This window comes from Terrapene carolina, unplaced genomic scaffold, assembly GCF_002925995.2.
Source record: "Terrapene carolina triunguis isolate 2854851 unplaced genomic scaffold, T_m_triunguis-2.0 Scaffold67, whole genome shotgun sequence".
Taxonomy (NCBI): domain Eukaryota; kingdom Metazoa; phylum Chordata; order Testudines; family Emydidae; genus Terrapene; species Terrapene triunguis.
In genome coordinates this window covers 40,273,386-40,338,222 of record NW_020664418.1, presented here as the reverse complement: position 1 = coordinate 40,338,222, position 64,837 = coordinate 40,273,386, and the positions used below count along the sequence as shown (strand labels likewise).

The window sequence follows — 64,837 nt, the reverse complement described above, 5'->3', positions numbered from 1 at the left end:
GGACGGGGCAAGCCCCCATGTCCCAAGCCCATTTCCCCGGCAGGAGCGCGGGTTGAGGGGGTGGACTGCAGGGGGAAGGAGTGGGGAGGGACCCCCACTCCTCCTGGCCCAGGGCCCCACAAAACCATACTTCCCCTCTGTGGGGGGAGGCGGCCCCTCTGTCATTGCCCATCCACCCGACAGCCCGGGCCTACCCAGTTTTTCTATCCTAGCTATACCACTCATTCAATGTGATAGCAATGGGTGCCAGCAGAGGGATTCAAAAGAGAAAAGTGATACGGTCAACCATCATTTGAAAGGCAAATGTTTTTTGTTTTACAGCGTAGATCCTAAAAACATACATTTCAGGAAAATGAAGGGAAATTCAGAAAGATGGACAAGACTGGGTGAGAAATTAAATTTTCTTTAAAACTTGTCAGTAGCACCAACAAACTACTTGGGTTCTCATGGAAATCTGAGGAAATTTGCTTGCAGAGGGGGGAAAAAGTCATACACACATACTGCAGAAAGTAAGAAAGACAGAATTTGGCAGCATTTCTTGCATGTGTTCAGGGGCCCCACCCGTCTACAGTTTTAACAAGACACTATACTTTGGTTAATGTGTTACATAAGGAAACATGGGAACCAATTTCCAATGGAGCTTCTGGGCAGATTTTCAAGGGTTCAGCTCCTATTTACCTAAATAAGGGCCAGACTTTTCAGAAATACTCTGTTTACCCAGTAGCAAATACTGCCGGATTTTCAAGGACCTCAACTGATGTGATGAGCTCATTTGACAAATCTGGCCCTTATTCGAGTGCACAGTTTCACAAAAATATATTTAATTTAAAATCTGATTTTCCATCCAAAAAAGGGACAGAAATGTTTTGACCAGCCCTAACATAATGAACATATAAAATATATGGTCTTGAGGTTCACAGTAATTGTTTAGCTTGCTAAAGTGACCTCTAAAATAAAAACGTGTCAACGTTTTGTGTTGTAATACAAAGCAGTGGTAGCCAGAACACAAAATCTGATGCCCTTCTATATTCAGCATCCTATGCTTCGAACTGGCTATTAACCCATTGCCACAGTTACTGATGTTCAGGTTTAATACCTGTCAATAAAGAAAATACTTCTGCTTCTCCCAGACACAATGGTTGCTATCTTTTTGACTGACACTACCTAATTTGAGTGGGTTTTAAATTGACATTTAGCACTGAAGACTTCAGGATTCAAGCTACTGTCTTGCTCAGCAGACTTGAGCTGGTGCTTAAATTAAACAAGAGCTCACGAGAGGCGAGTATCAGCACTTCTTGGGAATTGAAAAAAAAAAAAAAGGTTCACACATTCACGTGGAAAAGAAAAGAAAAAGATGCTCTAACGGCAGGAATGAATGTGAATACTGAAAATAAAGGGCTTGATTCCCTCCTGCCTCATCAAGTCCTGTGCAAAGTGAATGGAGATAATATTGAAATCAATTCTCCACTCCCACCCCAGTGATGGCATTTTACCTTGCCTAGGTGTCAGTGACTACATATGGTGCAAGGACATGGAGTTTGGAAGACGGAACAAGGAGAGCCTAACTGGACCTGTCCTATTTTCTCCCTCCTCTCATTCTCTACTTTCCCTGCAGCATTACAGGAGTGTGCCTGCTTCCGGTGCTACTCTTCCTGGCTCAGAGCTGCTTTGCAACATTCTGGAAGTTCCTTAATGCAATTCTTCCATCTTCCAGATGGGATCCATTCTTGCGAGCCTGTGGGAGATTTAAAGCGATGGGAATCCTGAATTCAGAGGATGTGTCAATAAAGAAACCAATGTCGGGGAAGGACAAATTTTGGGGCCCTCTCTAACTTAATACATTAAGGGTCCAATCCAGTGCCCAATGAAAGGAATGGAAAGCCAGTGCAATCTGATGTAGTCCCTTTTAATTTTCGATATCAACAGAATAATTTAGATAGTAATAATCTCCCGAATGCATGTAGCATCTTTCATCTCTAATTATGCCAAGTCAGACATTGACTATACAAAGGCCATTCACTCAGCTCCAAAAGGCAACAATTACTGGGTTGAAATGGGGCAGCCTTTAATGGCAACTTTATGCAACAGTTAAGGGTAGGAAGTGAAGGAAAATGCCGTAATCCACTGGCACGTAGAAGGAATTTAGGGAGATGGCTTATTTTACTTTAAGATGGCATTTTGCCAGGATATACAAATTAATGTCTAAACTGCTGGATGTTTTATGACCACAAAACACTCCTCCAGAAGGCAGCAAGTTTAAAATGGTAAACAGGGACTTACATAAATATGTTTTCCCCAACTGCACTATAATGTCCCATATGGCATCCAATCCTTCTAGTAACAAAATCCCCATTGGCTTCAGTAGTGAAGATCAGACCCATGGGCAGCTGAACAGTATAAACACAGAATTCCTCATAATAGAGGTTGTTAGCAGGGGTAATGGGAGAGAATGTCACTATTTAGAAGTTAACATTTATTTTATAGAAATAATTTACCGTTTAGAAAATATGGATATCATGAGGGAAGCTTTACTGTCAGTGAAGGCAGAGGAATAACGAACTGCGCAGGTTCCCCTGGGGGGGAATTCCCCATCCAACATTGTTTCTTTACGATGACTACGGAGAAACATATGTGTAAAGTAGGTAAACTGCTTTCGAACTGCTCCCTGGCTTGGAATCTTTTGAGATGAAATCAGATTTGTTTTAAAGAGATGAAACAGTATGATGTTGGATACGGGGGAAAAAAAAAAGTAAATAAACAAGCACTGAATCAAATGCCTTTCACAACTTCAATGATCTAACGCAGTAGTTCCCAAACTTGTTCCGCCGCTTGTGTAGGGAAAGCCCCTGGCGGGCCGGGCTGTTTACCTGCCGCGTATGCAGGTTCGGCCGATCGCGGCTCCCAGTGGCTGCGGTTCGCTGCTCCAGGCCAATGGGGGTTGCAGGAAGCGGCACGGGCCGAGGGACGTACTGGCCGCCGCTTCCAGCAGCTCCCATTGGCCTGGAGCAGAGAACCACAGCCACTGGGAGCCGCGATCGGCCGAACCTGCGGACGCGGCAGGTAAACAAACCGGCCCAGCCCACTAGGGGTTTTCCCTGCACAAGCGGTGGAACAAGTTTGGGAACCACTGATCTAACGGGTTTTGGGGTTTTTTTAATCTCTTTGGCTCCTTTTGCTATTGTCATGATCTTTGAGCTAAATGAACTCTTGGTTGATGAAATGAAAAAATTTGTATCCTGTCATTAGTAGGAACAGATATCAAAAGACAGCAGAGCCTTGTCTATGTTAAGGCAAAACTGTCTTTTCTTTTAAGAATCCTTGTATAGAGTGGGGCTCGCTGATTTGATATTCCTTCAGTTACCACAAAGTTGTTCCTCCTTATTTTCCTAGGGCTGGTTACTACAGCAACAGTCTATTTGCGATTAGAAGCAACATATTGCATGCATCATAAACCCAAAGCACTGCTACTGTCTCTAGAAATTTGAAATACAACATAACAGGAGCCCATCCCGATGAGATATCCTTTTGTTAGCATATCACCCCTTGCTCTTTGCAAAGATGAAATCCAAAGAAGCCCCACCTCTGTCTCAGCAAGGTGCATATACATGGGTCCAGCTTTAACCACCCGAGTACGCCTGTATTTCAATGGGAACACACACATGTTTATGTACCTTGCCAAGTCAGAGCCTTGGGCACTCTCCCCAACACCATGTGTCAGATTTTCCAAAAGTGGAGTGGGAGCAATTGTGCATGCATGAATTTGCACTCTTAAACCTGTAACGGGACCCACGTGGAATCCCACTGAAGTCCATGATGATGAGCACAGGCACGAGGATCTGCCCGCATGGATCCAACTGCTGGATCAGGGCCCTAACTAGCACACACACTTTTCCAAATTGTACATGCAGCTGTGGTAAGGGTAGCTAATTAAACATAACTTCATATGGCATATGTGCATGTAATGACATATCTAAATTTTGTGGGACTATAATACACTAAGTTTGCAAAGTGTTTGCATTTTAGATCCAGTGGGACTATTCACAGAGAACGCACAGCTAAGCATATGCACAAGTCTTTGCAGGTTTTGGCCTAGACAGAATGGTCTAACTTCATCCTTTTCTCCATCAGTGGAGTTACACCAGGAATGGATGGCCCATCAACTGCAATATCTGTATTACTGTAGTAACAAATTTCCAGCCGTGAGGCCCACACAGTTGCAGTCCTAATTTTTTTTTTATCCTTCCCTTAATTCTATCAGGTTTCACAATACTTTTCAAATCCATGCTCCACTCTCCCCCACCCCCCCACGCCCCATATTATGGCGGAGTTTCCCCACCACAAGCGTTTCCCAAATATCAGTTTCTCTCTAGACAGGTGGCCAGAAAGTCTCACTCTTGTGCAATATGAATAAAAAGAAATAGACACAGTACACTAGGACAGTTCCATCCAGTTCACTGTATGAGCACTCTTGAAGGAATTCTTCTCCTTTCTGGTCAAGTCAGGAGTGAGCAGATATTAACTAATACCTAGGAGTCCCATAAATGCCTTGCCTAGCTCAATCATAGACCAGACACAATATGCAGATTACTGAAGTGAGCCATATGGCAAAAGTTACATAGTTTGGCCAAGAAATGATCATTTCTTTGCAGCTGTCTAATGTGCCAAGATGATTGTCTGGACTATCATTATTAATTAGTTTCTCTCCTAAGGCAGTAATCTGTGCTCACTTTACTCCTGATTTAAAATGATAGAACTTATCCCAGAAACCTGTTATCCTGGATGCATACAGCACATCCCCTACAGAGTGAACACTTTATTATAGGAGAAGAAGGTTGAGATAAAATACTGCACGTTGACAATACGCAGGGAATAACTGAGGGTGTATAACACAGTGGAGAATGAACCAGTCATGACACTTAACTAGCTTTGCGGAGAGCTGATATGCTTCTTTTTGCCAAGGTCACTGAAAATGCTATCGTTTGACATCACTGAAAAAGTCAACTAAATTCAAAGCTGAGCAAATAAGTCACAATCAGTATTTTATTTAACCTTTATTCCTGCTCATGACAAATACAAAGCAGAGCCGGATTTCTTCTTGTTTATTTTGTATTCATATTTATTCAGAGAATGATTTTCACTCTTTTACTCTATGAATTGATCACAGTCTGAAGAAAGCATTCAATAAACAGTATTTAACAAATCAAATTGTGATGCAGGGGTGGGATGGGTCAGAAATTACTCATGGATACTGCTGGTCCCCGACTGGATGAGTGCACACACACTTCTGGCACAAATAACCACATTTTGAACTGCTAGGAATGAGTTTTCATGGACATTCATGCCATTTTAACAAAAAAACGCTGTTTGCAAAAAGTGAAAAACCAAAACAGTTGGGAAGCAAGGTTATGAGGAAATTCAAATGATTGTTGAGTGGATTTTGTTTTGGCAGTATTTTCCCAGCATCAGTTAAACCATCAACTCTTTAAAGGTTATGTTAACGCAGCAAGTTTAATGCCTCGAACAAAATTCCTGATGGCCCCTCCTCCTTACCACCCTGCGCACATACTTCTCCCCAGTTCCAATCTCAGAGTGGTCATATCTATCTTGCCAATGTATCTACTCCACTGATTTAAGCAAATTGCTAATTTTTCAAGATTGTTTTTATGATCAATAACTCTGAAATTATAAGACTTAATTTAAACTCATGGTTTGTGGCATTGAGAGAGTTGCTCCAGAGAATTCGGCTTTGTATTTATCTTGAGGCCATTTGTTATCCTGTATTTTACACACAAAGTGATATATTTCCAGTCCTCTTTGTACAGTGGAACCCTCCCACAAAATTCAAGAAAATGCTCAGAGCATAAAATTCCAGTGTGCAGAGCTAAATGCTGAAATAATGATTTTATGACCATTTAAGGAATAAATGGGCTGTGCCGTGAACATGCTAGAACCTTCTTAAGTAGATGCAAGGGGCGTTAATCTAGGAGAGGACTACAACAGCTATGCTCTTTAGACAACCTATCCAATAGGTGTCCCCGCTGTTTCACTAAGTTTGGTATCATGGGACATATTCAGAAAGGCAACAGAAGCTGAGCAGGGTTACACGGGTGGCCATTCCAGCCAGGTGTATTTTATTCTATTTGGTAACTCAACCAGAGTGGTCATAGCAAGGTGGTTTGTTGATGGGATTGCCTTTTGGCTTCCAGTCACAGTAGGTCGGGGGTGAAGTTTCTGTAGCCATTAAATACCATGCTGAGGGACACAAGAGAAACACAGGCAGGCAGGCAAATTAGATAAGCACATGCCTCAGTGCTTTGCTGAATTGGGGCCAGCAGAACTGGTGGCTAGCTACTACCGAGTCCTATGGAAATGGAGCAGATACTGTATAGACAACAGATGGACACAGAGTCTAGAAGCTTTCAGAGGACAACTTCACTCACAAAGTTTTCTGAAGCACGGTCAGTGCGGGGTTCCTCACAGAAACCCATGAGCTCTTTACCCTAAGGCTAGGATATTTCAGTTGATAACCAAAACCTAGTGTTACTCCTTAACCCCATCATGTAACACCATGCAACTAACCCCAAGCTGCCTGAGATGGACTGAGTAATTTTGCAGCATGATCACAACCATTGGGAGTTAGATGCCTAACTCCCCATATATCACAATAGACTTACCAGCTTTGCCATCCTGCTCCCCTATAGGTAACATTTTCTGGGGTCCTTCCACAAGATGCTGAGTAGGAACACCTGCTCTACAAAGAGAACTTTCTTTGTGTGTGGGGGTGTGTGTGTGCTCAGAATAGCTTTTCAAAGGAATTATTAGAAAACTTGCAAGGAGAAATGCCCCTCAGATCCAGTGCCTTCATACAGTAATCATTGGACATGTCAACTAACACACTATGGAGGCAGCTAAAGTACACTGGATATGTGGTTAATTACTGTCTTATAAGCTACTTTGATGTTCTGTAGCTAAAGCTCAACCACAAGTGACCAATATCATTAGAGTTTAAAGGACATGGGAAATTGCTGTGAAAAGAGAACAACTTTCCTAATCATCCACTGCCTCATTATGGCTGCCAACCCAAAGGATGACAACACATCACCAGCTTTCTCTACTAAGAGCAAAGACCCCTGCATTTCTCTGCCATGGTATTTTAAGTGGAAGAGGGGCAGGGAGGGCACAATGGGGATCAGTGGCCGAGAGATATTTCTTGTAGTAGTTAGTTCTTGGTAGATCAAAGCCAAGGTACCTTCACAGACATAGAAGCACAGAGAAGAACCCCAAATTCACCCTTTCTATTGATGCCGGATAAACCAGACAACAGAATGAGCTGCAATAGCAGGAACACCTCAACTGCATTCAACAAACTTCAAAGTCTTACCTATATACAGGGAGGAATCTTTCCGTCTCACGTGGTCATCGATGTAGGAAACTCCTAGTGGCTGTACAGGGGTAGCACCAATGCCTAGGAGCACTTGTGCTCCAATGAGAAGCAAGTACATCATGTTGGTGGTAGTCCTATTCCTGCAGATAAGATCCGGGTCTGGTCCCTCGTTGCTGGTGGACCCGTTGGCAGCACACACATCCCTCCCTTCAGCCCCCCAGCGTATTTCCCCAGATTCATATTCGTACTGATGGGTCAGAAATTCAGGCAACGCCGAAAGGAGGGCGCCCAGAGCCATGACTATTCCTCCGCATCCTATCAAACGTGGCCTATGCCCCCGGGCTCCAAAGTAGCTCACAAAGAGAATGAGGGCCAGGTTCCCAATCTCAAAGCTGCTGGCTATCACCCCCACGTCAGCGCTCTGCAGGTTGAATCGCCGCTCCAAGGTAGTTAAAACACTCACCTACAAAGAGAGAGAAATCCAGAGACAATTACTTAAAGAGCACATAACCTACATAACATAAGAACGGCCATACTGGATCAGACCCAAGGTCCATCTAGCCCAGTATTCTGTCTTCTGACAGTGGCCAATGCCAGGTGCCCCAGAGGGAATGAACAGAACAGGTAATTATCAAGTGATCCATCCCCGTCCACCCTTTCCAGCTTCTGGCAAACAGAGGCTAGGGACACCGTCCCTGCCCACCTTAGCTAATAGCCTGTATTCGGTTTACTCCATTTGCCGATCTTACCATGATGACTCACAGCTGTTAGTAGGTTTGGGCCTGATCCAGAGCCCTGGGAAGTCAATAGGAGTCTTTCCACTGATTTCAGTAGACTTTGAATCAGGCCATTACACTGCAAGTCGTCCCTTGGAATGACTGACTGCTTGTGAAGCAAGGGGCTATGGGACATGACCAAGCGTGCTAATATCAGATGCTGTATTAGCAGCACTAGGCAAGGCAACCATAAAGCCTTCTAGACCTTGGTGTAAGACCACGGGCAACATTTTCAGAAATGCTTGCATGACTTCGGCACCTAAGTCACATTCACAAAGAGGCTTGGAGTCCTAAAAGCCAAAGGCTCCAGCTGCCATAGGCACTTTACAAACGTTGACCCCCAAAGCTTGAATCTCATTGGCGGCATGGGTATCACTCCAGCACATCCTTAGCACTGAGCAGCACAAGTGGTGAACCCCTCAAACTCACCCATGTTCCTCAGTACTAGTTTGAGTTCCCATCAGAAGTAGATGTGTTTTGGAGGAGCTGGTGTGTGCGGAGCGCTCCTTGCTACTGTGCACTAAATTGCCTGTTGTCATTGGCCTAACTTTTCACCCCTTCCCTTTTGAGACTGTGGTTTTAACACTGAAACCCAACTCTCCCATGGAGCAGTTGAAGAACGCACACATCAGACAAGCTAGGCACCCGATCCCTGTCTGTCTGAACTCATGGCCTTGCTGACACACTGACACTTGGCTCACACGTCGGCAGCGTGTCACATAACTGACTCAAGAAGCAGCCACAAAGGTAAGGAGTTGAGCCCTGACAGAAAGTTTCTTTTCAAAATAAATAAAAATTAAGTTGAACAAACGTTTTAAACGAATCTTTTACGATTAATTAATGGCTGGGAGCTTCACTTACTGACAAGACAATTTCAAAAGAGATAGGCCAATTAAGATTTACATAATGCAAAGAAATATACTTGTGGGTTTTATGCAACATCAGTTTAGAGCCAAGAAGATGCAGCACTGGGTACACAGCTGCTCTCTGCCACGCTCATGGAAGAAATCCAACATTCTTTTATTTTCATGGTCATGTCTCCTTAAAAAAAGGCAACCCAATTCCATCTTGGAAACAGGTCTGTTGTTTTTTTCCAGAGATGGAGATTATATTTTTAAGGTCATCCTAAGACATGCAGTTAGGATTCAAATAAAAAAAAAAAAAAGTGATAGCGATCTCATAATATAAGACAGCCCCTGGACAGTATAAAAATAGTCTCCCACTGGAGGCGATCAGAATCTTTGCTGATATACCTCAAAAAGCAGGAAATGTTCTGTCCAACTTTAAAGTATTCTGACAGCAGCTCTCCTCTCAGGGCAGCTAGACCCTATTAGGATACACCAGGATGCTGTTATGCCAAAGAAATGCCTCTTGGCAATAAAATGGACGAACAGAATAGCCTACTTCTGTTACTTTACTTGTGTGAAAGATAAGGACCTCGGTTTCCTGAGCATCCAAAGACTCCAGTATGAAAAACAATGTTCATCATTTTTGCAGATGCAACTGTCCTCCCCCGAATCCAAACCACTATTTTTTTTGTGCTTGTGACTTGGCACCCCCTTTCTAATATACCAAGAGCTGCATTTAGGCATCAGTATAACAGGCAGCTAGAAGTAGCAGCCAGTACGTCCCTTGGCCCACGCCGCTTCCAGCAGCTCCCATTGGCCTGGAGCAGCGAACCGCGGCCGGTGGGAGCTGCGATCGGCCGGACCTGCGGACGGGGCAGGTAAACAAACCGGCCCGGCCCGACAGGGGCTTTCCCTACACAAGCAGCGTCCCAAGTTTGGGAAACACTGGGATAGAGAATTTACCCTTCCTCTGGGATCAGCAATTTCATCTGTCCAGAGATGTTCTTTGCAGTTAACACAGGAAAAGCTTCCCTAGAGCTTCTCTTCTGGGGATCCCCACTTCCCCTATGGGGCAGATCAGAATAGGAGTGACAATTCTTAATGTGTGTAAACTGAGTCACAGGGAGCCAAATTAATCAACGAGGCAAGTATGAGGACGAAGTTACTTGAGTTACACGGCTAAAGTCAAAGGGAGAGTTTGCAAAGGTCAGAAGGCAGCTAGGGTCCCCAACTATCCCTTGTGCCTTTGGCAGTCTCTCCCAACAGGATCCAACCTGGCTGTCTAAATTTAGCCCCTTACCACCCACACATATTTAAGCACTTTAAAAGGTGGCCTGATTTTCAAAGATGCAGAGTCACGTCCTCCTGAAGTCAAGATGCCCAGCGGGGAGCTCAGCACTGCACAAAGTCTGGCCTGATTTTAAACAGTTTGATGTGAAAATTCCAGCTGAGGTAACTTGCAGAGCAGGCCAATGGCAGGCCCAGAAACAGAACCCAGGAGTAGGGTGACCAGACCTCCCGATGTTATTGAGACCATCCTGAGATTAGGGGCTTTGTCTAATATACGCAACTCTATCCTCCCACTCCCGAAAAAGTGTTCCCCACTTTTTCACACTTGCTATCTGGTCACCCTACCCAGGAGTCCTGATTCTTATTCTGCTTCTTCAGCCACTAAATGTGGGGCGTGGCTTGGTTTCATCTTTTCCTTTCCTGAAAGCTAACATCCCATGTGGATGTGGCCCCAAGTCTCAGCAATTCTCACGTTCCACCTAATAATCATGTCCATTCAAACACACGTCTGGATCCTCCCCGCCCCCATCACAAGCCCAAGTTACAAGTGAACAAGGAGAGCGGGCTCTTACTTTGTGACACAAGGATGCGGAACATGGGAGACTGGATGGGTGTAGCCAAGGGTTATAGCCAAAGGGAATGTCTGCAGGGAAAGTGCTAATCCCTATCCTCTGTGAGAAGCAGATGGGAGTTCTCTCTTCCCTTGCTTGGCTCAGCCACATTTCCCATACAGCTCCCCCTTCTCCATGGCTGGGGCACCGGGCCCCTCCCTGTCCCATACTGGGTGCAGTGGTACTGCCCAAGTGGCTACTAACGCTCTCACAGTTGATATAAACGCTGCCCTTAGCTAACTGGCCTTGGAAGCAAAGGGACGGGGAAATTGGCTGCACTTCTCTGGTAAGGGCCAACCCCATCATACCAGCTGCAAGCATCCAGGGGAAACTGGCATCTGCAAGCAAAGTAGCTGACATCAGTGCCAGCACAGTGGCCTCCGCCATTTCCCGAGTCATGGAAGAGCAGTAGTGAAAGAAAGGGATGTTGTTGGGGGAGGTGGGGGGACTGTCGACATGCTGATTTTTCACCAGATGATGCAGAAACGTGACTATGTGATATCCAGGATGGCAGCAGCAGAAACAGCTGCAGCCCAAGTTCTTGCTTTGACATTGGCTATGACCTATAAATATTCAGGCCCTCTGCAATATTGCTGTGAGCCTAGCGGCGACATTATCTGAGATTACAAACTCAGAGTCTGCTCAGGACAGCCTCTTGCACCCTGGAAACATTTTTCCATCTCTGTCCATCCCATTTCTTTTTATACAGCTTCTTAAGTACAACAATCTCAAAACGCATTAGGTTTCCTTTGTGACTCAAATAAACAGCTTGGGTTGTGTCTGAGACCACGTCATTGCCAGATATAACAAGAGAACTGTTTGTTACTGTTCATATTACCTATGGATGAGCCTACCCCCCCCCCCACTGTATTAGGAATCAACTCTTACTCACCATCCTCATTGGCTTAGAGTTACAGAAATGTCTGTCTCAATCTCTAGGCATGTTAAGAGCAACACAACACATACAGTCATATCAGTTACTAAACACACAGTCTAATCCTTACTAGCGCTGGCTGGAAAATAAACTTCAAAACCTCAACTTTTCATGAAATAGAATTCTTATTAGCATTCAAAAAATTTTATGAAAACACATGAGAAAAAGAGAAAGACCTGAGTCCGAGAAGGGACTCAAGCCTGGTCTCTCAATAACTACCAGTCAGGTGGCTATTTTGGGGGTGGGTGGGTGCACCTCCAAAAATTCCATCCTGAACCCGTGAAACTTTTCTGTAACAAGCTGCAATGAATTTTGGATTTTCCATCCAAAAAAAGTTGGAAAAAAGTTTCAGCTAGTTCTAATCTCTATGCATCATGCACACCACATATATGTATGCACATGGATGTGGGTGATATAAGCATGCTTCAAAAGTCTGGATAGCTCCACCCCTGCCTACATCTCTGCTTCTGCTACCTCATGTCCTACACACTTCCCAATCTTTAATTAGAAAAGGTTCAGAGAAGGGCAACTAAAATGATTAGGGGGTTGGAACGGGTCCCATATGAGGAGAGTTTAAAGAGGCTAGGACTTTTCAGCTTGGAAAAGAGGAGACTAAAGTGGGATATGATAGACTAGTGTTTCCCAAATTTGGGATGCCGCTTGTGTAGGGAAAGCCCCTGGGGGGCCGGGCTGGTTTGTTTACCTGCCCCGTCCGCAGGTCCGGCCAATCGCAGCTCCCACTGGCCACGGTTCCCTGCTCCAGGCCAATGGGAGCTGCTGGAAGCGGAGCGGGCCGAGGTACATGGGAGCCGCGATCGGCCAGACCTGCGGATGTGGCAGGTAAACAAACCGGCCCGGCCCGCCAGGGACTTTCCCTACACAAGCGGCGTCCCAAGTTTGGGAAATACTGACCTGACCCATTCCATTCACCTTCCATCAGTCATCTCCATTCTACTTCCACCTGCTCATACTTGTGCCCAACCTTTAATATTGTCCTGTATCTCGAAGGATTTGATCCTGCAAGGGACTTAGTGCTCATGGGTTCAATGGGCCTCAGTAAGGACATGTGGCACTTGGTACCCTGAAAGTATACCTTTAGGCCGGATTCTGCTCTCCATTATACCAGTGTAAACAAGATCAGAATCTGCTCATTTGTCTTCCTACTCATTTATGAACGAAACATCTAAGATGCTATACCCATAATTAAAAGTCAAAAAACTCTAGATCCATTATGTGCAAGCTTACATCCACGTAAGAGTAACTGCGGTTTACTCCCTCGGTTAACTTAGCCAGGAAAGCCCAATTATGTACTTTTTATAACAGAAGGGATTTACTCCTTACTTGATTCCAAGGCACTTCAGCATTCACAAGGATCTGTGCTGCTCAAGTCTGGTTCACCAGCTCCATAAAATATCCCTCAGTGTTTAGAACCAGAGGGGAAAAGATCTCATATAATAAACAGTGACAAATTACTGAGACAAAAATCAATAATCACCTTAAAAAGTCAAAGCTAAAGCAACATTTCTTTTACTCCCATCACGAACACCAGTGGGGCTTTTGTTATGCAAGTTTTCAATCATACATGCTGGTTATCATTCCACTCTGCACAGATCTATATATCTTGGCATCTTTGAGCCAACGTGACATTGCTTCTATAGTGGGTTTATTTGATACTAATGTTCCGTGGGAACGCATGTCACATAAACCTGCTGTACAGTCTTGCACTGCTTTATCACTGCAAAATGAAACGCGGGCTAGGGGCACTATGATGGAGTCAGACCTACAATGCACTGAAAATGAGTACAGATGAGTCTCATCTTACGCCGTGGTTACATTCCGCTGTCAGCGCGTAAAGCGAAAATCGCGTATAGTTAAAATTACATTGAGTGTAATGGTGGGTGGAATCACCTGCACTACAGGTACAGTATTTAAATTGTTATTTTTCTCTTTTTGTTTTGTTTTGGCCGACCCCACAAAGCTGAATTCGCACATGTTAAATGCGCGTAAGATGAGACTCGCCTGTATCATATCGTTCATATCTCCCGTGATCAAGTCATATTCCCTCCTCCCTCCCCGCGAGTCTGAAGAGAAGTTCATTGTATTAATAACAGAGGGTTATATATAGAAAACACATCGGCTTTATGCCTGGAGGGCATTTCTTTAAAGGCTTCTTTTTTAATGTAAAATACATTTTCTCAGCGACGTGGTAAGGGACTGGCCTTGAAGAGACATGTCTGCGGTGCTACAGGGTGTGAAATAATTGCCTGGTAACTATATCCCCAAAGGAGAAACAAAAGAGAACAGGTTCCTAGAGCCTGCATTACAGATCCATAGAGGTTCAGTGAATCTTAATCATCGTCATGGCAAATCCCAAAGGGACATCATCTCCTAGCAGATCAGGCACCATTACCAGAATCTACCGGTACCGGAATGGCCCTTTCATAAAGTTTCATTGGTCATTTTTGACTCCGCAGCAGAGAAACTCTTGGCCATTTCAGCTACAAGGACAATTGACCAGAGGATCACAGCTAGTCAGCTTCACGATAAGCAACCTCACAACATGAACGTACTGACCACAGAGGGCCAGAGCTGGGACTAGAACCCAGTACGTAGTCCTGACTCAGTTTCCCGTTTTAACCACTAGAGTGCACTGAACTTCACTAGCAAAAAGGATTTTTTTTTATTTTCAGAAATAAACAGGTATAAATCCTGACTGGGATCGCCCCTCGGCGCCTGGGATAACACTGCCCATCATCACTCTTTCAGTACCCTCACATTTGGGATGTGAACCCAGTTGATTTTCTGGCCTGGAAAAACAAATCTACGTGGTAAATCCACTATCGTGGTCTGTGAGACTTATTGGTCTTTAATAATACAAATATGGTGAAGCCAAAGGCCATTTCAATTCTTGGTTATTGTTAAACATTTCATGTTCATTTGGCTGGATGTAAGTGGCACATTCACCTTGACAGCACTAGTAAAGTGCAGTGCTTAATACCTGATTGAAATGCACTAATGGAGTCCTGTGCAGACTGTTTATACTGGGGTAGCTAAGACATCGGGGACTGACCTTTGCAGCAGTCCCTGATGAGAGGTTCCTATTGGCCCTAATATGGACTTTCCGATTTCCCTTGTGCTCAGTGTGCAATTGCGTGGAGTAGAATGAGGACGTCTTTAATTTGAATGAAGGCGTTGATTTACAAGTCAGTTCAGACAAGATGAAAAGTAGGTCTTAGCCACATGACCCAGACGTGAAATGGACAATAAGAGTCATGCAATAGGGTAGCACTCTGCACTACAATATAGTTGACCCAGGTGAAATTCCAAATCCTGGGCTCTCACCTTTCATGGCAGCAGGGAACAGCATACCCACCTCATTAGCAACGACATTCCTTCTGGGTGGCTGGCAAGCTTTGAAATGAAACCATCCCATCCTCTTTAGTGGGAAGAACAATGGTTGTGATGTCAGGCCTAAAAAATTAGGGCTATAAAAAAGGGGTGAGTGGAAGGTGAACCTCAGGACTCTAGTAGGGTGACAGAAGAGCCTTGCCCGGGGGGTGAAGATACCTGTGCACCAAACAAAGCCCTGCCCCTCCCCTCCTTCCGTGTATTTGATCACTAGAGAGGCAGAATTCCCCATCTACATGATGTGTCTTCCCTACAGCAATGGGAAGTCTTTCCACCCACAATCTGCTTGATTTTACGCTTGCAAAGGAGGAGTTATGACACAACAAGAAATAATTACCACAGAAGAAGCCACAACCAGAGCCTTGCAGGGAAACATGCCACGCAGAGGCTTTAACATCGTTAGCCTAATTTATGGTCGAGAGACAAATCCAGGGCTACAGGCTGAGTCACAGTTACACCCACACTGCAGGCAAAGGTGAACGAGGCCAACAGAGCTGGTCATGGGAGCTTTCCCAGCTCCCAGGCAGGAGCAGGGAACCAGGACAGAAGTGACACACGCCGGCCGTTCTCAAGCAGCCTTAATAAAGGTTTAGAAGGAAGCAGAGTTCAGGCCTCGTGTTTGGAGGACAGTAGTGATTATACAAGGGCTACGTACTAAGAGGGGAAAACAGACAACATGGGGAGCAGGACCTATCTCCTCCGCTGCATAGGTTCTGACAATATCGCTGATGTTCAGTCCTGTTCCCGAAATATTTAAGCCAACTAGGGGAGCGGGGGAAAGGGAGAAGCCTTTTTTAAAATGGACCTAACAAGACAGCCAAGTGGCGTTGCTGACCCTTGTGACTCTATTGTAAGCCTCATGTTCTCTGGCGTTTTTCTTAAAGCCTCAGCATCTGGAATCAGGTTATTACCCGAGATTCTCAGCCTCCTTCCAAAGTGAGTTTGTAGCACTGGAGGTCTGGGGAAAAGCTTGAAAACGTGACTCTTCTCCGCGAAGAGAAATCAAAAGAACAGCCTTTGAGTAACGTTCTTGTGATTTTTGAGCCACTCAGAACTTTGAGGGCCCTGGCTCATGATTTTTAAATACTTGAGGTGGGCAATGACACAGCAAATAGCCTAGTGACTTCATATCGAATGAACCTCATTTTTCCCTTGCCCTCTTTCTGCCATCTCTCACTAAGACTGGGAGCCCCTTTATGTAGCTGCAAACGGCCATGAGTAGCCATGAGGCCGTTTAAATAATTGTTCAACATCGGGGGAAGAAAAGGAGTCTTGTGGTAAAAGCACTGGTAACAAGGGATAGGAGTTCAAGGCCCAGCTTTGTCAGAGGCTCACCGTGCCTCAGTTTCTCCCATTAAACGGAGACACTGATAGCCACCTCCATCACCAAAGAGTGCAATCTCAGCTCTGTAAGGTTTTAAGAGGGCTCACATACTGCAGCAAGCAGCCCTCTCAGAAAGCCAGTACATAAAGGCTGCTGCTCAGGGGCTGTACACAGAGGGTTGAATTTTGCCCCAGCAGGCTGCATGTGCCCTCTTAGGGGGGCAGTTTGTGCCATGTGCTGAGTGCCCCATGAGAGCTAAGAACACCCATCATGGTGCAGCTCTAGGGCCCTTGAAAGTTAAATATATTTAAGGGAGTTAAATTCTTTTCTCCTCTACTTACCTGCCAAGATCCGAATTCAAGGCTCTTGTGTTTCTGCTGCAACCACTGATGACATCTCAGTGGCAGGTATTTTGCTCCCCCACAGTGCTCAGAACTCAAGTCTTGGCAGGTGAAGGGGGGAAAAAAAATAAAGCTTTCTATGCACAGTTAAATAAAACAAACCCGATCAGAGACTGACTCAGTACCCAGATGGCTACTGCTGCCAATGCAAGCCCTAGCTTTGCTCTTTTCTCCTTGTACTGCCTTCGGACCGCTCAGTTTCTCCTGCTCCTCATATCGGGGACAGATAACACAGGCCACGCAGTATCTGAGGGCAATAGCTGCAGCACATGCAGCGGGAGTACCCAGGCTGTATAACAGGAGCCAGCCATCCCCAAGGTTATGTTCTACAAAGCTGCACAAATTCCAGTCCGAGATCCTCTCTGAGCAAGGGAATGTGAAGGGACACCGCTGCATGCTGTGCATTAAGCTCGGCAAAGCAGAGCCGCAAATATCTCAGTCAAGAGGGGCATGCATACCCTGAGCCTGGAAGCTGATAGTGATGTTACGTGGACGGTAATCAAGAGATTCACAGACTAGACCGGGGGTAGGCAACCTATGGCACGTGTGCCAAAGGCGGTATACAAGCTGATTTTCAGTGGCACTCACACTGCCCAGGTCCTGGCCACTGGACCGGGGGGCTCTGCATTTTAATTTAATTTTAAATGATGCTTCTTAAACATTTTTAAAACCTTATTTACTTTACAGACAACGATGGGGGGAGGGATAGCTCAGTGGTTTGAGCATTGGCCTGCTAAACCCAGGGTTGTGAGTTCAATCCTTGAGGGGGCCATTTGGGGATTTAGTTGGGGATTGATCCTGCTTTGAGCAGGGGGTTGGACTAGATGATCTCCTGAGGTCCCTTCCAACCCTAATGATCTATGATTCTATGATAGTTTAGTTATATATTATAGACTTATAAAAAGAGATCTTCTAAAATCGTTAAAATGTATGACTGGCACACGAAACCTTAAATTAGAGTGAATAAATGAAGACTCGGCACACCACTTCTGAAAGGTTTCCGACCCCTGGACTAGAGGGATCACACTGGGTGTTGTTGGGGAGTTGATGTGACAACAGAATGAATGACTCATCCCCTAAACCAACACAGAGAAAGTAGGAAGATGGGCATCTGCTAGATGTCAGTCTCTCCCGCAGAGCAGGGAAAACCAAATAGCTTTGATGCATGATAGGAGACTCTTTGCTCCATTCTATACCCCGTCCCCCTTGACTTCCCTTGTCTTCTCCATGTCCCTCTTGCCTTTAAGCCTTTCCTCTCAGCTCCATCCCCCCTACTAGCTCGTCACTCCTTCAGTCCCTTTCTATTTATCTGCATCCTCAGTTCTTCACTCTTCCTTTTAAACAAAGGACCCTGTGGAGCTAGTTCTCCTTCCTAGAACACATAGGTTCTGCCTAGTCAGAGGGGTAGCCCTGATACAATTTAATGGCCACCATCCTTATGTTTAGGCCTTAAAGCTGCTAGAATCCGATAAGTCAGGTGCTCTTGATTTTAAGTAGGGTTACATTTTTCAAAAGCACTTCAGTGCCTTAGGCTCCAAAGTCCCATTTTCGAAAGTGACTTAAGCACTTAGAATGAAGTCACTGTTGAAAATAGGACTTCGGTGCTTTTGAAAACCTAACCCTAGATCTCTTTGTAAAAGCTACCACTCTGCCACTGACTGAGTAAGGCAGCCCCCAATGATCACAGCTTATGAAAGATTTGAAAAGCAAAGAGCTAGATCCTCAGGCCGACCTGATTTCTGCACAGTGCACCTGGGGTGAAAGTCACACGAGTAGCTTTCCTCCCCCAATCATGGGGACAGCTGAGCACTAGCTGAAACAGCAACCACAACCTCCCACATCCCTGGCATGACACCCCCTTCCCACCTCTCCTCCCCCCAGTGTCTCCAACACTGGGCTGTGTGGCAGGAGCAGGCACCATAGGGCTGGCTATACCAATTCTACAGCCCCCGGAGATTCCTTTCTTCAAGGTTAGGGAAGCTCCCCATCCCTCCCCCCCACCTCCCATGGGACAGCCCAGAGAGTCTAAAAGTTTTAACTGAGGTTAGTTTTCTATCCTAGAGCTGTGCTGAGATTTCCACTGACAATGGCGCTAATTCAGGCATAGTAGTTAGCACCCCTCTCTATCTATGCACTCTATGCCTGTGGTCATGATCAACACCCCATCAACTCTTCCAGCCACAGACTACATTTCAAACTAATATATAAAAGTGGCTTTTACACTGCATTTGTAGGTATCACTAAACAGTGGATCCTTCCTTTGGACAGGGCCCTGTGCCTACACTCACAGCACCTCTGTTCCATCACAACTAATATGCTTTTTTCCCCCCCTTTTGGAAGTAGAGTGACAAATCACAATATTGACCATATTACAGAAATGCAAAAAACCCGACTAAGTGCCATGAGACACAGTTTGTAATTGTGTGGAGCACATGCCAGGGTTTGGTCCATATAAAATAGTGTGAGCATCCCAAACCTGCACCAGTGAAGATTTTACAGCGTCAGATAATGGTGGTTGTGAGAACCTCACACACTAATATATTTATCTTCTCAACACCCATGCTATTATCCCTGTTTACATATGGGGAACCGAGGCAAAGAGAGATTAAGTGACTCACTCAAGGTCACACAGGAAGCTTGAAACAGAGCCAGAAATTGAACTCAGCTCTCAGATCCCAGGCCAGTACCTTAACCACTAGACCAGGCACCCGTTCTTTGTTCCTTAACCACTGGTACCATGAGATATACACGGGTGCCTGCTCCCATGACTGCCAGGTGCCGCATCTGCTCGAATGCCAATGAAAGCTGATTTCTCTGGGCATGGAAACTAAAGGCTTGACTCATGAAGGGAGACCGTTTGGATGTGACAACTCCAGAGAGCACAATGCAGAGCGAGACTCCGGCTTTAAAACACTACCAAGTGCGGCAGGAATGTTGAGCAGTCACTGCCAAAACGTCACTATCAACATTTTCTGCATAGTGAGTACCGGCTTAAAGCAAACAAGTTACTGTTTCCCCATCATTTAATCTCTCTCAGTTGTGTGGGGGGGTGGGAGGGGTAGGGATCGGGGGAAGGCTATGGAAACATGTGATGACACTGTCCTGGATATATTACATGAATGTAATTTTTTGTGATGTCGTTTGGATACAAAGAGTTCCAAGTGTAATCAGGACGCTGGGAACCAAATCGAAAAAATGTCTGAATCTATACACTACAAGCCACTGAAAAAAGGAGAAAGCAGAGGTCATTTAGTTTTCAACTTACATTTCCAGTACCTTGGAGTTTTGTTTAGATTTATTCAGAAGCACACTTTGCAACATCACAATGATGACACGCCATGAAAAACTGGATAGCATCCTTGGCCAAATTCTCCCCTGGTGTAAAGAAGCAAAATTCCATCAGTGACATTGAAGCGGTGCCCATTTACAACAGGAGAGAATTTGGTCCTCTGTTCAGAGCCCATTTTCTTCAGCTAATAGCAATCCTTTGCCCATCTTGATCGCCACCTGTTCAAGGATCCCAAAGTGCTTGCAAACGTTAATTCAGCCTCCCAGCTCAACACTCCCAGGAAACAGTCATTTTTACAGATGGGGAAACCGAGGCACAGAGTGGGGAAATAGCTTGCCATGGGTGCATAGGAAACCTATGGCAGAGCTGGGAATACAACCCCCAACTCCCATCCCTGTGCCAAACCCACAAACTCCACCTCCAATGTGTGCTATTTTCTATATTTTTATATTATATAATTCCCAGTGTTTTTGGTAAGTAGGAATAAATACATGAAGACCAGCATTTCCCATTGGCTCCAAGTGCTCATTATACACCTGGATCCTTCATGATGGTGATGCTTTGATGATGTAACTGGGGAACAGACAGGAGGAGCAGATGAATCCTGCCATGAGTGCACAGGACTGGACTAGATGACCTCTAGAGGTCCCATCCAGTCCTACGATTCTATGAAAACACGGGTGAGAGCATGCCTCCACTTGCCAATGCAAAGTGCTCAAAAGTCACAAGACTGGCTTTACAACCCTGCGGTTTAAAAAATATTTTTAAAAATTGGGGATTTTTATTTGCTTTCTGGTGTCTGAGTCTTTAGGGGCCACTCCATTCTTATTTTCAAGCTTTTCTCCACCACCACGAGGGAGAGAAATTTACTTTAAAAAAAAAGCTGAGATTCTCATGTAGTCACAGGAGTCCAGGAGCTGGGGCTTAAAATAAAAAACACCAAAATGTTATGAGATTCATGATGCGTCACAAAGAGAGGCCAACACTGCCTCCTACCGGAGAGAGAGTAAACTTCCAGGAGACTCCCCTCCAGTAGTTTCCTGAAATTCTTCCATCAGGAGTAAGGTTTGCCTCCTGCCTGCTGAAATCCCCAAAGATCTGTGGGTATACACACAGGACTAACCACAAAGAAGCCAGACGTCCCCAGACCCACTGTGGCTTCCTCTAGGTTCCTGGAAATGCAGTTCCAATGGAGCCACATTACCAAGATTTCCCCTACCTGCCATAGCACCATTGTAAAGGGATTCCCCAAGCACAGAGTGGGCCCCATTGGGAAGTTAACCACCACCCTCCTGCCTCCCTTTCAACCTCTCCCCATGCTCAAATCCCCAGATCTGAAGAGAGCACATATGGTCCAAAGTCTGAAGACTGGGGGTGGGGAAAGGGGAAGCCCAGATGCAGCTGATCCACAGACCCCTCCACTCCATCCCAACCAACAGAGTGAACACTATACACACATCTACCTATCAGACATTATCTTGCCCCTGGATTCTGTTTTGGAGATAAATTCCTACTGAAAGAAACAGACAAACACGACACACATTTACACTGTGGTAGCCCCAGTCATGGATCAAGGCTCTATTGTGCTAGGCGCTGTACAAACATAAACACAGAGATGGGCCACACCCCCAAAGAGCTTACAGTCTAAGTTTTGAAAACATGACGCAAGCATAAGTCTTCCTAGAGATCGTGTCCACGGCTTCCCACGAGCTATCAGGTACCATTACTGTAAGAGACTAGAGATCTATTTAAATGATAGATGGCAACATAAAAATACCGGCAGAAGCTTAGCCAGGTTAGAACTAAGTTGATTGCTCCAAAAAAAAAAAAAAAAAAAATCAATACTGCCTCAGCTCTCAGAGCCGAAATCATAAAATTAAAGTAATTCCACAAGACAAAGACTAGAAATTTGAAATGCTCTCCTCCCTAGCAGTGAGATAGCCCTGGCTCCCACCAACACAACGCTCCTAGGTGTATAGAATGACACCCTGCAGCAGGCCCTTGGCAACAAAGTCACTCATGGAAGAAAACATACCAGGGCTCCAGAACGCTAAAGATTTTATCCCAACAAACCAGCTCAAGTTTCAAATTGCAATCGAATAGCCAAGGCCACACGCTCAGCAAAACAGCATGCAAGCGCCCCAGAGGCTGAAGTGCGCTATCCTAAAGCAGCCAGCAGTAACTCCCACCAAACAGGGTTATGGAAACTGATCTGTTTGTAGAGGGACGCATGAACATCCACCAGGCAAATAAGCCGTTTGCTGTGGATGAGTTTGCCTGGCTGTACAGGCGAGGTTACAGCACATTTCATTGGCTCAGCTCCTGCTTTCAAGCACATTGTAGTGGTGGACTCGACTCCCAATCCCTTATAGGAAGGGATTAGAGTAACCATGGGCAAACTGTCCAGAATGGCTGGTTCCCCACTCTAGGGAGGTCTCTAAATCTAGTCTCCCAGCAAAGGACTTCAAACAGAAAAGAGAAAAACTAAGCTAGCACTGGGATTCCAATGCTCAAACTAGCAATAGGGCATTCGATACAACACCACTTTGAGGACAGAAGTGGAGCATCGGACGGGATCATTGCCCTCCAACCCCAGAGCTGGAGGAACCAAAACCACCAGCAGATTCCCTGAAGACGCATTGCTGAAGAGGGTGCGCCACGCTTGTCAGGATTAAGCCAGTGCCCAGGATCTATTTTGTGAACTACAGTATCTTCTGAACTGGCTGATAGCGCTACAGCTAATGCTACTGCCCTTAGGGAACAGCGACCAAAGATATGTTTGACTCCCCCTTTAAGACAAGGCTTCCCTTCTACTAAAGCTACCAGCGCTCAGCTGCACTAACTTCAGACATAAGGGCTTGCATTATAACCAGCAATATGCTGCAGGAAACACAGAGCACGTCTCCCATGAAGAGGCTGAAAGGCCTCATTGTAATTAAGTTGCCCTTAGTACTGTCTGTCCAACAAGGCACAAAAACAAAAAACACAGGCTTCTCTCTGCTGGCACTAGAAGCCCAAATAAATGTTGTCCTTCTAAATTCCACATGAAGAATCTATACTGCTGAAGACTTTTTGCGGCTTCCCGCCGCCCCCATTGGCCCGGGACGGCGAACCGTGGCCAGTGGGGGCCGCGATCGGCCAAACCTGCCACGTCAGCAGGTAAATAAACTGGCCCGGCCCGCCAGGGTGCTTACCCTGGCGAGCCGCGTGCCAAACGTTGCCGACCCCTGCTTTGATCAAAGCAAATAAACGAGATCTGAATAAAATCCTTTCTAATTTTGGATTCCAAACAATTTTTGTTTCAAATTATATTTCAATTTTATTTTTTAAAATGTAAAGGCCACTTAAAAAAGTATCAGTTATTCGCACAGCTTTCCTTGTGAAAGCTGGTTTGCTACTGTAGGGATTCCATGAGCTTTGGGCAGAGCGCACTCTGATGCTGTAGCATCATGCACAACGGCTGGCCTTATAAGAAAAAGGAGCAGATGAAAAAAACCCTCAAAATAAGATGACACAATATTGACGAACAGATACAAGAAATACAAAGTAAGCTGACATTATTGCCTGCTAATCGCATAGTATCTCTTTAAAAGAAAGGAAAAATGCAGAGCGTGACATTCCTTTTGCATTTTGCCCTGTTCGCCCAAATATACCATACTCTGAACTTAAGCAGCTGAGAGAATTCTTCCTGGTGCTGCACTGAGGCCAAAGTTGCCACAGTCTTCAGGACTTCTGTCTGAGTCAAGACTGCACAATTCGGCCCTAACTCCTCCATAATAATGACACTCAGCAATACACTAGTCCTCTGTTAATGCCATGCCAATTTATATTCTCTGGGTGAGAGGCCAGAGTGGGTAGAAGTAGCAGCTAATTCACATCCTCCCTTTCAAAAAGGCATTTGCAGCACTTTTCCTGTTGCAGCTCAATGAAAAACACATTCATTGTTTAACGCGATGGGCTGTAAACCTGTGTGGTACAGTATTTTCTCATTCCATTGTTCCCTCGCAGAATGGAAGTAATAAAGCAAATCTGCAGCTACATGAAATTTAGGGCCCTGTCCTGATCTTTAACACAGAAATGTGTATCCATCAGCTTGTCACAATGAATCTAGGCATCGTATGAAGCATTTTCTGCCCACCCAGCATTTAGGGGCTCATAGGCATCTGAGAGTGTTTGAGCCTCACCAAATCTAATGTAGACTCCAAATGCATTCAAGGGGGGAAATATTTCCATTTCTGCTTATGTGAATTCACATACAAATTCATCTGTTTCAGAGCGCACATGACACCAGGCCACAGTTGAACCTAGGTGCCAAGTGACTGTGCCACATGGTTTCAGAGACAGTGAAGAAACTGAATAACCCCATGTGAAGTGAGTCACCCATACTTTAGATGCCAGTGAGGGGGTGGGAGAAGGGAAAATAGATTCAGGTTTCCAAAAAGAGATAGCTTAGGATGTGAAATAAATAGGATTGCCAACTTTCTAATTGCAGGAAAACTGAACACCCTTGCCCCACCTCTTCCCTGAGCCCCGACCCCCCCACTCACTCCATCCCCCCTCCCTCCGTCACTCGCTCTCCCTCACCTCACTCATTTTCACCGGGCTGGGGCAGGGGTTTGGGGTGCAGGAGGGGGGAGCGCTTCTGCTGGGGGGGGGAGTGGACTCCAGGCTGGGGCCAGAAACGAGGGGTTCAGGGTGCAGGAGGAGGCTCCAGGCTGGGGCAGGTGGTTGGGGTGCAGGGAGGGGTGAGAGCTCTGGCTCGGGATGCAGGTTCTGGGGTGGGGCTGAAAACTGGACACCTGGCAACCCTAGAAACATAGAAAAATAGAACTGTGAAAGTTAAAAATCAAACACCCATCTTTTGATCAAATATTGTAGTACAGAGGTGGGCAATCTGCAGCCCGTGGGCCGCACGCGGCCCGTCAGGGTAATTGGCTGGCGGGCCACGAGACAGTTTGTTTACATTGACCATCTGCAGGCACGGCCGCCCACAGCTCCCAGTGGCCGCGGTTCGCTGGTCCTGGCCAATGGGAGCTACAGGAAGTGGTGCGGGCCACTGAGACGTGCTGGCCGCCACTTCCCGCAGCTCTCATTGGTCAGGAACGGCGAACTGCGGGCACTGGGAGCTGTAGGCAGCTGTGCCAATGTAAACAAAGTGTCTCACAGGCCACCACTACTGTAGTATAACATTTGTTATTTCAAGTATTCACTCACAGATAATTAAAATAGAACAAATCACCACCCGTGCTTGTATCTAGGCCTGGCACGTTTTTTTTTTTAATTTCAACTGATATTGATATTTGTATAATTTTTCCACATTTGTGGGAAATTATAGGTGGGGGTCAGACATTCGGGGAATCAGACAATTTAATGACAGACGTTGCGATTCAAAAAGTTAAAACTTTATAACCAAACACAAAACTGTCAACATCGCAAGCCAAAATATACAGAGTAAATATCCTGAGAAAGGCTGAAATCAAACTAAGAAGTTCTTTAACAGCATTGTTTTGCCTATCTGAAATGTCGATTATCGATGTTTATCAGTTTGTGTGGGTACGGTGAAATCAATGTTTACTGACATTTACTAATAAAAATCTAATCCTCCCAAGCCTAATGATATGTGACAATTATATGCCAAATCTAGAATTAAAAGGGAAAACACATCAAGTACTTTAGGCACAAAATTCAGCCTATTGGACATTACTTTAAAATGTATTTTTGTTCTGTATTTGTACTGTACTTAGTACAATAGGATCCTGATCCAAAACTGGAGCTGCCAGGCATTACAAATAACTATATATAATCTTCAAAGTAACATGCTCCATATATACAGAGTGGGTGTCAATTTTATTTTGGCCCAAGTTTATTTTAAATGCCAACTAAAGTATTTCTACAATTTCCCCCCCAAATTTTTGATAAAAACAGCCTGGTCTGTTTGTTTTTACAAAAATCCCTCCCATTCCCTATGACAGTGTTTCCCAAACTTGGGACGCCGCTAGTGTAGGGAAAGCCCCTGGCGGGCTGGGCCGGTTTGTTTACCTGCCGCGTCCGCAGGTCCGGTCGATCGCGGTTCCCACTGACCGTGGTTCGCTGTTCCGGGCCAATGGGAGCTGCTGGAAGCGGCGGCCAGTACGTCCCTCGGCCTGCGTCGCTTCCAGCAGCTCCCATTGGCCTGGAGCAGCGAACCGCGGCAGGTAAACAAACCGTCCAGGGGCTTTCATTACACAAGCGGCCTCCCAAGTTTGGGAAACACTGCCCTATGGTATCAAAAACAAACATTGACACACCAACCACCTGAAAGTGAAACTGACTTAATTACTTCATACACTACAGTGATTGGTGTAGTATAAGGACCTCGAAAGAAGAAGAGTTATTCAAGCACTTTCATAAAGTGACTGAACTTTTTAATAAACACCATAGAGTGACAGTAAACTGGCTGTTTTAAATTTTTCCACTTCCAGTAAGCTCAGGTGCTATTAGTAACATAAGTGAAGAATTTAGATTGTTTTTATGATGTCAGGGCTTTCCAATGACATTTAAATCATTCTTTTTAAAAAAAATCTCAAAAATTCTATTGTCAAGGGGAGGATTGTGGAGAAAATAACTCATTATGTAGGACCTAAACAAATACAAAGTTCTATGCTCCCATAGCTGTTAGCTAAGGCCTGGTCTACACTTAAAACTTAGGTTGAAGGAACTATTGTGCTGAGTAAAAAAAAAAAATCATGCCCTCGAGTGCCATCGCTGTGCCGACCCAGCTAGGTCGACAGAAAAATGCTTCCATCAACCTAGTTACTGCTGCTCAGAGAGGTGGCGTTCCTACCGTGACAGAAAAAATGCTAGTCTGCATCTGCACTGTGGGCATAGAGGCATAGCTTTCTATAGCAGTGTCCATAATGTAGAGATGACAGAAAAAAAGCCAACCAACCAAACAAAAATACCATGCTGTTCTTACAGTGGTGCTGACATCCAGGAGGTAGATGCAGAAAACAAAAAATAAAGATGTGTTAATTTCAAGGTCAATTAGAAATGCAGGGAAATCAGATCTGTGATTGCCAAATGGGAAGGGACATCATCAGGGAAAACACATTTTGCTTTTCTGCTTCCTAAGCAGCAGGGAAGAAAAACAATACATACCCAAACAACTCTTGTCTCTTTAGTTACTGAGTTTCCCCTTTAATGCTGTAAGCAGTCATTTCGAATCCTTGATTATTTGAAGTGAGAGAGCCTAGGAGCCCCATTGTGCCAGATGCTCCACAAACCAAGCTAAAAGATAGCCGCTACCCCCAAACAGTTTAATTATTATATGTATAGCTCCACCAACATGCTAGGGTTTCAAATGGGGCTTGGAAACAAGAAAAAATTGTTGGCTACTGGACTCGGGAAATCTGAATTCAGTTCCCAGGTCTGCTTCTACACACTTACTGTGTGACACTGGGAAAGTCATGTTTCTCATCCCTAAAACAGGAAGTATTATTGCACTCTTCTCCCCTTCTCTGTCTCTCTTGTCTATTTAGATTGTAAGGTCTTTGGGACAGGAATTTTCTCTTCCTATGGGATTTTAGTTGGGACTTCCAGGCACTTCTACTGGTGGGGAGAAGTGCCAAAGACTCCATGAATTCCACTAGGCAATTTTCTGTTGCTATTGATTTTACATAGAAGGCACTCAGATATCATGATGGGCAGCAGTATAAAACCCAAGAGAGATCAATACTGTAATACAAATAATCAGTATGAAGAGGAAGAATGGCTGATGGTTATAGTAGGGTGATGTCAAACCAGGTCTCCTGGGTTCTATTTCTCAGTCTGCCACTGAGTTGTTATGAAACCTTGTAAGTCTAAAACATCTCAGTACTTCACAATTTTGTTGGTCCACCTAGACAACAAATAGTAGTTCTTAACTTCTTCAATCAAAGGCGTGTTTGGCGGAGAGGTAGAGTGCAAAGTACTGTCATGTAGTACGTATCGATTTCATACTATCGTATGGCTATCCATTGAAGTACCTGGCCAGATCCTCATCTAGTGTTAACCTGAATTTGTTTGAAGTCAATGGAGCTACACCAGTTCACATTTGCTAAGAATCTGCCCCATTAAGTACTATTTAAATTGTGTGTGGAATACGCTTATGTTTGCTAGTATGGAAGGATGGTTTGGAAGCAGGGTAAATACATAAATAAGAGAACAATTCTTCTTTCATACTGTACATACAGAACAACTCCACCAAAGCAATGAAGTTCCTCTTGAACCTTTGATTCCTCGTGAACCTTTGAAACATGAAGTTGAGAGAAGAGAAAATCCCCCCCAAAAAGGATATTTGTCACCAAGTGACCAATTTGCATGGAAAGGGAAGATCACTTCTTTTTTTCCCTAACAGAGCAGAGGGACACTGCAGCCCAGGTGGCCCACCGTTCAGTGGTGCTAGAACTAGGGGTGCTACCGCACCCCCTGGATTGAAGTAGTAATAACCACCACCAAATACATAGTTTCCATCAGCAGCACCCTCAGTATAAAAACTGTTCCAGCACTACTGCCATTAACGCAGAAGGGGCTAACAAGGCTAAACTCTGTTTACAGACTTAACACGAGAGACTCCTGCAATGCAACTCTTCTCACTTAAATTGCATTAATCTGCACAAGCAAGGTCAGAACGAGACTCTTGGATCCAATTCATTCTGCTGTCCTATTCAAGGCCTCTTCAACCACTAATTATGTTTATAATACTTCAGGCCATTAAAATACCCACAGATATGATTGGCCATTGCCATGCATATGTGAGGCAGAGATATTTTGGAAGCTCAGGCTGGCCAAAGACAAGGAAAGCAGTAGAGGACTTTGGTCTTGTGATGGATCTTAGTACTTTTAAGCAGCTGATCATTCTTCCAGAGATCAAAAAGTACTTCTTGTGCCCCTAAGGAAAACAGCAGCAGAAGCTACTGTTAAGCATTTTTCTACTTAAAAAAAAATTAATTCATGAAACTAATCAGCCCAAACGCCTGCTATAGGATCAGACATTTAATCCTTTACACATTTAATCAAAAACCATAATCAAAACATGCATTCTGCAAAAGACAAAGAACAGACACGTACTGTAGCATTCTTCATCTTTATAATGCTACCCATATAAATACTTAGCTATTAGCAGCAAGTAAAAGAAGGTCCCAAACCAAAATCCCAAATACGATCTCCCCCAAACTTTAGGGGTGTTCAAAATCCAAACCCAGATCTGGATCAGAATGTTGCAAATGATTTGCAGTGGTTTGCAATGCAAAAGCTTTACAATGGGTCAAACCCAAACTCCTGATCTAAACATCCCCAGGAATTTGAAGACGTTCAGCATCTTGATCTGGATGGGTTGATCCCCATTTTGCAGCCACAGACCCTCTCTGGCCCCAAAATAAGAAACATCAGAAGGATCCTCGCACAGTAAGTAGAAATGTTATCAAACCAGCAGGTTTTGTTCAGTGCCAGAATGACTTTCAGCTGCAAAATGGACAATATTCTCTAATGGGAAAGGAGCACCAGAGACAGCTTTCCAGAAATAACACAGCCAGCAAAGATGAAAATTACAGAAAAATGAACCGTAAGCGACAACCAGACAATTCAAGGCAAGTTCCATCCCAACCAAAACATTTTTCACTTTACGTTATTTTCAAAAATGCCCAAGTGGCGAACATATTAACTTTACAGCTAGCTCCTCAGCACTGCTAAGAAAGAGGTTTTAATGCAAATTCTCACTATAGGAAAATCATTACTTGAATCAAAATTATGTGATAAACTAGCAGGAGAAAGCTTGCCTTGCGGTTAAGCCGTGGACTGGAGCTCTAGGTCCAGTTGCTTGCGCTGTCACAGTCTGACCTTGGATTAATCAGGTGGGCCCTGGTCCTGCAGTATTTAACTCAAGGGAAGCTTTGCCACTGAGTTCAATGAGTGTAGGATCAAGCTTCTGTGCCTCAGTTTCTCATCTGAAAAATTGGGATAATAGTTCCCTCCTCCCATCCTGTTTAGTTGTCTTGTCTAGTTACATTGCAAGCCCTTTGGGGGCAGGGAATGCCTCTTACTATCTGTCTGTACTGCACCAAGCACCATGGGGGCTCAGCCGGGGCTTCGAGGTGCTACTGAAATACTGCTAGTATACTCAAAATATTTCTAAGAAATGTCTAATGAAGGCCTGGATTCAGATCCTCCTCCCATGGGAGTTTTACCTTTGGGTTCCATTGGAGCATGACTGCAGCACTGGAACATCTTTTTCATTTGTTAGTGACATATGGTAAAATAACTGCATAATTAGTACCATGTTTGCTACTCTTCCGTGTCTGTGTGGTTTGGTTTTTTTTAAAAACTGAAGCAAGCAAAAGATGTCAGAGCCAGTTGAGTTATGCTGGTCACTAAGAACTATACTCATGTAGCTAAGAGCAGAGTCTGGTTGAGGGGCTTTTTGATTGTGTTTACCGCCGCTGGAATCATTTTGAGGATTATTTCTTCTTGAATTCAGCATTTAAAAAGCTTTGTAACATAATTCTGGATAAAAAAAATGAGAACAGGCTGAGTATTGCCTCAGATACCAAATGCAAGCACATTCCAATCTCATGCAGACCTAAAGCACACTCAGTTTTGCACATATATTAAGGGGGCCTGTTGCCAGCTCCAGCTAATATTTATTGCACGGTAAAGCTCTGCAGAGGGATTTGAGTACAGTCCTTTAAAGTTTTCTTTCAGGAAACTAAAAAACAAACAGCTTTGCGTTCATTTCCATGTGAGCTCCAACATACTAACAGGTTCCAACAGTTATTTTTCCTTTGCATCCTTTCCCCTAACCAATCCTCCTCCATCACTTGACAAAACACACGAATAGCTGCATTCAAAGCTGTTTATACCGTAGCAAACAGACATCTCAGTAGATCCCTGTAAAAACAGGTGCACAAAAGCATAGTATTTTTCAAACGTATTTCCCATATGCATGCCCCTTATCTAAACGGCCCTTGACTTCAGCAGATGTTATGTCCTCGCAACTAGGTCAGTTTGCACTGGAGCGATCTGAGGCTAAAGGCAGAGGAGAGAAAATTAAATTGTGCTCCTGCTCCACAGACTGTGGCTGTCAAACAGATCTCTTCTCGTACGCTAAAGCAATGAATTCACCACCAGTTAAGCAGAGATTTGAGTGGCAGGGCGATAAAACAGCTTGGTGATCAATGGTCAAGTGCACTTGCTGCATTATCTCCACTTAAACTATTCCAAAATATAATGAAAGTAAGAGTTCAGGGAAATAACTGTTGCCAAGATATCTGGATCAGCCTCATCTACATCACTGTCACTATGCATGGCCAGCATGACTGATCATACTGCTGCATTCGTTTGAAAGATCTTGGCTCCGGCCTTTCATTGCTTGTGCTATTGGCACTTTATTCGTCACACACACACACAAGTAAAGATAGTAAATCTCGGTTTTCACCTGTGGGCCTATGCTGCAGAAGAAGGGGAAAAAAAACCCAGCTTTTCAAGTTGCTGCTTAAAATCTTGAGCAACTTGTTGGCAGCCTTCTGCAGCAGGAAAGCCTGCAGTTGATGAGCTGTGCTTTCACCGCTGTCACTACAATTACTGATAAATTCTATTTTCAAAAAGGACACAGGACAATTCGACTAAGCCAAACAAATTTTTCAGCAAACATGCAAACAACAGGGAGCATGCACCAGCCTCAGAAATTAAGCACACAGGGTAGGTTATCATTTGCATACGCGATGCAAAACAGGCTCATAAGGAGGATAGGTCATTTCACACACAGTCATTTCACATATGTAAATTTCAGCAGACAAGTGCAGTGTAACTGACAAATGCTCTGGAAGGTAATGATCATCAAACTTTCCATAAGATTTCACATATAATCTCAAAGAGACAGGCTGATTAAACATATACATCTACTATTGGAGCCCTGGGGTATTTTGCCACTGACCTGAGCAGGAGGATTGAGCTATATAGATTATTAATATAGTATCATAGCCATTCATGGTGCTTTACAGACACATAAAAGCAAGAGAGCCCTGACCCAAGAACACAGCAGCTACAGGACATATAGAGAGCATGTACACACACAGCACATGCTTGTGTGGGTATATAAATAAGATTAGATAATACATATGCAGAATCTGCACGTATGCAAGAAGTTTTTTATTTCCCTAAGAAACCAGAGACCACTAGCAAATTCCATAGTGTCAAAGCAAAGCACAGCCAGGAGTGAGTTATTCAGTCAGGCCTAACAAGCAAGCAAGTGTGCTTTGCTTTGACACTGTGGAATTTGCTAGTGGTCACTGGTTTCATAGGGAAATAAAAAACTTCTTACATACGTGCAGGTTCTGAAGTTAAGTTTTCCAATCATCCTCACTGTGTGCATGGCACAGCAGAAATGAATTCTGAGCAAGCCAGTCTGTCACTCCCCCATAAAAAGGTAACCCCCCCCCACCTCCAGGAGTTACAAATAACTGAGGAAAGTTATCTTGTCAAGCAAAATGGAACCATGAATGCATTATTTGGTTATTTCTAACAAGGCAAAATATGGAGTTTATTCAACTGCCCAGCAGTATTACATATTGTAATTATACCACATAGCATTTCTCTATTTGCTTTTCCTTCTCTGTTCTCACTGGCTTCCTTCTCAGCCAGAGTTGTCACTCAGGGCTCAGTCTTGCAATCCATGCATGCTCATGCAAATAGTCCTTACTCATATGAGTAGTTCCAATGGGTTAAATTCTGCTCCCAGTCAGCTCCGTGCAATTCTGTAGTACTTCCATTAATTTCAATGTAGTCACTCCTGATTTTCACCACTGTTACTGAGAATAGGATTTGGGACACCTTGTCTGAATAAGGACCTTGACATCAGTATTTTACAAAACATTTCCCACCCCTGCTCAGGGACAAGTTCAGTTCCACAGGTGCTAGCGCAGGTGGGGAAATGCTAGTGCAGATGCAGCCATTTATATATTGCTCTTCAAATGAAATTCCACATTTGCATCTGTTAGTTGTACTAAAGACTTTCTGGCGTTTGTTGAGGCTGAATAATAAGTGATACAGGAAAACAGCAGCTCTAACCACTGGCCTTGGTTCACGCTGTGGTATTTTTCATTGGCTAGTTGTCTAGTGCTGTTTATAGATCTGGCTAGGTGTTAATGCAGGATATCCTGCTGAACAAGATAAAGTCTGACTATATCATGCTGTTAAAAGAGATGGAGGAGGGTAAAGTTTAGCAAGGCCTATGTAGAATTTATACCCCCAAAAGGCAGAGGTGCCAGAGTCTCCCTGAATTCCATCTGGAGCTTCACTGTTGCTACTGATTTTACATGGTCAACGTTCAGATACTGCGGTGATGGATGTGCATAAACCCCCAAGATAGTAAAAATTCATATAAATTACCTCTACTGCTGCCACTGAAAGCAAATGGCACTAGGGTGCCACTGAAAGGGAGACCATCTAAGTGGTATTTTATTCCTTGGTTTATTAGTTTAGCATCAGGTTGTGCCTCACTCATTCACACTGACAGGTAGCTCCCACTGAAATTGGGGTACCTACCCATGAAGTAAGATATTACTCAATGTGAGGAAAGCATGGCACAATCTGTCACTTAAAAAATTAAATATCCATAGAAGCTCATATAATATGATTTCATTGCTGAATTTAAAATGTGGTGCATTTTATTATACATATATAAAGCTACATGTATCACTATATGGAAACAACTGCAAATGTTTATTTAATATGATAGGGTATATTAATGGTGCTTATGATAGTTACAGTTCACTTTAAGTTACATACTGTCTACCATACTATGTGGGATGAGAGAGATTTTCAAGAACCTATTTAGAAACGCAAGTGCCATGGGCCTTCAATTGGATCTATGCTCCTAAATCACATAGGCTGTTTTGAAAAAATCCCACTCATATTTACACACACTGAAAGATGACACCTTTTCAGTTCCAGAGGCTGTCCCAACACATATACAAGAGCGTGCATGTTTATACAGAGGTATCCCTAAATTGTTCACCCAGAAAGCAAACTCAGTTTGATGTACATCATTTTCTCGCTCTTTTACTCTTACCTCTGCCTTTGATACCAGACACAATGAGTTTTGCACCTTCCCATTATAACAGACCTCATTATGTAGCTTCTGTGATAGACAATCTACAGCACTTTTACCTAACAGTGAAGATTTGTGGTATTGTTGTACTTACCAGTGTATCACTTGACTAGCACAAGGAATACTAGTAACACGGGGGAGATGGAATAAATGCCCTATTCTATCTACTTCGTATCTATTCAACAGAACTCGGGCACTGTGACATTTGATCTCAGTTACCGGCCAGCTGGAAACCCAGCAACCCTACCAATCTATTCTGTACGCCCATTAAATGCGCTCGGGTTTTGAAACCAGCCCTCTAGTCTCCCTAGAGTTAGACATGCACGCGAACAAGAGACACAGAAGAAGGGTAACCCCTCAGCTGTGCTGAGTCATTTACAACAGTCAAGCGTTTCACAGCTTAAACACGATTGCTCCCATTGGGGTTTGCAAGCCACGTTACTGTGGGTTAACGGAAACCCCCTTCCACTTCCCCTTCTCTTTCTGTGCAATCACCAGACACATTCACAGCAGCAGCAGGGGCCGATAGGAAATTCACCTTTACGCATTAGTAGGAGAAAGTACACCAACTTGCAGCTGTTCATCAGGTACTGTAACTTTAGCCACCACAGCGGTGGAAGATGGCCCTCGAGGAGAGGGGACGAGGAAAAAAAAAAAAAGAGAGAGAGAGAGAGAAAGAAAACCGCTACCCATACAGCCTGGGGCACAGATCTGGGCCACACACTTTACTGCATCGAGCTTGTCTGTTGCATCAAACAATTGCGGGTTGTCAAGTAGGACGGACAGAAAATGTTCTATCAATTACGCGTGTGTGTCTGTCTGTCTGTCTTCCATTTACTGACGGGGAATGATCAGCGAACCGAAAGACACGAAGTGAAGCGGGGAGCACACAGCTCCGGCACTACTAAAGACAGAGCAGGAAGCGGAGGCAGGAGTAGATTTAGCAGAGATGGGTCACCCCGGCTAGGCTCGGCGATACCGAATCAGGCTACCTGAGGATCGAAAGCCCAGCCCCAGGGGAGCTCCCGGCCCTTTCCCCTCTGCAATCTGGGGCGCCAATCCCTCCCGGCCCCCTCGCCGATGGCTGGGACTCCCCATCCCCTCTGCAGCGCTTGCTGAGAGCCGATTGCTTGGGGGAGGGAGAGCGGCTCCTAGACATGCCCCGGGGCCGGGGCACACACTCACCAGGTAGGCGCCCACGGTGCCCTGCGCCAGCATCAGGGCGCACTCGGACACCAGGAAGATCTTGATGTTGGAGAAGCAGGAAACCTTCTTTTTCCGCTTCTTATTCCGCTGCGCCTCGTCCCCCTGCAGCTCGCCGCCCGCGGAGCCCCCGGGCTTCTTCCCCGGCATCCTTCCCCGCGCCTCGGAGCCCAGGCGCTCCCCGCTCCCGCCGCTGCCGGGCTGCCAAGGGGATGGAGGGGGCGCAGCGGGGCTCCCGCGTCCCCGGCTGCTCGCCTCCGCCTATGCCGGAGCGGGGTGTGCCAATCACAGCGGCAGCTGCCCGGCTCCTGCCTCTCTTCTGGCTGCCAGGGCCAGCTCCCCGCCGCCGCCTCCTCCTCCTCCTCCTCCGCTCGCCCTGCCTCCCTCCCTCTCCTCCTCCACTCGCCCTGCTGCGCACGGGCTGGCAGCGCCGCTGTCTCTCGCCAGCCCGGCTCCAGCCGAGCGCGCTCCCCCTCCTCCTGCGGCTGCAGCCGGGGAGTGGCTGTGTGTGGGCAAAGAAGGGGGTTTGAGCCCGGGCTAAGGGGGCTGCTGGGCTGGCCTGTCCCGGGACAGGCCGGGCAGGGAGCGATGCAGCGGGTGCAGCCCCTCCCGGCGTCCCAGCGGCAGCTCTCAGCAAGGGGCAGTGCCCACCGCAGCGCATTTCCCCAGGGTGGCAAGAAGGATCCAGCTGCTGAACTGATCCTGCCAGCTCTGCTGCCCGGGCGAGCTCCAGCTGCCCACCCGCTCCCTGGCACCCACCAGCCTACAGCTCCTGGGCACTGCCTGGTGGACCCCGGCTCCCTAGCCCATGCCAACCCCAGGCAGACCCACAGCGCCCTGGCACTGACCAACAGACTCCAGGCAACAAATAGACAATTCTCGGGCACCAGCCAAGGATTCAGGCAAACCCACTGCTCCCCTGCACATCGGTGGAGTCTCCTTTCGCACCTGCACTCCCCAGGCGGCTGGCTATACATACTGACTGCCATTAGCTTGTAAGAGCCCCCATAAATATCAGGCTATCGGATTGAGAATTTTTTTTTCTCCCTTTCTTAACTGCTTGGTTCAACTCGGTGCTGCTCCATACGGCACTTTGTGGGAGGGGGAGGGATGTATCCCAGGCTACAAACATTACAATTCGCTCTAGTTTTTGGACCCTTGTGACTTTTTCCTAGTGCAACCTGCTTTACTGCCTCTTAGGAGCAAGACCAGAAATGTTAGATGTTCCAATCCGGAAAATGGGGAGGGGGGGATTCTGATACCATGGTGAGGGGCCCAATACGAAAGTCTAGGTAGAGAGAAAGCAACATGCAGAAGTTTGTTTGAACACAAACCTCAGCAAAAAAAGGGAACTGTGGACAATAGAGCCAGATCCTCAGCTAATGTGAACGGACACAGCTCTACTGATTGCAGCAGTAGAGGTACAATGAGCTACAGCAGCTGAGGATCCAGCCCCATCTCGTTTCTTGTCATGCCCCAATGAAAGCACTTGCTTTTATGTGCCTGAAAACACATGGACTTTCGGCCACTAAGAACCCTACCAAAGGCAAGTTATGCTGCTTGCAAACAATTCAAATTCACTCCCAGTACCTCTTTCTATGCCCCTGACAAGCTCTTATTCTAAGGTACGTGCATCATATGCATGACCACTTCTCCTAATCGTCACTTGCTTTACATTATCACCAGCTCCAGAGTTCTAATTTCAAGAGATCTCCTTTTAAAGACCACTGTATAGCACTTCTACCATTACAGATCACATTCCTTCTCCGTCCAGCAGCAAAACCTGAGCTCCCGCTTTGCTCTGAGGGCATACCTTTCAAGTTTGAGTGTGACTTCTCATATTCTGTCATGGTTTTTTACCTTATTAATTCCCCGACCACTGGTATGTGGACCAGGCATTACTGGAAATTCTGGTTTTGGAGGATAGTACTTGCATTTGGAAATTCTGCTTGATGGGCTTTTTGTATGGATAGCTGGGTAGTGGCCTGTGACATAAAAGTCAGCATGGATGATCTGGTAAACCCCTCTAGCCTTCAGTTCTATAAGGATGTAGGAGAAGTGTTGTAAAAAGTGCCTAAATGACTCAGGAACGCAAATCCCATTTTCAAAAGTGATATAGGCACTGATTGAAAGTCACTTTTTAAAATGGGACTTGGTGCTTTTGAAAATGTTCCCCGTCATCAATCAGGGCATACGATAACCACTCACTGACTTAAAGTAGAGGGGGTCTTCACTTTTCATTTGAAAAATTGCCTTTTTGAAAAGCTGGGAGGGTTGCAAAAAGTCAATGAGCAATTAATAACTATTTCATAAACTATTGCAATCATATTTAAAATAATTAATTTTATTTCTCTTTAAAATGAAAAAAGATCCATTTCAAACACTTACGAAAAATACTTAAGTCGTTTTCATTTCAAACTAGTTTTTCCATTCCTTGACCAGCCCTCCATTCAGGTTAGTCCATATAGTTGCCTAGCACAGGGTTCAATGACTAAACAAAGAACAAGCACCTTCCTCTGAAGTATGCAACTGTTGGGGCAGGATATCAGAGGAGATGGACCTAACATGGGTCTAACAATTGTGTTAATCTTTCTTCTCCCTCCTTAATAAGAGAGGGTGAGAAGCTTCAACCCCTGGGTTCAGGGAAGGGAGAGTCTTAGGCTAGGTCTACACTACAGCGGGGTTCCGACCTAAGATACGCAACTTCAGCTACATGAATACCGTAGCTGAAGTTGCGTATTTTAGGTCGGCTTACCTGGCGGTGAGGACGGGGGAAAGCCGACCGCTGCCGCGCTGCCGCCGACTCCGCTGCCGCCTCTTGTCGAGGTGGATTTCCGGAGTCGACGGCAGAGCGATCAGGGATCGATTTTACCGCGTCCTCACGAGACGCGGTAAGTCGATCCCCGATAAACCAATTGCTACCCGCCGGATCGGCGGGTAGTGAAGACGTAGCCTTAGGTCTCCTTGGAGTGTCACAAAAGATTTCTATGTTAACATTTCAGTTGAGGAGGCAGATGCACTGACACATTTGTGACAAGGAGAACAGCTTCCTAAGGAATCCAAGTTTCATACTGATTGCCTGATACTTCTGGCTGGATTGCAGGGCATTTTTATCCCAGCAAATGGCAGACATCAAGTACTCTGTCCTCCAGAGACAGTGTACCTGATTCTCTTCTCATTTATACTAGTTTTCAAGCATTATATAACTCCATTGACTTACTGTGGAATTGCTCTGGTGTTAAGCAAAAGAATTAAGTTCATTATATTTTCAGTCAGATACATCAATAGCCCTGGAATTCCCTTTTCCAGGTTTCCATAAATCTGTTGCATTGAAATATTTTAGCAGAGAATACTTTGCTGTCTTGCTGAAATGTGTTCTACTGATACTTATATTTTAGTAAGATATGTCATGTTCCCAGTCTTCCAGGCCAGAGGAAACCATTCTGATCTAATCTGACTTCCTGCATAATACAAGCCAATAATTTCTACATCAACCCGATAACTCCTATTTGAGCTATAGCATCTCTTTAGAAAGATATCCAATCTTGATTTAAAGATTTCAAGTGATGAAGATCCACCACAACCCTAGGTAAGTTGTTCAGTTCTAATGGTTAATCACCCTCACTTAAAAATTTGCACCTTATTTCTAGTCTAATTTGTTTAGCTTCAGCTTCCAAACATTAGATCTCATTATTCCTTGTCTGCTAGAGTAAAGAACTGTCTATCAGCAGTTTCTTCTCCATACAGGTACTTGTAAAACTGTGATCACGTCACCTCTTAACCTTCTCTTGAACAAATCAAATAGATTCAGTTTCCTTAGTCTCTCACTATAAGGTGTGTATTCCAGACATTGATTCATATTTGTAGCTCTTTTCGGCTGTTTATCAGTAGTCTGACTGAAGAATTATGCCTTTGTTGTAGGCTATTTTAAGCTCTAAACACACAACTTTTCTTTTCCCATTCCTAAAATCAGCAGCTATTGTTCACATCATCAAACAAACATTTTCCTCGTTTCTAGCCACATCTTTACCAGTTGATAGACTGTTAGTCCTATCTTCTAAAATCTTTATCTCAGGAATTTATATAGTCCCCCTTTACCATAACATCTGAACACTTCACAGAGGGGTTGTGAGGGTAAATACATTAAAAGTCATGAGGCACTATTACCCCCATTTTATAGATGGGGAATTGAGGTGCAGAGAGACTTAAGTGACTTGTCCAAGGTTACACACAAAGCTTCTGGGAGAGCAGGAATTGAATCTGAGTCTCAGTGTAGACAAGAGTATAGAGTCAGATAGAGTCGTATTGTAGACAAGCCCTGAGTCTAACCACTGGACGAACCTTCCTCTCTGGCTAAACACCTTTCTTTGACTTTCATCCACAAATAGCAACCATAAGTTTTTGCAATAACCTAGAGAATCCAAAAATATTCGTAGCAAAGTAGCCAAGGGCCAGACATTTAAGTCATATCAAATATTTTCAGGAATCTGCTTCCACCAAAGTTTTATTATAGATTATAAATTACTTTAATATAAGCCTCCAAAAAGCAATAAAATTGTGATTTTCCCCTCACTGAATAATGACATGAATTTAAAATTTTATTGATGTCAAGGAAAGAAAATATTGCAATGCCTCCATAATATGTTCTCCTTTTTATAAAAAAAAAAAAGGGAAAATGATTCCTTAAGTAAGAATCTCCTGGTATGGTATGTGATTGGGACAGCATCTCCTGTCCAGCTCCTGATAGTGTGTGCAGATCTACACCATTTACATCCATAGAAAACTACTGTTAAGAGTTTCAAGGAGCCCGTTGATTTCTCTTTGGTGTTAAACTGAAAGCCAGCTCTATAATAAATCTTGACTTCCCCTTCATGCTTTGCTTCAGGAAAATATAAAGTAACCATTGATGCTTATGTTGTTATAGTATGTTGGTCATTAATAAGTTTATAAGCTTGGTGAAAAACAGATACATATAGAACACAGAACTAATAAAGAAAGCTAATTCTGTCTTTTAATGATCACCACCTCCGCATCATGAGAATACTTTTCTGTGCACATAAATCCCAATAAAGCCAACGGAGCAAGGATATGGGGGAGACTAAGCTTTGGACATTTTGCCCATTTGTTTCTTGAGGAAAACTAGTTTCTTTCTTTAAAGGTGAAGTGAGATTATCATCACCTGCTGAGGCCCAAATAGGTTGAAAGAAAGGAGGAAGAAGAATGGAAAGGTGGCTCAAAGGGTTTGAACAGGCACCCAAGCTCTCCAGGATTTCTGCACTATGCCACACCCTGAGCGCTTCACCATCAGAACCTGCCAAAGCACAGAGCAGATGAAATACTTCACATTTTTCCTTTACCTTCCATCCAGAGGCAGTAATTCACAATTCTACTCCCCGAGGTCATCAGTGGGGAAACTGAGGCACGGATTAAGTGACTTGTCCAGTGTCACACCCCGAGATAGTGGCAATACTAGGAATAGAACTCAGAAGATCTAGTTCCCAGCTCAATTTTTTCTATATACACCTCCATTGAGCTAACAGTAGCAGCACTAGGGTTGTAATTAAGCCTGAGTAGGCCATCTTTAACCTCAGCTCGGTCATTTCTTTAAAATTAGTGCCCTCAAACAGGCCTCTGTGTAAATTAAATCTGTACATTCCAAGCCAGACATGGCCTGGGTGAAAGTGGGATTTTGTGCTGCCTCCTGTCATTTCCTCACTCCCGCCCTCCACAGCTCTACCCTGTGTTATTTGCTCCTCCTAAAGGGCATCCTTTAGGCTCAGTCCTCTGCCGTGCCCTACAATTCTTTGCTTTATGCTACTTTTAAAGCAAGTATTGCAATGGGTGTTACAAAGGATTCTGGGACACCTGTAACCCGGAGGTGGACACTGCAGAGGATTGAGTAGAAGTGGATGCAGGCCACGTGGGCAACAATGCCCCAAACAGCTGTTCAGAACTGACCAGTTAGCAGGTGGTTGCAGTGACAATCCGCCAATGCCCCCTTTAGATGTGGGGCCATAGGTAGTCTTCTGCTTAGCTTGTGCCTCAGGTCAATCCTGGTTCATTACAAACCAAGCCAAGATCTCTCTTCCCTACCAGCACATCAAGTTGTAGAGCAGTGGTCCCCAAACTCTTTACCTCAGATCCCTCCACCCTATCAATGCCCTGACCTCCCCCCTCACCACGGTTGGGAGCTGGAGGCCAAGGCTGGGGCCGGACTCATGTCCGAGCCAGGGTCCAAGGCTGGGGCTGGGGCCGCAGGTGGGCTGCGACTGGGGCCATGGCCTGGAGCCAGGGGCTGAGCCAGAGCCACACTTGTGGGTGGGGCCGGGAGTGGAGCCAGGAGCCAGGGCAGAGCGGCATTCCCTCCCCGCCCCTAATGGGGGCTGGCCCAGGCTCCACCACACCCCCTCCAAATGTTCCTTCATGCCCCCATAGAGAAGCATGCCCCCCAGTTTGGGGACCACTGTTGTAGAGGCTAAAAACTCTCCCCCTCTCCCCCAAGTTCGTACATCAACAGTAGCTGTCACCATTAATAAAGACTTCAGAACTCACACCTAGCAGGCAATTGTATTAACAGCTTGTGAGTCCCCTGTAGAGGGGAAGGAAGTGAGCACCTCCTTTATCTGCAGGGTGACCAGATAGCTCTGAAGTTACACAGAAAGCTGGTCAGTACCATCAAGTGCCATCCTGCCAGTCCCCTTCAGAGTCATATTTACAGACCCCAGACCGACATTTTAAGCTTCAGCACCTCAATGGGATAAGATATGCCTTACACTACACTAGAAAGGGGATAGGGCAGAAGGGCTCCTGGTGTCCTAGGTGCCCCCTCAGGAGGCAGCCCAGGGGAGCAGAGAGAGGAGTTCAGTTTGGGCTGCTGCAGTGCTAGGACTCTCAAAGGGGACAGGTGTGTGCGGCAGGGAGGAAGGGGGTTGCTAGAAATTCCAACTAGAGCACACTGCTGCGAGCACAGGCTACCTCTTTTCCAAGGCTTCTCGGCATACTGCTCCTGGTAGCACTGGCAGTATTATATAGGCAGAACGGTATTGATGAGCCTTATGCTGCTCTTATTTCAACTGGCGTAAACCAGCAGCAGCTCCACTAATGTCAATGGAGATTCCCCAGTGCGCTGAGAGCCAGGCCCAATGGCACTACTCAGATGGTGCATTTCTTTTCCCGTGCAACTTGCTATGGAGAGGCTGAGTTTAGCTCAGCATGAGCCATTTCGATGAAGAGAAAAGCCTCACATGGTTACAAGTACCATAAATCGCATCTCCTTAATATCTCCCCACGCTGCAAAGTCCCACTTGGTATATTTGTATGGAAGAACAATGTCATGTTAAGTAAATAAGGGATAACTTCAGAAATGGTTCAAAGCTGGAAACTAAACTCCCCCTCCCACACAAAACAAGCCCCTCAACCGCCCCCCCATGATGCTAGATGAAAGCCTTCCATCAGGACTTGGACAGAAGTTAAGTTCTGCAATTCTCTGATGCAAAATTCTGTGGAGGAGTCTGCCCTGTAAGGTGGTGACCGAGAATGATTTTAATTACTTGCCAGTGCAGAACGCACGTGTGATTAAGGCATACATCTTGTTAAAGAGTTGCAAGGAAGTCCAGTGAATTGACTACAACAGAGATGCTGATGGGGAATCAGCTTTACGTTGCAGTGACTTGTGGATCAGCAACAAGAATTACAGGGCACCAACGACATGCTAACTTTCTTAATACTATTGCTTTTTATTCAGATGTCAGACTTGATCACGTCACAATTTTGAGTTCTGCCAGAGACTTGGGCTCATTAAAAAGGCCTTTCCTTCAGACAGACTGATTAGGTGCCCTGTTCCTTTCCCCTAGATGATGAAAGGCTGGAGAGCATCTCACTAAAACTAAAAATAATAATAATAATGTGGAAAATTAAGACAGCCATTTAACAAGAGGTACAAGTTCACCTTGAAGTCTCCCACTTAGCAAGTGGTCATAAAATAGGAGAGATTCACAAATGAAAGAACCGGATGACAGTCTACATTTACACTGTATAAACCTAGCTCCGAACCCATAATTATGTTTCTCCAACTAATCAGGGCCCAAACCTGTGAGGTGCTGAGTATCCTCCGCTTCCATTGACTCCAGTGGGAGATGAGGGCAGATTGTACTTTGCAGGAGGCCCTCAGCACCTCACAGGATCAAGCCCCAAATGGAAGCCAGAGTAATTTTTGGATTAAATCAATGTAACCTAACAAATACAGTATAATTGCAGCATACCTGCAAATATTGACATTGGCCTTACATTGCATTTAATGGGAGAGGTCATTTGCAGATTCAGAAATTGCAGAGCAAAGTACTAGACAATAGACTACAGCCTTCCATCCTGTTAATCAACATTTCATAAAGGAAATTATAATCCAAACTATAAATCAATATTCAATAAAAACATTTGCTTAATTGCTTTCTTGTAAAGGAAGAGAGCTGGAAGCTCTAACGCTAGACAATGATTCTATCATTGTCTATCATTATTAGACCCATTTATAGCAGGGGAGACAGAAGCATATATTGGACATAGAGTAAAGGTAAATAAGTAGCAGTACTGCAGTATACATGTTGGAAAATAAAATGGGATTAAATGCTAGTTTAGTTCAAAGGGGTTTTACCAGGACACATTTCTTTGTATTTTGAAGCACTTTGGAGACAGAGCTTAAAGCCTTCCCAGTGAAGTGACCTCAGTGCAGCATGTGGTGCCCAGATTCATGTGCATTTACAAACCCAGTACAATACTGGTAATAGATAAAGGTTTCTACATAGCCTGTCTTCCACCTACTGTTGGAATAGCACTTTGGCTGTGTTCTTGTCCGGTCTTATTAGCAAAGCTGCATCAGGCCTAGTCAGCACCTGAATGGGGGTATGTTTCCCTCAAAGTCAGTCCAGAGAGTGGGGAGTGCAAGGGTAGTAGTGGTGTGACCTTGCAGATGAGAATTCAAACCAAGGTCTCACACTTAATGATACCATGATACTTTGTGTCCAATACAAATGCTAGCCCTAGCATGTCAGGAGCTCTTTGTGCATGGTAGCTCCCTACTTTGTTTCTTTGCTTTCAACTGGATACAGAACGGTTAAAGTCATGTAAAGACATGTAAGTGTTGTCAGACAGCTGTCACTTCCCCCCATATAGATTAATGCATTTCAGCATTAAGGGAAGTAAAGGCCTCTATAAGTAAGTTGAAAGTACTTTGGGATAATCAGGGATGGAAGGCAATTGACAGCAGGTGGAATTCCCACTCTACTGTGAATAGGATATACACACACTCTAAAAAAGCCAAGCTTACCCTTTCTTGGGGGTTGATTGTGTTAGTAAGAAACAACAGCAGCTCATCATAAACCTACACCTTCTCCCAACACATAGCAGCTACTAATACCAGCACCTTCCCTGCAGTACTTCTCTAGTCTTACTGTCCACCCTTAAACTGGCTTCAACCCTCTTATAATCTGGTTTGAGCTAATTGAATGCACATGCTAACATGACTCAGCAATCATTACTGACCCCACATGTTCAAGCACCTGATAACAGGATGACTTAACAGAGGAATCCAGTGTGTGCTAGAGTCTGCTAACGTCTTACAGAATTACATAATTGCAAACTACATTACTGCACTATGGTCAGCATTTGGTTAAATCCGCAAATTGCATGCAGGACTGGACTGTTGAAAACAATGTGAAGACTTGTACTGCATAAATAAACAGCAGGAAAATATGCCTTTTTATTTTTGGTTCACAACAAAAACTCAGAGAAAAAGCAGTCTGAGCCTTAGGTGTGATGTCTTTGGTCATGACATAATTTGCCTATTAGGCAAATATAGGGAATAGTTGTTGTTGTTTTAAATAAAGACTTCTTTGCAATTGTAGCAACTCCCTACAGGGCTAGAACTCAGGACCTATATTACTATAGTACAGAAAGCTAACATATGAGCTAAAGGAGCAACTCTGTTAAGAGAGCAGTATTAGGCTACCATCTTATGTGGACTAGCCACTAAAACAGGCTACTCATAAAACACATTGAACCAGTAGGTTACACACAAATGAACTCAAATAACACAAAGACAACCATGGTTGGCTGCTCTTAGTTGGAGAGTGAGTGACCAATGTAATTTAAACCCTATTAGACCAAATTTATCCCTCTGTAACTCACGTGAGGGCAGAGCAACAGGATAAATTTGGCCCCATTATGTCTATCAGTTAGTAGCCAGACAACCTGCTGGAGTTCCCCATTTGATGGTGGGGTCTGCTGTCTATATATTACTGCTACAGAGATGTGAGTTAGATTCCCTGGGATGCAAAACCAGTAGTTCTACCAAGGAATCACTCTGACTGAACCAGTAGGAGATCAGTCAGCTTTTTTTCTATTTTTTAACCACATTGATTCCGTGCATATGACTAAATCCCAAAGTCCATGGAATTTTGCCTGAGCAACGACTAAGGAAAAACAGAGCCAGGACTTTAGGTTTTGGCTCATATTGAGTTCAGGTGTCCCGGTTTTTGCCTAAGACTGAAAGATGTAATTATTTTTATATTCTTATAGCTACTACTAAACAACCAGCCAAATCATGTTCTAATGTGTATCAGCCTCTTTAGTCATGGTATATTAAGTACTAGGCACAAAGATCTGCCACTTTCCATTTTGGAAGATGCTAATTCTGTCAGGTAAGGTCAGTGATACTCATGAAGTAGTATCAGATTAACCTCTGCATGGACAGCAGTAAACACAATGAGTCATCAACCAACAATAAAAGACCCAAGAAAGTTATGAAACACCTAATTGAAATAGCTTGATTTTGAAATAAGGAGAGAAGCGAGAGAGAGAGGAACTGTATAGGTTCCATCCTTTGTTATGATGGCTTCTTAAAAAGTGAAATACCTGCCCTAAGCCAAGTAATATATTGCAGTTCTCATTAGCCAGAGTTGGAATTCTCACCAGCTGTTGACTAGTGGACTCTAGGAATTGAGTAGAGGTATCGATGGCTCCCTTCTAGGACCACTTAATATGATTGGTGGATATTAACTTGCATCTGTTCAAGTGTTATGGAGGGTTCCAGTTGTGCAAACTGGATCAAGCTAACCATTTTAAAAAGCACCTTTTTAATCATCTAGGCACGCCCTCGGCATATTCATTCCATATAACTGGTCACAGAAGTCACATAGTGATGTGTCCTGAATTGAATGGCAATCTATTGGAGAAATAATCACCAAAAATAGCTTTTACAAAATGGCAGTGACAGCATTTCTGGAATGAACACTCGAGTGAATATTTATTTGTGCCAAAATTCATGATGCTTTTACTCTGTCTTAAATTCAACTATAAACTCATTGGGCACAGGGTCTCTCTCTTACTAAGAAAACTCGGTACAATAAACTGAACATTCTTGTAGATCACATTTGCTCTCCAGAATATTTGCAAATAAGTAAACGGATGGTGTTAGGAATACCAGCAAAGCAATCAGAGAGATTGATTAGTTTTATTCCAGAGAGTATTAGTTAATATTCTTTCTGCTCTTTCCATCCAGCTTTCGTCCTCGGGCAGGAACCTTGCCTTCCTCTGGGTTTGTAAAGCACTTGAGATGACTGTGGCTCTGTATACTGAAATATCTATAGCACTAGCTACTGTAATAAATAATATTGCATTGTGATATTCAGATCCAGATCCTCAGCACTTTTCCATTAAATTCAAATCTGAATAGAAAGACGATCTTGGGGTTAAGGCATTGGATTAGGGCTGGCTTCATACCCTTCTCGACACCAAACTTCCTGTGGGACTCTAAGCAACTCTCTTCTCTGTATCTCAGTTCTGCGTCTGTAAAATGAGGATAAAAGATAATCAACCTTCCTTTGTCTGTCTTGTCTCTTTAGACTTCAAACTCTTCAGGGCAGGGACTTTGTGTGTGTGCACGACACTTAGCACAATGGAGCCCCAGTTTCAGTAACCGCTGCTGCAGTACAAATAATAATGCAGAACCTGAGGAATACAGAGGAGGGAGATGTTGTTCACCCTGCTGGAACTTTGATTAGCCAGGGGAAGATAAAGAAGATTCACTTGCTCTTGAACTTACTCACAAACATATAAACAGGGAAGGGCAAACAAAGGGTCAATCAAAGGATAAGAACAGGTTGTTTAACAGCAACTTAATTCCTCACCAAGCCAGCAAATGGTTTTCTCAGTGACCCCCAAAACAAGCTGTGCCTTTGGGAAAACAAATGCAACAATTCATTACTTTCTTATTATCTTCCAAGCCACAGAGTTAATAAAGCCAGTATTTTCAGCTACAATAACTGCAAAACTTTCATGTGAAAACCACAGCAGAAAATGACAGGCCTTAAAGGCATGGCATGGGAGGGTAGGGAGTTATTAAGGGAGATTTGCGAGCTTGTTATCTGGGTCCTGGAGCTTCCCAAATGTAACCTCATCTGGCTCCAACTCTAGAACACACAATGAATGTAAAGAAAAGGGAGCAAAAATGAACAGAAGCGGCAAGGAGAGGAAAAACTGGCAGGTACTTACTAAAATTACATTTCTGCTCCAGTTTTCATGGCTGTTTTAAAAAAAGAAAAAAGTGGGTTCATTAAAATGTCCAAGAGTCTGTGACATGGATGTTGGAAGTTACAGTTAATTTCATCTATGGCCAAGCCCTTGGAATTTCATAGGTTGAATTTGCTCCTCAACAACAGTTACAGACAGGTGTGGGGGATTTCAACCGGGTGACTCAGTGGGAAATTCAATTCTATGGCTACCTCCTTCCCCCTGAGGATATACATGTGAAGGCTTTGGATTATGATTATATCTATCAGATCACTGAGTTTTCATGATGTGTATATATATATATATATACAGAGAGAGAATAGTTGTCAGCTGATTTCTCATGACACATTCAAATACCCCTGTCCTCCTTGTGATTTTTATTAATGATTTATTTGTATTATGATATTGCCAAGAGGCCCCAATTGAAATCAGAGGTTCACTGTGTTAGACAGTATATACAGACTTAGTAAGAGACAGTCCAGGCCAAACGAGTTTGCAGTCTAAACAGAGAAAGAGCAGAAGCATCATCCCCATTTTACATATGGGGAACTGAGGCACAGAGAGGTTAGCCCAATATTACACAAGGAGTCTGTGACAGAGCCAGGAACTAAACCCAGATCTCCTGTATTGTAGCCCACAATGCCATCCTTTCTCCCTTTAGCGTAGAGTATCCTCTTTCCTAACTAATTAACCACTGTGAAATTTTAGTCACACCCAACATCCTTATTTGTGCAAATCATCTCACTGGTAGTATGAGGTCCCAAGCTATTTTCATCAGAGAAATTTCCTTGAGCTCAGCAATGTGGTTCAGTGTCCATGCAGCCATGGTGACTGGTACCTTCTCCTTAAGAATGGCAACTGAAGAACAGTAGTAAATCTACAGCATGGCTAGCAGAAATAAAGACTTCACACATGCTGGGCCTAGGGTGACCAGACAGCAAGTGTGAAAAATCGAGACGGGGTGGGGGGTAATAGGAGCCTATTTAAGAAAAAGACCCAAAAATCGGGACTGTCCCTATAAAATCGGGACATCTGGTCACCCTAGCTGGGCCTGACTCTCCACTATCTTGCACACTGAGAATCCATTTAAACCCATGCAAAGTGGCTGTAAACCCATGCAAAGTGGCTGTAATATGGAGTGCTTCTCCAATCAGTCTCATTATCCCACCAACACATGTCCTCTTGACTTAGGGGAACAATCTCTCTTCATTCATTTAATGTCAAGGTTTGTCAGCAAAAGAGCTAAGTAGCAAAGCGGTCAAAATATTTCCACAAACTGTTTTTGTCAAAAATTGGCCTTTTAAAAAATGAAACATTTTGTGAAAAATTGTTGAGATTACTGGGGGGGGGGGAGGTGTTCCCCATTTTTGCTTGTGAAATTTGCCACAATATTTTTTATCACCAATTGGATCTAAATTGGTTTTGAAATCACTATTGAAATGATTCATTTCCTTGGTTTTCAGTAAGAAGATGCAGCTTTCAGTAAACAAAAACAAACAAAAAAAACCCCTGTTGACAACGATGCTGTTGAAAATCAGGTTGATAAAAATTATGATAAAAATGTTGATTAAAAACTATCATGGGAGATTCCATGAAAAATGGAAAAGAAGTCCATTTCTAACCTTGCGAAAGGGAAACACCTTCAAAATTTCAAACATTTCCATGAAATTGTGTTCCCCTTCCCCCACCCCACTAATTAGCCAGTTGTACGTTGTACACCCTTGGCTATTAGGAACTGGAGTAATAGCACTATTGAGCTTACATAGGTCTCTCAGCAGCCATCAGATGATAATGACTTTCACTGCCAACTTGGTTTTGTGTGACTTCCCTTCCTCCCCTGCCCTCCACCCAAACATACAGTCTCTAGTGGGATACACTGGCAGGCTTCCCCTGATTTATGAGTACTTTTTATTTGCAGAGAGATTAGGTTGTGGTGAGTCGGATCCGTTTAGATTTCCTTGATGGTTCGTGGTTAGTTTTAATGCAACGTCACAGTAAATCAGGTGTCTGTGCTTATCTACGGCAAAGTGAAACTGATTCATTAGCTAGCAGAAGAGACTTTCCTAGAACAACAAGTCATTAAGCTTGAAAGCTTATTTACAATAGGCTCCAGTGGAAGGTGGCATTTATAGCATGCAGTCACCCCCTAAGGAACCCGCAGGACTTTGCTGCTTCCTAGGAGGGGCATTCCGATGGGGACATTTGTTTGCTTATCTAGTAATTTATTTTCCCAGCTCCGATGAAGGATGTAGCTTTCATTGAGCTCCTGTGTTTTAATCAGTTTTCCAGCTGGCTATACCTGGAGGCACAAGAGTGTCAGGTGACTTTGCCCAAGGTCACAGACTGAGTCAGTGTATTTGGAACCCCAGAATCCTTAGGCCTCTCATCCCTTTGCTTTAATGGCTGCACCACAGAGCTTCAGAAAGAATGTTCTTGACTCTTTTAAGTGCAAGGGTGCATGTAGTAGAAGGGACTTGAGCTTTCTTGGTCCCAGAGATGCATGCCACTTAAATTCATTTGTGAGCGACATTATAGTACAAAAAATCCTTATTGAGCTTAGACCTGGCTGCCCTGGAGTCCCCACTCCACATGGCAGCATATGAGAAAGCCAGTCCTGTCCCTAGGCCCTGGTTGGTTAGGGAGTGGGCACATAAGAGGAACTGGCCTCTGTGCCCTGCAGAGTCACAGCTGGCTAGGAAAATGGCATGGCAGGGAATCCCAGCCCTAACTGCCTGCTACCAGCCCTTCTCTCATTTGGAAATCAGGAATGCCACTCTACTGTGAGGCATGGACTGCAGGCGGGGGGGCATGCTACTGTTGCTGGGACACAGCAGGCCCTGAGACGGAGATAGACCCAGGAAAAAACTTGGGTGAATGGCCACTACAAGTTTGCACTGTGCGCAAGAATTGGACAGAGCCAAAAGGGAAGGAGCAGTGTGATCTGTCTGTTTGATGGAGTTAGAATCCATTTTGTTAAGCATTTTGGATTTATAGCATTCGGCACTCATTAATCGCTCATTTCAATGATGCTTTGGATCTGTCAGTGCTGATCAAGGTGTTGGAATAGATCTGTACACTGGAGTGATGCCTGGCTGAGTTCCTGCCACCAAAAAAGTTGTAGGAGCCTTCTCCTTCCCAAGGCAAGAGGGTGGGAATTTGGAACAGCCTAGCACACTAAGGAGCCCCCACCACAGTTATTTCAAAATGTCTCGACCTGTCTGAGGTGTTTCCTCCAGAATGAGAAAGTGGATTTTGGAAATACCCCAGCATTAATGAGATTAGTAAGGAAAGAGAAGCTTTCCGGGGCATCATTTTTATCGCCTCTCATCCCTCTCTGTGCTTTGTTCCACACTGCCCCTTATGCTTGAAATATCCTTCCAAAAATCCTTTCATTCAGGCCCTATCATTGCCTCATTCCTAAAAACTCACATGTACTGTTACCTACAAAAAATGAGTGTATTTTCAAACTGGTCAGGAATTTGATGAAAAAACATTTAGCTGGAGAGAATGACAAGTCATTGAAACCGAAACCGGTCCTGGGAAAGGGTTAATTTCTACAAATCTCCGCACTTGAAAATCTTTTGGGAAAAAAAAGTTTCAAAATTGCTGAAATGTCCCATTTTGACATTTTTAAAATGAAAAGTTTTTGGTTCAAAATGACTTTTCATTTAGAAATTTCAGTTAATTTATGCTAACCCCCCCCCTAAAAATAGGTCAAAATTGAAACAAAACATTTTGAAATGATCAAAACAAAACATTGCCAGTGATCCAGTCAGGATTTATTGGTAGGGGGCATTGTTGGTGTGTGAACATTTTTGAGATTTCAACTTTTCTTCCCGATTGAGGATGGGGAAAAAATTCAAAATGTCAAAATCTCACATTTCCTGCCCAGCTCTATTGGATTTACACTCAAACAACAAACAAAATGCACCATTGGTCTGCCTAAACTGAGTAACCTTACAATCATACAAATGTAACCTTGTCCTTTCTCTTCCTGATGTATGTTGTATGTTCTTTGAGGCAAGGATCCGTGTTTATGTGTTTTCTGTTAAGTGCCTAGCACACCTGGGAGATAAGGGAGGGCTATTAAATAATAATGATAATAATAGACCCTTGTATAGCTGAAGTCCCTTTTAGCATTAAATAGAAGGATGAAAGCCTCCCAATGTCTCTTTCATCTCAAGCTTCTATGGTTATAACAGATGCATCTGTTCTAAATGAATGCCATGCATGACAAATAATACTGAACATGAGTACACGTGCTTAGGAATTCTGTGAATAATTGGCACATTTTGATTAACTCCATGTGCTGACACTACCATGTAACCCATGAAATGCCTAGATGTGGGCCAGATTCTTACCTGAGGTAAAACAGCAGAGCTCTATTAAATATGGCTACCAGTGGTCTGGTTCCTCATCAGCACTGCCTTAGGCTGTTGACTCGGTTGTATCTCATTCCAGGTCAGGTCTCTCAGGTGCAGTCAGAAGGGGACAGAGTCTTTGCCCTCCAGCAGAGTCCCTCTGGATACCTACCCCTTATGGTGTCACAGGGGAACAAACGCACAACTGAGGAGCCAGAAAATAAACAGGTGGGTGAGGTAACATCTTTTAGTGGGCTAACTTCTAGTGGGGAAAGAGACAAGCTTTCGCGCTTACACAGAGCTCTTCTGCAGTCAATCTCAGCCAGGCAGGTGGCCTATATTCCAGGCTGCCTTCTGGCTCAAAGTCTGCTGATTCACCAGCAGAGGGGCATAGTACAGCCCTCTCCACCTCAGGGGCCTTGGACCTTCTTTTAGGCAAGGGAGTAGGCTCTGCCGTTTACCAGGCCTCTAGCTTCGTAGTGCAGCCCTCTGCTCTCTTTCCACACATGCCCATGACTGAGCTGAGCTTCTTCCCTTCGCACTCCTCCTCCATTCTTGACATGATGTAGAGTTGAGCTGGGTCAGGGCTACTCCAGCCCAGAGCAGCTCCTTAATACCTGTCTGCCTGGTGCAGGGTTTAGACCCCCCCTCACAATGGCACATGGCCTTCCCTCTTCCTTGGTTACAGAACTTCCATTACTGGAAGAAGACCCAATGCATTTCTCTGCAGCTGAAGTAGTTCAGTCTTTGGCCTGGTCTACACTGGGGGGGGGAGGATTGATCTAAGATATGCAACTTCAGCTACGAGAATAGCGTGAAGCTGAAGTCGACGTATCTTAGATTGAATTAAAATTACTTACTTCGCGTCCTCGCGGCGCGGGATCGACAGCCGCGGCTCCCCCGTCAACTTTGCTTCCACCTCTCACACTGCTGGAGTTCAGCAGTCGACGGGAGAGAGATCGGGGATCTATTTATCGCGTCTACACTACACATGATAAATCGATCCCCGATAGATCGATCGCTACCCTCCAATCCGGCGGGTAGTGTAGACATACCCTTTGTAATATTACCTAGGACATACAACAGCTGCATAGGAACACACTGCCTCCCATGCCTCGTTGCTGAAATGTTCTACTTAAGATTGTGAGCTCTTTGGGGCAAAGGCTGTCTTTTTGTTCTGTGTTTGTACAACACCTAGCAGAATGGGGTCCTGGTCCTTGACTGGGGCTCCTAGGTGCTATGATAATAAAATAATAATTATTATCATACAGATGGTTCAGTGAATGTCTCGTTCCCATTCATGGGCATTTTGGTCGCAATTAATTTTACCTAATACTCTACAGAGGGGAAAATTGTACAGCTGTTAGGGTCCAAAGCTATGGGGTGTTGCGTGCTCTTCACAGGAGAGGACCCTTTGTGTCTCTGTGTTATACCTCTTTCCCCAACCCTCTAGCTGTCTTGTCTATAGATGATAAGCTCTCAGGGGTAGGGACTGTCTACTTTGTGTCTGAATGGTGCCTGGAACAATGGGACCCTATTCTTAATTAATTCCCAGGCAATATCATAATAAACATTATTATTAATAATAATAGTCATCATCATCATCAGGTTAATGAACAGACTATGAAGAGCCTTCTGTGCGCCATAAAGTTCTGTCTATGATATAACACAGCATATTTATTAAAAATATAAGGAATTAAGGAAGTGCTTTTTAACAAAATAAACCCATAAAATAATGACAACAGCAGTGAGCAAATGCTCTTTTATGGTTGCAAGAGCAACCACAAACTATAAACACAGGGTTCCTAAAAACAAAATGAGAGGACTGGAAGGAACATTGTGTTTTAGATGAGAACAACTGATCTCTCTGAATAAAGATGGAATGGGATTGGCAATACACTGAAGGAGAATGTTAAATGGACACAAGCTATTAATTTTCACTGAGGGTGAAATTCATCCCCATGCAAAGGACCAGCGCAAGGTATTAAGTGGTGTATGAGCCTATGCTGACCTCTTGCACTAGGGTGAATTTCACCAGGAATACACAAGTTCTTATTGAAGTAGAGAAATATTTTAATTTCACCTTTAAGTGGGTTAGTTCCTGAAGTGTTTACCCAATGGGCAAAAGTCTTATTGACATCAATGGGAGATTTGCCTGCTAAAGGACTGAGTAAAATCTCAGTCAAGATTTTGCCCCTCTTTTTATAATTAAAATATTGACTTATGGGAGAAAAATCAATCTATTCAGTTTCACAAACAGCTATTGTTCCTAAGCTCTAGGCCTTTCTCACACTGTTTAAAGGACAGACTTTAAAAAAGAAATGGGCCGCACACCTTCACCAATTTGGACTGTTTGGAATCTTGCCATGTCACTGCACCAACATGCAGCGAGCTTTTAATTTCAAAGGGTGGGGAGGACTCTGGGAAGTGGAGAACGTAATGCTGGAGAAGGTTTTGGACAGATGCTGTGAAACTGGAGACGAGGTACAATTGGGAAGATGGAGAGAGGCCAAAAAGGGGTAGGGAATTGAGGGCAAGCAACTGACAAAAGTAAAAAGAACAGATGCCAAATATTTTGTTTGTCTGTTATTGATAGGTGGATTTGTCTATTGATCCCAATCTTGAAAACATTTACATACATGAGGAATGTGATTTTCCTTAATGGTTAATGGGTCCTCATGGAAGCAGACTTCTTCATAAGAACAGAAGAACATCCATACTGAGTCAGATCAATGGTCCATCTAGCCCAATATCCTGTCTTCCAACTGTGGCCAGTGCCAGATGCTTCAAAGGGACTGAACAGGACAGGGCAAATTCAAGTGATCCATCCTCTGTTGTCCAGTTGCATCATCTGGCAGTTAAAGGTTTAGGCACACCTGGATCATGAGGTTGTGTTCCTGACCATCTGGGCTAATAGCCTTTGACAGACCTATCCTCCACCAACATATCTAATTTTTTTTAATCCAGTTATACTTTTGGCCTTCACCACATCCTATGGCAATGAGTTCCACAGATTGATTGTCCATTGTGTGAAGAGGTACTTCCTTTTGTTTGATTTAAGCCCGCTGCTTATTAATTTAATCATGTGAGCCCTAGTTCTTGTGTTATGTGAAGGGGTAAATAACATTTCTCAATTTACTTTCTCCACACCAGTCATGATTTTATAGACCTTTATCATATACCCCCTTAGTCACCTCTTTTGTAAGCTGAACAGTCCCTATCTCTTTAATCTCTCCTCACATGGAAGCTGTTCCATCCCCATAATGATTCTTGTTGCCCTTCTCTGTCCCTTTTCCAATTCTAATATATCATTTTTGAGATAGGGCGACCAGAACTGCATGCAGTATTCAAGGTGTGGGTGTACCATGCATTTATATGGTGGCATTATAATCTTTTCTGTTTTATTATCTATCCCTTTCCTAATGATTCCTAACATTGTTAGCTCTTTTGGCTGTTACTGCACATTGAGCAGATACTTTCAGAGAACTATCCACAATGACTCCAAGATCTTTTTCTTGAGTGGTAACAGGTAATTTAAACCCCATCATTTTGTATGTATAGCTGGGGTTATTTTTTCCAATGTACATTACTTTGCACTTATCTGCATTGAATTTCATCTGCCATTTTGTTGCCCTGTCACCCAGTTTAGTGAGATCCCTTTGTAACTTTTAGCAGTCAGCTTTAGATTTGCACATTTTGAGTAATTTTGTATAGTCTGCAAATTTTTGCAAATTTTGCCACCTCACTGTGCATCCCTTTCTCCAGATCATTTATGAATATGTTGCACAGCATAGGTCCCAGGACAGATCTTGGAGGCAGGGCCGGCACCAGGCACCCAAGCTGGTGCTTGGGGCGGCACCTAGAGGGGGGCGGCGGCGCGGCGCTCTGGCCGCCGGGGGGGAGAGCCGAGCCCCAGCCGGGGCTCGCTGCCCTGCCCCCGGCGCTCTGGCCGCCCGTGGGCGCGGTGGGGGGGGGAAGGGGGGCGGCCGGAGGCTTTTTCGCCTGGGGCGGCGAAAAAGCCAGAGCCAGCCCTGCTTGGAGGACCCCACGATATGCTCTCAAGGGCATAATTATTTGTAGGTTCGGCACCTTAGATGGCAAGTTTTTCAAGGACTGGGGGCTCTTTCCCCTTTATATTTGGAAACCACCTGTCACATAGCACACTGTGGATCTATCTCAGGGTGTTTTACTGCACTCACCCTTGTAGCGTTTGAATGCCTTCCACATTAGCTTGGCAATTGTGAAGCCTCTAGTGGATTTCAAGGTGTCTCTGGCTCTTCTCCCATTTTGAGTTATCCAAAACTCTGCTTTGGGAAATTTCTTATAGTGGGGGGAACTGGGAAAGGCAGCATGGGCAGCTGATGTTGTGAATGCCATTCTGATTGTTATGGAAAGGTGGTCAGGCTGGATACAGCTAGTGGGAAATCCAACCCAATTGAAGTAAATGGCAAAATTCCCTTTGGCTACAGTGGGGGCAGGATTTCCCCCCTAATCTTTTTTGGAAGTTTGTTCCATAGCTGGATCCCTTTGACTCAGAATGCTTTATCTGGGGGCAGGTCTACACTACGGGGCTAAGTCAACCTAAGTTACGCAACCCCAGCTACTTGAATAATGTAGCTGGAGTCAACGTACCTTAAGTCGACTTATGGCGGTGTTTATACCGGGCTGGGTCGACGGAAGAAACTCTCCCGTCAATTTACCTTACGCTTCTCATTCTGGTGGAGTACCAGAGTTGACGGGAGAGCAATCGGCGGTCGATTTAGCTAATAGACTCTGATCAAGTCATCACTTAACCTTCTCATTGTTAAGCTAAACAGGTTGAGCTGTAAGGCCTGGTTTCCAATCCTTTAATCACTCTCATGGTTCTCTTCTGCTCTTTCCAGCTAAGAAGGCTTGGATTGGTCACACCGCTTGGTTGGAAGACCTCCAAAGAAAACCCAGGAACTGGGGTGTGTGAGCCAGTAGGTGGTGTTCTTCCCTTAAAACTCCTGGATCCTGCAACTCCCCCCTCACATGAGTAATCCATACCTATGCAACTACAGTAGTCTCATTGAGCTCAACAGGACTACTTGTGTTGGTAAAGATTCGGGTCATTTTTGATTGTAAAGGAACCTTTTGATTTTTCCAAAAGCATTGTATTTCCACTCCCCACAAGAGAAGTATCTCTGGACATAGCTGTGTATATTTGGAATTTACATGGTGTGGTACAAAAGTCTTTTTCCCCCTTTTATTTCCAGCCTGCTGAATTATAAACCTGCCAGAAGAGAAGGTTTACTAGAAATATGTTGTTGACACAACCTTAACAGTAGCCATGCCTCAAGATGAAGCTGTAATAGCTCTTTTCTTTATATGTGCATGGTAATGAAATATGTGACAAATGTATTACTGGGGACTTAACAATCCTTGATAATGAGACCATGTCATAGCTCTTTGAATCTGATTTAAACGTTGATATTTATAGGGGTAAGGTTGACATCTGTCTCTGTATGTGTTTTTCAGCTGCATTTTTTTCTATCTCCCCTGAGAATGCAGCTGGCTTTTTAAATTCTGATGTGTCCTAAACAGAACAAACAAGTGGTGCCTCATGGTGATTTTATTATCTGCACTTACAACAGGTTGATCCTGAGTTCAGAAATGTCCCCATTTCCGAAGTTTTAGTCATGAATTTTTAAGCACATTTTATTTATGGCCTTGGAAGTGAAGTGAAATATTGAAGCATTTAGCCAACATTAACCTTGTGTAGACATTTTCCCATTTATTTTTAAAGAGAAAGAGCATGCCTCCTCTTTGCAATGAATATTCCAGCTCTGAAGCTCCCGGGCAGTTATACCCTTAAAATGGGCCCTGCCTGGGAAATGATTAATAACGCTAACTAGAGTCATAGGTGTACAACCTCTTTATAGATGAATCCACAAGTGGCTCAGACTCCGGTGAAAAGAGGAACACCCTGAAGAAATGATGGTTCTAATTCACATAGGGAGGAGCAATTGTTTATGTCTAGAATTGCTTTAAAAATAAGAATCAGAAAAACTCACCTATAAAATAAATTGTAGTCAATGGCAACATTCCCACTGGCTTCAGTGAAAACAAGCTGGGCCTTCTCTTTGCCAACAACAATTGGTGTATCCACAAACGTACAGCTACCCCTTTTATTCCAAAATTGTTTCCACCTGGATTAGGTTCTAAGGAGATGGTTTGCTGAAAGGGAAGAGAGGCAGGGAAACAACTGCCAGAATCCACAAGTCTTATTACTGGCTATTGTAATGAAAATACATTCATCACAAACACCTTAAAACGGGCATAAGGGAAAATTAAATCTGGATATTCTTCATGTCTCCCAGCAATTTTTCTAGCTAGGTTACAAGATTCAATTCTTTTCAGTTGTTTAATAATAATAAAAAAAAAAGGCAGAGAGAGGGTAATTGTTAGAATGAGCAGTGGGAAATGCAACAGTTTGACAAGAAATTACATGTCTTATTTGTCTCTGCGTAAGCAGCTCCTTCAGGAGATGTGTGGAGAGTAGAATGCATTGCGCTTCAGAGCAAAGGCTTCTGTTATTTCTCAGAAATGCTGCCCCTCGGTTCTGTACTGGCATCCTCTCCGTTGCAAATCCCAGAGATGCAAATGCAAACCCAGGCCCTGACTGTGAACTGAGAACAGTGTTGGAGTACCCCTGCTTGGTTCTCAGTGCAGGACCGAGACTAAGGGATCCAGGCAGAGCTGGCTTAGCTGGTGTCAAATCTTCTGGGCATGCTTTCCATTTGCATAGCATTAAAAAGACCACATATTTCACAGTTCCGTTATCAATTAACATGGGGCATGCTGGAGGCCAGTTTTCTACCGCTCTACTCAATTTTTCTCTCCTCCTTGATATTTACACCTTTCAGACATATGCACATGGTTCTCATATTTCCCTGTCATTCTCTTTTACCCAGGCTAGACACATTTAGTCATTTATTCTTGCCTCATTTTCCGCATGTTTGTGGCTTGCCTCAGATTGGTTTCCAGTTCTCTGGCATCTCCTGATGTTGGGGTGCCCAAACCAGTATTTAGATGGACTGTTACCAGAGCCATAGAATGAGGGGCCACCACCCCACCATCCATTATGTGAGACGCTTGTGTATACAACTCTAAGTATTATTGACTTCATTTGCTGCCTTATTGCCCTGAAGGCTCACAACCCTTCAGATTTACTTCACGATACTGGTAATTCCTTCTTCCATGTCATTAAAGGTATTGGGCAAATTGACATAGCTCCATGGATTTCAGAGGAGCTGCACCCATTTACATCAGCTGAAGGTCTGCCCCATTAAAGTGGATCCTGTCACACCCCAAAGGACACTTCCTTTCAGCTTGATTTATTGCCAGGAGACCTAATCTTTTGTTTACAGGCCTTGACAAAGATTTCAATCCTGGTGCCAATGCTCCCATCCAAGCTGGTTTAGCTCAGTGGCTCTCAACCAAGGGTTCACGAACCCCGGAGGGTACACAGAGGTCTTCTGGGGGTACATCAACTCATCTAAATATTTGCCTAGTTTTACAACAGGCAAATATAAAAAGCACTAGTGAAGTCAGTGCAAACTAAAATTTCACACCGTCAATGTTTATACTGCTCTATAGACTATATGCTGAAATGCAAGTACAATATTTATATTCCTATTGATTCATTTTATAACTGTATGGTAAAAATGAGAAAGTCAGCAATTTTTCAGTAATAGCATGCTGTGACACTTTTGTATTTTTATGTCTGATTTTGTAAGCAAGTAGTTTTTAAGTGAGGGGAAACTTGGTACGCAAGGCAAATCAGACTCCTGAACGGGATACAGTAATCGGGAAAGGTTGAGAGCCACTGGGTTAGCTTACAGGCATGCAACAGAATGCCAGGTATTAGCAGTTATAAAACTAAGAATATTCCTACCCTGATTGTATGTATGTACCTTGTGATGTAAAATCTCATAAAAGTATCAACAGATTATTTGTTGGCGCTTTTGTTTTACAGAAAACATAGCCTGCCCTAGGTTAGCACACGAGGGTTGAATGTGGATTTAAAAAGTCATATGTCAGAGGGGTTGAGCTCCCACAATTCCAGCTGAAGTCAATGGGAGGATTAAGTGCTCGGTGTCTCCGGGGAAATAAAATTAGACCCTAAGGGAATATTTAACACTATATAGGAGAAGGAAGTCCTGTCTAGTCCTTCCAGAATCTTCCTCTGAAGCTGATTGAAAAATTGGCTGTGTGCATGGGTACAGCATGCAATCATTCTTGGGGAAAGATCTGACTGGAAGCAAGAATGCCCTGGGTCTTTTTGCTCACACAGGAACTATAGGGAGACTCAGAAATAGCAGCTTCAGGTTAGAGGTGGTGTGACGTATGAAGGATTTAGTTATTCAGGGCTCTGAGACACAAGATGCAGTGAGTGGGGACAGGAGGATGGGTGGGAAGTGTCATATCAGAGGCAAACAACAGAGTTTTGAAAAGTTTAACCTTATGGGGCTGGAAAATGTTGAAATGTCTTGTGAAAGGGGCTTTTATCCATGTATTTCCAATTCATTCAGAACCAGGCTGCCTGGACATTTCAGGAAACTGCCTGATCTTGTAAGATGTTCATCCCACGCCTTAAGTTAAACATCCTATCATAGAGGTGGGCAAACTACAGCCCGCGGGCCACATCCGGCCTGCGGGACCGTCCTGCCTGGCTCTTGAGCTCCCGGCTGGGGTGGCTAGCCCCCGGCCCCTCCCCTGTTGTCCCCCCACAACCCCATGCAGCCTCAGCTCCTTGTGCCGCCAGCGCTCTGGGCGGCAGGGTTACGAGCTCCTGCCAGGCAGCGTGGCGGCGTGGCTGGCTCTGGCCGGGCGGCACAGCTGCCAGTCCTGGTGCTCTGAGCAGCATGGTAAGGGGGCGGGGAGCGGGGGGTTGGATAAGGGACAGGAGGTCCCGGGGGGCAGTCAGGGGACAGGGAGCAGGGGGTGGATAGGGGGCGGGGGCCAGGCTTCTTTGGGGAGGCAGAACCTTCCCTAACCGGCCCTCCATACAGTTTCGGAACACCGATGTGGCCCTCAGGCCAAAAAGTTTGCCCACCCCATCCTATCAGAACCTCTGAATCTCTTTGAGATTAACTCATCTCCATTTGAGAACTGCTGCTGTCCTCCTCACTGCCACTTCCATTTGTGCCATCATACACACAAACACACACACAAACTTGAATGCAAACATGACATATTACACACCAAAGACCAAATTCTGCCCTAGGAAGCCTACATGCTGCCATCCTTGAAATCAAAGGGAGCTCTGCACAGCAGGCCAAGATGAGAAGAATGAATTCCTGTATTTAAAAGATAAAAAGAATGGAGGCAGAAGGACATTAAACATTCCAAGTACATCTGATGTGTTGAAGTCCTAAGAACACAGAAGGATGGATATGATACAACCCCTGGTACTCCAGCACTATCCTGGGATATTGTAAAAGGGCCTCAGGGGAATCCAAACAAAGGGAGGAAGCATTTTTTTTTTGTTCCACTGACCCCAGTAAATGTACTTGCTAAGTGAAGAGGAAAAGGGATATACAGACCTCACTGCCTGAGGTTCAGGGAAAACCTCTTTGTGCTTCAAACTTTGGAGAAATTGTTCAAGAACAGTTCATTTCCACACAGAGATTACACCTCCAAAGTGAGGGAGACCTTGGGGCTATTTGCTTTACAAGTGCCAGTAGCACCACACTTAACCTGTTGGGAACCATTTGAACAGGATTTTAATTTTTCTCAGGCTTCTAGTTATTGCATTTGTGAAGTGAGGGAGAAAGGAAAATCTTGTGGGTAAGAAAGTGAACGTTTTTTTCTTGGCTCTGCCAACGCCTTTCTGGGTGAGGTCAAGTACAGTGCCCAGTGTCTCCATGTCATTTGTCCTCTGTCTAGTGGTGATAATACTTTCCTGCAGAGCTGATTCAAACCGGAATTTCCATCATGTGGAAAATTTAAACCTTTCAACTCTTTCATCCGGAAGCTGAAATATCCAAAAATTTTCACAGCATGAAAAGTTCTGGAAATTTTTGATTCAGAAATGTCAAAATATTTTAGACATTTTCTATCAAAACATAAAGTTTTAACATTCCCAAATCAAAATGCTTTGTTCTGGGTCTGTTCAGCATTGAACTGCCACAGTGACTCATGGGGGGTGTAGTTCAGCTGCCCTATGTTCCCATTCGCCCCAATGCACTGGGCTCTCCAGCTGAACTACATCTCCCCTGATGCGCTGTGGTGGTGGGGAGAGAACAGAGTACATCATGGGAGATGTAGTCCAGCTTGGAGCCTGGTCCACTGAGGAGAATGGGAGCATGAGGCACCTGAAATACAGCTCCCATGAGGCATTACGGTATCTCAGGTGGACACAGATTAATGTTGACCTGACCCAATATGAAAGGTTTTGATTTGGTTTGACAAACCAAAAATATTTCAGTTTAGGATGACCTGACCAGAAGCAAAATATTTTGTTTAGATTTTCCTGATGGAAAATGAAAAAAAAAAAGACAAAAATCAACATTTTCCCATTGAAAAATTCAGTTTTGCAAAACACCACATTTTCTGTAGAAAAACATTTTGATGAAAATTTCCCAACCAATTCTACTTACTTCCTTTGTAAGGGTGTGGCTACACTAAACTAATTTATGGTTGCAAAGTATGTTGAAACGTTGAGAGAAAAGGTGCTGGAAAAATGTACACTGCTATCATTATTACGGTATCTTTTTCCAATATTTTCAGTCAACAGAACCCAGGCAGTGACTGTAAAAGAGAAAAATAATTATATTTCTTCTGCCAGTAGCTTCTCCTGGTGCAGAAGGACAGTGTTATCTTGCTAAAATTCAGTTCCCTTTGACAACAGAGCCTAGTTTTGGTATCTGAAGAACAGTTTTCCCACTACCTTTTCCTACAGAAAATAGATTGACTACAGAGAACACATTGAAGAGTGTGTGCAGAAGACAGCAGCTGTATAACGGAGGATATAAGCAGGGACTGGCTACTGCATGGTAAAATTAGGCTTTATGGTACTAAATTTCACTGCAGATGGCTGGTTTTTTTCTCCAATTTTCATTGCAAGGAAAGCCTTAGTGGATTAATTTGCATGTTAGTGAGACATGGATAGACGGTGCAAGTGAATGATGAGTGGGTCTTGGAGAGGTCTCCTACTAATCTGGAGATAGCTAACCAATGTTATTCCCACTGTGACAGAGTGTTTAGAGATGGCGCTTGAGCCAGCACCCTGATCACTATTAGCACCAATTAGATGCCCCTCTCCTCCCGAAGGCCTGATAACTAGGCCAGACTGGGGTTAAACAGTTAATGGGTTAGTTAGCCCATTAGCAGGCAAGTGGTTTAAAAAGAGCACAGGAAGGAAGCGGTCGAGGAGGAAGGGTGGCGGAATAGTGACAGAGACAGGTGGGGGTGGGGAATTCTCTGAGTAGAGCCACCTCCACTCCCTTCCCTGGAGAAGGGGCCAGAAAGCTGGAAAACAGTGCAAAGGTGTGCACACACTGCTATGGATTGGTGGAGAAACTGAGACACTTTAAATAAAGTACACACTGGTGTTTACAAGCAATAAGGTCTCAGAAAGAGGAGTCGGTATGATAGCCGTGTCCCATCACACCCACTGAGACAGATGCTGCCCTTAGCTATACCATTGTAAAGAAAGAATAAGTCACGTGAAGCCAATAGAGTTACACCCGTACAAATATGAAATCAGACCCACTAGGTGCATTCTTCTTCTCGCCAATTAATAGGCTCTTCCTCTGGAAGTGAACAACATGAATTTCTGTAGTCTGGCGATTGAACTGTCAATACTTGTCTGTGTCTTTTACAAACTTTAGCTAACCTTAGACACCACACTGCTGCCTCTCTGCCGATTTCACAGTTCCAGATACCCAAAAGACAGAAGGCTTTCCCAGGAGGACAATTATGTTTCAAATTGCCTCAAATCGATCTTTTTCTACTTCTTCAAATGAAAGAAATCAACTGTGAATTCCTTTCATATTACAATAGTTTATAAAGACCTTTAACATCTTTTGAACAGCAGTTGCTGACAGGTCCCATAGATCCAAAACTTTAAGGCAACTTTGCTAGCCTCAAAGCCACACAAAAAATTTGCCAGAAGTCCAAAGGCCACATTTAAGACCTGATTTTCAGAAGAACTGAGTGCTCACACATCCCATTGAACTCAAGGGGAGCGACAGTGGCTCCGCACCTTTGAAAATGAGCCCGCTAGCTTGCAAGGCATACAGCAGATTGTCACTACCATCACCTTGAATACTGGTGAGCTTTGACTACACTGAACCTT

General features: G+C 44.2%; 1 protein-coding gene across 1 annotated transcript; it reads right to left on the bottom strand.

Annotated features, from left to right (window-relative positions):
* Positions 1-6,148: 6,148 nt before the first annotated feature.
* LOC112112811 (solute carrier organic anion transporter family member 3A1-like) lies at positions 6,149-35,740 on the bottom strand. Its single transcript, XM_024208866.2, has 3 exons — positions 35,573-35,740; positions 7,382-7,847; positions 6,149-6,252 (listed from the first exon to the last, which is right to left on the bottom strand). Exons 1-3 carry the CDS (start codon positions 35,738-35,740, stop codon positions 6,149-6,151), a joined length of 738 nt encoding a protein of 245 aa, XP_024064634.2.
* Positions 35,741-64,837: the final 29,097 nt, after the last annotated feature.

Excerpts from the sequence above, each read along its gene's own strand:
- LOC112112811 (XM_024208866.2), bottom strand. The coding sequence starts at position 35,740 with ATGCCGGGGAAGAAGCCCGGGGGCTCCGCGGGCGGCGAGCTGCAGGGG. Across the intron at positions 7,848-35,572 it reads GCACCGTGGGCGCCTACCTG|GTGAGTGTTTTAACTACCTT; the intron begins GTGAGTGTGTGC and ends CTCTCTTTGTAG. Across the intron at positions 6,253-7,381 it reads AGATTCCTCCCTGTATATAG|CATGGTATTTAATGGCTACA; the intron begins GTAAGACTTTGA and ends TGTGTCCCTCAG.